This window comes from Cyprinus carpio, chromosome B22, assembly GCF_018340385.1.
Source record: "Cyprinus carpio isolate SPL01 chromosome B22, ASM1834038v1, whole genome shotgun sequence".
NCBI lineage: Eukaryota > Metazoa > Chordata > Actinopteri > Cypriniformes > Cyprinidae > Cyprinus > Cyprinus carpio.
Genome location: NC_056618.1, coordinates 26046452 through 26118540, shown reverse-complemented (window position 1 = coordinate 26118540; position 72089 = coordinate 26046452). Strand labels below are relative to the sequence as shown.

The 72089-nt window shown below is 35.4% G+C and overlaps 1 long non-coding RNA gene across 2 annotated transcripts; it reads left to right on the top strand.

Annotated features, from left to right (window-relative positions):
- Positions 1–38529: 38529 nt before the first annotated feature.
- Positions 38530–62248, top strand: LOC122141562. Of its 2 annotated transcripts, XR_006157921.1 has the most exons (5): positions 38530–38684; positions 48152–48303; positions 56271–56342; positions 60325–60412; positions 61942–62248. It is a non-coding gene; the product is annotated as an uncharacterized LOC122141562 (long non-coding RNA). The 2 variants fall into 2 exon arrangements; XR_006157920.1 differs by lacking the exon at positions 61942–62248 and having other exon boundaries at positions 60325–60539.
- Positions 62249–72089: the final 9841 nt, after the last annotated feature.

Genomic DNA, 72089 nt, shown 5'->3' with positions numbered 1-72089 from the left:
GGCTGCACTACCCCCTGTTGTGCTGCAAGCTGCTTTTCCCCTGTGCGCCTCAACACTAAAAGAGCATTTCCCTGAAAGTGCAATTTCTCTAAAAGAGCTTCACGGGTGCATCTTTGTAAAGACGACGGACCGTCTTTTTAAAGATGTCATTTCACCTATGCATTTCTGGATGTGGTTGTTACCTGGCACTGGGTGATGGTCACGATCGCTGCCTCAAGTGTCTGGGCATTAAACACACTGAGGTGACGTTCGCGGATGAGTCATGTTCCCATTGCGGAAAGATGACCATCTCGGAGCTGTGGGCCAGGCTCCGTTTCCTCCAGGGGTTGGGGTTGCTGTGTTTATGCCACGATCTAGTGCTTGTCCTGGTGGCTGCCAGGCGAGGGCTACTTCCAGCAGTAGCACGGGTGGTTTGAGGATTACAGCGGTGGCAAACCCCTCAGGGAACCAACCCTCGGGGGCCCACCACTCCTCTAGCGCCTCCGATCCAATTGAGTGGCTAAAGGAATGTGCTGGGCCCTTTTCAAAGAGCATACCAGCGGTATTCTTTGGTGCTCCTCCTGATGACCGAATGTTGATCGCTGCATCGGAGGGAGAGCTCTCTGAGGAAGATTCTGCTGCGAATTCGGAACTCCCTCTAAGGCTGCATGACAGACGGAGCAACTCACACTCTGCAGCAGCGGCTTGTTCACAAACAGCTTCAGCTAATGGCAGGGCAAAACAGCCCATTTCGGAATTATGTTTTACCCTACTAGAATTGATGCTGGAAAGTTCTCATATTCATAAGTCCAACAAGTTATTTGCATGTGTCTCCACGATGTCATTGCTCGTGGCCAGCGCACTCTTAAGCAGTTAGGAGCAGCAGGCTGTGTAATATGTGTGAAATCTTTTATTTTTGTTGAGTGGTGCTCTTCTCGTCGAGGAGACCCAGGGAGATGCCCGATCAGGGTCGTGCTTTCCTTTTTGCAGCAAGGGCTGGAGCAAAGGCTGTCTCCCTCCACCTTTAAAGTCCATGTTGCTGTGATCGCTGCTAATCATGACCCCATGGAAGGGAAGTCAGTAGGTAAGCATGACCTGGTTATCAGGTTCCTTAGAGGGGCCAGAAGGTTCAATCCTCCCCGGTCCCCCTCCATACCTTCTTGGGACCTGTCTCTAGTGTTTAAAACACTACAGCAGGTAATTCTGAGGCCCCGGCACGGATATGTGCCCAAGGATCAGGTGGTGAACCTGCAAGCGCTTCCCCTGGAGGAGGCAGACCCAGCCCAAGCTTTGTTCTATCCTGTGCGAGCCCTGAGATCCTACGTAGACCGGACACAAAGGTTTAGGACATCAGACCAGCTCTTTGTCTGTTACAGAGGCCAGCAGAAGAGGAAGGCCGCAGAGTGACCGACTGAAAGGGAATGTCTTGGTTATGTTTGTAACCCTTGTTCCCTGAAGGAGGGAACGGAGATGTCACTTCCCATCGCAACGGCTGCTGTACCACCAATAAGCGGCCGGGTCACCGGCTCGGCTCCTCAGCAAAAAGCTGGTATGCATTGCATCTGCTGCCTTTTTATACTCACGCTGTGATCAGCTGCAGCTGGATGCAATAATTGCATGCCAGTATGCATTGGCTTGTTTAGTTTACATTCAAAGTAGATTGGTCTCTCGAAGTGAGATCCCAATTCGTCGGTCACCGACGTGATGCTCCATTCCCTCCTTCAGGGAATAAGGGTTACATACGTAACTGAGACGTTACATGCGTAACCTGGAGACGTTCCCATTCAGGAACTTGAGCTACTTCAAAATGCTAATGCATTCCCATAGCGTTTCAACACAGCATCTCGTTCCCTCTGGGAACCATGGTTTGTTATAATGCATTCCCATAGTTCAAGGCTTCTAAATACATTTTTGGCCCTTTTTGTCCTATAATTCTAGTCCTATAACAAATACAATTCTGCCTTTTTTCAGGAGTGTGCTTTAAAAAGTCAGAATTGTGAACTCAGAGTTACGATTCTTGCAATTCCAAGTTTCGAAATTTCGAAAATCTCGAAATTCTGACTTTTTGTTCCCAAAATTCTGAGTTCATATTTCTTTCAAGTCTGACTTTTTTCTCAGAATTCTGAGTTTACATCTTGCAACTCTGTTGTTGTTTTTTTGTTATAGGTAATTGCAACTTGCAATTCTTGCAATTGCGAGTTTGTCTTCTGAGAACTGTGAGTTTATATTTCACAAATCAGACATATCTTCTCAGAATTCTGACTTTTTGCTCTTTCTCTCGGAACTGCTCAGAAAAAAAGTCTGAATTGTGAGCTAAAATCTCAGAATTGCAAGAAAAGAAGTCTAAATTGTGAGATAAAAATTCACAATTACCTTTTTCTGTAATTATTATTATTATTATTATTATTATTATTATTATCATTATCCCATGGCAGAAAAAGCTTCCATAGGCTATCATCTGACCAATGTCCTGCAATTATTTATGAATGAAAATGCGTGCAGTTTCAGTCAAAGTATGTGTTAAGCTGTAGTGGTTAGGACTGTGCATTTAAAAAGATTAATTAAATAGTCTTTGAAAAGCAAATGAATTACAATTCAAAGAAAAACAGGTTGAGGGTTTGATTAATGGACTCAGGTGACACACAAAATACTGGGCGCAGATGATTAGCGACTGGTCAATAGTGTTGGCAAGTCTCTGCAGTGCTACCTAATACTCCCAGCACTGGTCAATGTCAACACAGCTGTTTAACACCCTCCGCGCACAAACCCATAATAAATCTCAGCTTTGTGTGAGGTCATGGGGCTACCTTTTCCCCGTTTCCTCTCATTCACCTGGAATTATGGGTGAATTCCTTTATAAAACAGTAAATTAGTGGTCCAGGGATGAATGCAGTGACAAGTAATTATAGCTATATAACATTAAAATTAGGCAATTATGCATGATTACAAACATGATGATGCGATCGTTACACAGCATTCAGATTAACGTCAAAGTCACTGTCAGGCTTGTCAGAGCCTTCAGCTCCGTTTACCACATCTGGCAGTCAAAGCCACATTTAAGTTCATCTTTTGGACAAATAATTATTCACAGGCATTGACAAATCCAAAGCAACGTTTAAACAAGTGTCTGTGGTGATAGCCATGAAGTGCCTCCTGGCTCATTCTGATGGAGTGTATTAATATGTATGAGATTCAAGTAGCTTTCAAAAACTTAACCAGCTATATCAACTATTTCTGTGTTAAATTTTTTGATGGAGCTTCTAACAATGGAGAGCTGTGAGTTGCCTTTAATATGTTCTGGCTGTGCTTGATCAGTAAACGAGAAAATGCCAACATAATAGTGATGTCTTTTTCATATTAAGCAGAAAATTTTCCTAGTCATACTCATTTAAAAATTTTAGATGATCTCAGTGAATAGTTTAGATCATTTTTTTTTTTTTTTTTTGGCTCACTCTCAATGTTGTTCTAAACTTAAATTATTTCATTTTGTGTAAACACAAAAAAGAGTTATTGTGTGGAATGTCCTGGCTGCTCTTTTCCATACAATAAAATTAGTGCTGTCAAATGATTAATCACGATTAATCACATCCAAAATAAAAGTATTTGTTTACATGATATATGCGTGTATGCTGTGTATATTTATTATGTATATATAATTACAAACACATGCATGTATACATTTAAGAACAATATGTTATGTTTATATATTAAATATATTTATATATAATCTAAAATATAAGAATATAAATATATAAATGTATATACATGTGAATATTTTCAAAATATTTACTGTATGTGTATGTATTTATATATACATAATAAATATACAAAGTACACATACATATAGTATGTAAACAAAAACTTTTATTTTGGATGCGATTAATCGCGATTAATCATTTGACAGCACTAAATAAAATCAATCGGGGCTGGCCAAAATTGACGGCAAACGTTACTGCAACGTTACTGGAAGTTTTCAGCTTTTCAGACAAACCATCATATGAATCTAGAGGATTTGCGATAGCATGAATATCATGTTTTTTTTCATACTTCTGTGGTCTTTCCATTCACCATTCACTTTCTTTGTGTAGTTGTGTAGGTAAAAGGAAGTTTTTTTAAATAACTCCTTTTGTATTCTTTTGTGTTTCACTGAAGAAATTTGGGTTTGGAAAGACATGAGGGTGAGCAAATGAAGAATTTTAATTTTGGGGTGTACTGTCCCTTTAAGACCACAGTGACTAACCATTCATAATTCTGCAGGGATGAGTATTAGCAAGTTTATACTCATTTATTTTCAGCCTTCTCTCAGGAGTAAACACAAGACGCAGCAGGCCCTAATGCTGAAAAAGAATATCAAACTAATTCAAATAAACAGCATGTCGTCCAGCAGAGGTCAAGCAGGTTTAGGTCAACTCTACTGCTAATGCTCTAGATGCAACGTGTGTGTCTGAGGTTCAGTAATTCAATTCATGTGTTCTGATGTGTACATACTTGCATTTCTAATCAGATTTTGTGGAAATTATGCCCAGAGATGGCAGCCAAAAGAAAACCGCTTATACTATTACAGTATCACACCAAGAAAACAAATATTTTTTATTTTAGTTGGTTGTTTTTTGGTTATTTGCAATGTTGACACAGCGGGCATTAATGTTAGGTTGTGATTCTGTATCAAAAGGTGGGTGGATTTTTAGAAACAGTTTAAAATGGTAAAATTGTAGCTTCTATTAAATAGCTAAAAATACTGGTGGGTTGGTTTTTAGAAACTGTTTATAATGTTGAAATTGTAGATTCTATTATATAGTGATATTTCTTTATTATATAACAATATATGTACTTCAAAGAACCATATATATACACTGCCATTCAAAAGTTTGGGATCAGTAAGATTTTTCATGTTTTGCTTAATGGTTTGTATTTTTTTTTTTAATGAGTTTCTTGTGCTCATCAAGGCTGTATTTATTTGATCAAACATACAGAATATTTTTTAATACTGTGAGATATTTAAATTTCTAATATTGTTTTTTTTTTAATATACAGTACTTTAAAATAAAATTTATTTCTGTGATCAAAGGTGTATTTTCAGCATCATTACTCCAGTCTTCAGTGTCACATGATCCTTCAGAAATCATTCTAATATGCTGATTTATTATCAGTGCTGGAAATAGTTGTGCTGCTTTCATGTTTGTTTGTTTTTTTTTTGTTGTTTTTTGTTTTTTGGAATAAATAAAAAGTTAAAAAGAACAGCATTTATTTAAAATTAAAATATTTTCTAACAATATAAGTCTTCACCATCACTTTTTATCCATTTAACAGATCCTTTCTGAATACAAGTATTTATTATTTTCAAAAAAAGAAAGTTTTACTGACCCCAAACTTTTGTACAGTATAGTGCATATTATAACACAAGATTTCAATTTTGAATAAATGCTGTTTTATTTATATATATATATATATATATATATATATATATATATATATATATATATATATATATATATATATATATATTATATATATATATATATATTTATATATTCATAAAAGGATCCTGAAAAAAGTATCGCAGGTTCCAAAAAACAAGCAGCACAATTGTTTCCAACAATGATAATAAATCAGCATATTAGAATGATTTTGAAGGATCATGTGACACTGAAGACTGGAGTAATGATGCTAAAAATTGAGCTTTCCATCACAGGAATTAATTATATTTTAAAGTATATTAAAATAGAAACTTTTATTCTAAATTGAGGAAAAATGTATTTTAATTTAGTTTTTTTGTGTTTTTTTGTTTAATTATATTTAGCATTGTTGAGTTTTTTTATTTACATTTTTTTCTGTTTTTTTTATTTTATATTTTATTATTTTATGTTATTTTATATTATATTATATTATATTATATTATAAATATATTTTTTTTATTATATATTATTTTATTATTTTGTATTATATTATTAAATACAAAATTGCTCTGTTTGCTGTGGAGTCAAGACATTTGCAAATAAGTTTAAAAGATGAATATGAGACAAAATATAACATTTTATTATTAGCTGCCTGTTTCAACACATATTTTTTTTAATTATTAAAAAGGACAGCACTTTTAGAGTTCATCCCACTATCTGATATGAGCATAAGTATTGGAACAGTTGAATTTAAGGTAGATTTAAAAGATTAAAAGCTATTATTTTGTTGCAGATCCCTTGGATGTAATCAGAGCAGTGAGTCCACAACTCATAGACATCACCAAACTCTTGGTCTTATGCTTTGAAATGCTTTTCCCCAGCCTTTAATGCAGCCAATTCCAACTGTTGCTTGTTTTGGGGAGTTTCTGTCTTTAGTCTCCTCTTCAGCTGGTGAAATTAATGTTCAGTGGGATTTAAATCTGGAGATTGATTTGGGCAATCTAAGACTTTACATTTCTTTGCCCGGATAAAGCCCTTGACTGAACTGACAGGGTGTTTTGGGTCATTGTCCTGATGCAATATGAAGCGCTTCACAATGAATCTGGTGGCATTTTCTTGAATATTGGTAACTAAGATGGTTTTGTACCCTTCCAAATTCATTCTGCTACTGCCATCATACACTAAGTCATCATTAAAATGAAGAGGTCCTGTTCTAGAGACAGCCCTGCATGCCCATGCCATGACACCACCTCCACCAAGCTTTACAGATGAGGTTGTATGCTTGGGATCATCTGCAGTTCCCTTTTTTCTCCACACTTTTGCTTTCTTCTTTGCTTTCTTTGTCTCATCTGTCCATAAAACTCTGTTCCAAAACTCTACTGGCTTTTTCAAACTCTAATCTTGCCTTTCTAGTTTTGGTGCTGGTCAAAGGTTTGTATCTTGTGTACCTTCTGTAATTCTGTGTCAAATTCTCCTGCGGACTGTAGATTGTCAGAGCATCACCCCAGCTTTCTGGAAGTTGTTGGTGATTTTACAGACATATTAGGGCCTTTTTCACAGCTTTTATGGTTTGTCTGTCATCAACTACTGCTATTTTTCTCAGCCGATCAGGTCGTTTGTTACTTGCTGATGTCTCCGGTGGTCTCCAAACTCTTGATTTCTCCATGCCCTTTGTTTTTAATTGACTTCCTTTTTCCTTTGAGCAACCAAATTGCTTGCTTTTCTCTCAAAGTCAGCACCCTTGTCTTCATCCTGGTCTGTCGTCATCGATTGCAAGACTCAGAATGCAGAAGCAATGGATATAACTGATAAAACACATTCCCTGCTTTTAATATCCGAACAATTAATTCAACAGGGCACAGCTGATCACTTAAAAACACCTGTGAGGCAACTGTCCCAATACTTATGCTCACATCCGATAGGGGATGAAACTCTAAAAGTGCTGATTTTCTTAGTTGGTAAAACATGTATTTGTTGAAACACCCATATATATATAAAAATTTCATTCATATACATACATAAACGTATTATATATAAAGTTGTTATTAAAATATAAGTGTCATTAAAAAAACATCTTTAAAAACTAAATTAACTCTTTGAAAATATAAAAAAGTTCATTATACCATTTTTATATAAATTCAATGATTGTATATAAAATGAATATTAGTACAGTATTATATTATTATAATATTATAATTTTTACAAAAAAAAAAAATTGCACCTAATGTTTCCTTTTTGTAAAACTGTATTTTCTTAGTGATATAAAATTCCTTGCTGTCAAAGTAAAATAGCCCAGTAGGTCTTTCAGAGTAGTTTTATCTCATTTTAATGCTAAATTCTTCAAGTAATGCTCTCTGGAAGCTATGGTACATTTCTTTAGAATGTCAGAGTAAGTAAACATTTCACTGCCAAGTTCCCACACTTCTAACAGCAGTGTTTATCTCCCTCTCTTTCCTTTAGCAAACTTATAACACTTGTCAGTAATGAGAAGATTCTTTAGTGTCTCCTGGACCATAAGGAACCCCAGAGGAACGTTGATCAACCTCCAACCTCAACTTGCAGTGATCAACCACTCAGTAATTGTATTATTGTGGATTGTGCCTTGTCAGGTACAGCTTTGATTTTAAATATGCGTTTAATAGCTAACGTCTAAATAAGTTTTGCTGACCCTCTGAGTGCGATTGAGCTTCCTAACATCAGTCATATTTTGGTAATATTAACGGCTTCCCAGTCTATTAAAACAAAGAAAGGATTACAAATTGACACTAGATATAAAACTATGTGACCCCTTGTACAGCATACGTGTCTCTGATGTGCCATAGCTACAGGGCTCTCCGGAGACTTGTTCCAAGTTATTTATGATTCAGGAATTAATCTCACTTAGCGAAAGCTCCCGAAGAAGCGATCGTCTTGAAAAGCGGAGGAGAGGGGGAGGGCTGCGGCAGGGGTAGGGTAGAGGCTGAAACGCGATTCAAGACTTATTTAAATCCCTCTCGTAGATTAGAAACCAGTTTGACAACCCTTTCACCACTTGTGATATCTGAGGGTTTTTTTTGCCACGGCAAAAGGAGGTAATCCACTCGGAATTTACAAATGATTTGAAGCAGAGCAGGAGACAAACTGCACCGGCTGTTTCCGGAGAAATATTTCCATATTAGCGATAATTTGTCAACGGAAATGCAAATAAGGGCTACATTTGAGCCATTGTACAGCGTTGATTGCATTTTTTTCCATTTTTTGGGTTTGATCGTCGAAGGATTTTTTTCTTGGGGGTGATTAATTTTTATTATATGGATTATTATTTATGGCTGGGGATATATCATTGGCACATCGCAGAAGTAAATAAGGAAATATGGTGTTGTCTTGAAATAATATTAGGAAATGTATGGCTGGTCTAAATGTGCTGTAATGATTGTATTCTACTGGTGGAGGCTCAGCTGGGCAGGATTTCTGCTTAAAATTATGTCTGCACGGATCTTATGTAAAAAAGATATTTATTTTATAAATAATAATAATAATAATAATAAATGTCCCTTGTTATTATCTTCATCTGTGTGAGAAATGGAAAGAGATTCTCAACGGCCCCAATTAAATACAAGGTATCAAATCTCATTAATTTCAGCGTTTCTGATCCCGACCTGATTTTGCATCTTTGATTGCTCATTATATGAACTATGAGCTTATTAGTTTATTAATTATATTTTTTTCTTTTGTACATTTGAGTCATAAGAACAATCCAGTTATATCATTATTTTTGTTTTTGGCTGGATGGTTGCATTGGAGTACTGCTAATGCACAGCTGGCAAATATATGACGTTTACATATTTCAATGTATGAATTTGTTTTCAATAAGCTTCATTCAACCTTGAACTTCAGAATGAATGATTTTTGACGTCTAATAAGAAAATATTGAAGAAATGTGTTGATGTGTTATGATTAATTATTGTAGTGTTGTTTTTTTTGTTGAGTTTGGTTGTCTTTAAGTTTATTTGTTGAGTAGGTATGTTTGATATTTTGTGTAGTCTATATAGATCTATAAATCAGGAATAGATGTGCGTGCTTACAAGAATCCCGTTTTTGTTCCTGCTGTTGGTTAGATATTCCTGTGAGGTTGTGACATATCAAAAAGGTTTTATGTAACATTTTAGTTTATATCAGCTTTAAACTGCTACTCGCTAATGTAGCATGAAATTTTACTATTATTAAAGTGCGGTCACATTTATTTTTTTAGGCTTTTAACTGCTACTCGCTAATGTCAGCATGAAATTTTAGTATTATAGTGAAACACAATCATGCATTTGTTGTGCTAAAAACAAAAAAAAAAAATGTTTACTCTTTGGTGATCTTTGCAAGCGGATTTAATAGATGCATTTGTGTCAGTTCATGACGTTGAAAAAAGCTAAAAAGCTATTTGGTTTGAAAATGACTACTGTGTGAGAATTGCTTCAAAGTACAATGAATATGCCATATCGTTTTTTTACACAAACTATATATTTATGGGGCAAATTTAGTTTTTTTTATCGTTTTATTTTTTTATTTTTGAATTTATGTGTATATTTATTGGTTGTTTAGGTATTGTTTTACTATGGTTTGTTGCTTGATACACAATTTTGTTTTTTGAATTACAAAACCAGTTCCATATATACAACCTTTTTATGTAGTAAACTTGCTCTGTAGCGCACCCGGTACATGAGTCCAATGAAACACAAGTCACAATAAAAGAGCTCAAAGACTTGCAAAAAGCAAGCTAAAATGGTGTGGTTGCTTCAGCAAATATGTTTTAATGTCACATTTGCTTTTGATAACACCATCGTTTAGGTTTAGGTTAGGATTTATTGTAGGTGCTACATTAATTTTAAGTCTTTTAATGTCACTCTCCAGACATTTCATTTCAGAACAGTTGTGATAAAAAAAGCAACGTAATTAATGTCCATTTGATTTCAGTTGTTATAGAATTAATTAGTGTAATTAATGTATTTTAAGTGCTGTTGTGATAAAATTAATCAACGTAATTAATGTCCATTTGTTTCGTGGACGCACAGCATAAAAAATTGATGATAAAACATGGACTGTTTTTTTTTAAGGTAACTACTTTTCAGTTTAGAATGCAAAATGTTTTTTTTTTTTAAAGGTAACTACTATGTAGGTTTAGAAGCGTCAGTTATTTGAAGCATAAACATACAGCGTTCATCTGTGTGTGTGTGTGTTTTGTCTATCACCCGCATTTCCTCTTTTCTTCCTCTCTTTCCCCATGGGTGTATGTTGACGTTCTCTTCTTGGTTAGAGGCTAGCTTCCTCAAACACACATTACATTCCAGCGAGCTTAAGGGACGGCTGTGCCATGCCACAGTGGCCTTAAAAGTGTGCCTTACGTAATTGCCAACTGTCTCAAATCATTAGGGGCAGCCTTTAAAAAATACATGTTTCTGCCGACAGCTGCGTACTCTCGACTTTGCCTGCCTTTCAGATCCGATTTGCTTTAGAGGTTCCACTCAGTTATATTTAACCCTGGGCACAATGAGAGCTCTATCTGGGTTTTATGTTGTATTTTCTTTTGTGATTCCATGAACGAATATTTTACTTTGTGCGTATTGAGAGGTATTTATTAAGTGATTTTGGTTATTAATTGTTTATTACTTTTTTGGGGTATGTTTGTGTGGAGTTGTTGTTATGGGTCTGTTTGACAAAATTAGCATTAGCATTGCTGTTGTTTTTCACTCAAATGAAAGCTGAGTTGTTTATGCTTAAGTAAATTTGAAGAGATTTCAAAGAGGCCTTTCAGCTGTCATATTTTTATTGTCCTCATGGTCTTTTTTATAGGTAGTATTCATTGTTTTATGTAATAATTAAAGCTGGCTGCGTGTGTGTTTTAAGTGTGTCTTCTGTGTAGCATATGAGTGATGAGCACACACTCCGACAGCCATGTCACATCCTGTAAGAATGGGGGCAGTTCAGACGCAGCTGCCCTCCAGACACACTCCCAAAAACAACACGCACACATCTGTGAGCCAAGCTGCAGCGAAAAATATCTGTTCTACTTTAGTCCTTTTTTGTTCTTGACAAAATAATATGAACAATATTTGGCGGCCTTTACAAAAATGAAGAATTATACCATTTTGTGGCATAAAATATTTTAATTATTTAATTTTTTTTTAATTAATTATTTAGGTAATTATTAATTATAAATTTAAATATTTTTTTTATTTATTTTTTTTTTATTTGTTTATTTTGAAGCATGTATTAAGGCATTTATAAAGCATAAATTAAATTGTAAATATACAAATTGTATAAAAATGATAAAAAATATATAATAGAAATATAATATATAAATATATTATATATTTTATATAAAATTAGTTTTGTGTGTGTGTATAAATTATAAAGCATGAATTCATATAAATTGTGAAAACAAAGTAAAATTATAAATATATATTATTCAATGAAAAATGATCAATTAAATAGGTGATTATTCATTTTTAATAAGCATTATTTTATATATAAAACATTAACACATTTGTAGAATTTATATAGCAAAAATAGTATAAATTGTAAATATATAATATTTATATAAAACTAAAATGATATATTATTCAGTGAAAAAAATGATAAATTATTAGGTATTTATTCATTTTTAATAAGCATATTTTTTATATAAAACATTAACACATTTGTAGAATTTATATGACATAAATTAGTATAAATCGTAAATGTATAATATTTATATAAAAACACATGCATTCTGAAAGTGCCCCCCCCCCCCCCAATCTCATCTGAACATATTACAGATTGTTTTTGTTTTCAGTGACTCAAACATGTGTCTTACCTGTTTGAAGACTTCATACACTGATGCACACTTTGCTCCAGTTATTGTCGCTTGAAGGCACCGACCGCAGAAAGAGGTGCTCAGTCAAATCTGAAGGTCACACAAAGGGGGCCCCACGTTCCCAGGGTCAGAAGATGTCACCAGTCTGAGAAAAAGGGAGGTGTTGGGCAGGTGGCGGCCTCGGAGGTCTCTGTGTCATTTTCATTCACCACAGGGGCGAATGGTGGCCGTGAGAAAGCAAAGGAAGATCAATACCGTTCAGCCCAAGGGGGCCACAACCAGCAAGCCAACACCCAACCACCCCCACCCCCCCAAAAAAAATATTTACACATGTGAGAAGCGCAAGTCTGCCCATACGAGGAAAAGTCTTGACAAATAACACAGAAAAATGGCTCAGTGTCTCTCACGTCTTTTACAATTTGCCCAATTGCCTAAATCCCAAATAAATTAATTAATACATAAATACATACATGCATACACAAACATACATACAAGAATAAATATCATTTTATATTTTGTTTATTTACATTGGTTATTAATTCCAATGTATTTATTTATTATTTTTTGTTTTTAACAATGGCAACTAGATATGAAACGTTTGCTGCTTGTGGAGGAGTGTTTGATGATTGTGGAGGATTTTGGTAAATTTTAAGTATTTTATTTTTGCTGGTTAAAATTAAAAGTGAGCAGTGGAAAGATTTTTTTTTTTTTTTTTAAGAAACACCTGTTTCTAAATGAAGATCTCAACACCTACACACACACACACAAAACTGTAAACAAGAAAACAAACTTACTTAGAAAGTCAAAAAGAAAAAGGGAAAAAAAAAGTGCTCCTTTTGAATGTGAGGAGTAAACAAATTTAATAAAAAAAAATTTTTCAGGACATTTTTTTTATTGTTTATATTTATTTTGTGTATATTTTTTTTATTGTTTATATTTATTTTGTATATATAAATAAACACACATGCATGTATATATTTCAGAAAAATTTTATGTTTATATATTAAATATATTTTTATAATATAAATTATATGAATATAAATATAGACGTAAAACCGTATACTGTATGTGTGTATTTATATATACATAATAAATATACACAGAACACACATATTATGCCAACAAAAACTTTTATTTTCTATGCGATTAATCATTTGACAGCACTAATGTGTGTGTGTGTGTGTGTGTGTGTGTGTGTGTGTGTGTGTGTGTGTGTGTGTGTGTGTGTGTGTATTTAGTATTATTTTTTTATTTAAGAGCCAAAATATCTATGGTCAGTTTTCTAAAACGAAATATGAAAGTTAATACCGCTGCTGACTACATAGGAAGTTCTGACGTATTTATCTTGCGCTCAACAGTTAAAAAAAAAGAACCAAAATTAACCATCATTCTGTTTGCGATTCATCTGTTTGCGATTCATCAATGGCTGACCAATTGTCATGCTAAAGAGGTCTCTATATTTGAAAATAGCATCTAATTATGGGTGAGGGGCCTCGGGCTCATCATAATGACAGAACAACTCCCTGTAGCAAAGGGCTTGTTGCTCTGGAGTTTCATAGCGACCGGGTCGTAGCAATATTAGCCCTTTTAGGCAACAATGAAGCAGCTAACAATAGAAGGTCCATTATTGCACTTGTGTGTTTGAGTTGGCTGTCAAACCCTCTCACTCGCTCTCTCTCTCTCCGCGTAAGTAAGAGGAGGCGAGGCGTACTGCTCACAAAGGCACAGGGTCTGGTGGGAATAAGGGGGTTGGCTGGTTAATCACTAGCCTTAAACTACAGGAAGTTGTCTATTCAAAGAGCCCCTCGGGCGGCCGCGCAAACCTTTAATCAATGCAGGGATGCGCCCAGCCTGGTGCCGAAGGCTAGGACTGGAAGCTGGCGTGGTGCTTGGTTACTCACGGAAAGAGCAATTGAAACCCCCTTTTTAAAGATCTATATTTGTATGACATGAAGATTTAGCGATTTAGCGTGTCAAGTGATGCTCATTCTGTACTTAGGGTTAGAGATTCGACCCCTAAAGGCCAGTTCACACCAATGTAGATATATTTATAGTGAAAAAGATATAGTGCTAAAATCCTTTTAAATTTAATAGAATAGCAGAGTTTACACAACTAAAACTATAATGCCAGCAACACAGTGGAGCGATATCACATGTAGTTATGCAAAATTTGTGGGAATGGAAATATAAAATGTTAACTTTATTTTTTCTTACAATATATAATGATATTTTAATGTTTATTTTTAAAGTTCTAAGAATTTCAAAATGCTCAGTTTTCTTGTCATAATTAGAATAGCATTTAAAGGGATACTCCACCCCAAAATTAAAATTTTGTCATTAATCACTTACCCCCATGTCGTTCCAAACCAGTAAAAGGTAAAAAAAGCTGAAAATTCGGCCAAAATCTTGCCCTCATGTCGTTCCAAAGCTATATGACTTACTTTCTTTTGGAGCGCAAAAGAAGATGTTTTGAAGAATTTTTCAACTGTTCTTGTAATGAAAGTTGTTGTTTTGAACCCCATTGACTTTAGCTGTATAGACAAACAACATGCAGATGAGTAAAGGATGACAAAATAACTATTCATTTAAGTTTCCACATGGCTCTTTGTCAAAGGCTTTGAATAATTATTGCTGTCAGTGACCCTGTCTTCAGACCATATAAAGTAACCGAAGAAGTCTTAAAAGCAAAACAACAAAATGAATGTTGACTTGTTCTGTGGGATGAGACAAAAGGTGTTTCTGACATTACTTTTTCCCCAAATGCCCATTTGGAGGCCCTTTTAGTGTTGGTAAAGATCATTTGAGCAAGCATTTTTTGAAAGTCCTGCTGGGTGAAAAGGTTTTATTCTCGCATTAAAAAATTACGAGCATGTGGGGGGACTGGGTTCAAATCCAAAAGCTTTTCCATAAAGGCTATAAATACATTCCATACATTTTCTGTGGTAAACATGTAAAATGCACATGTATAATTTGACCTGGTATATATAGAAGATCATAGAGTACATGAGTCTGGAAAGACCACCAGCTGAAGTCTAATAGGGGACCCTTGTGTACTGCAGACCTAACCCTAGAGTACATTTATTAATAAATATAAATATTATCTAGTGGCTCACTGTGGATTATAAAATCAACAATAAATTAAAAGAAGAAAAAAAAAGAGTATTCAATTAGTTTAAAATAGTGCAGGATCTTTAGGTTTATGACTTTTCATCATAAAAGTTCTTTAAATATATTTTTAGAAACTAAAAATTTGAGTATGATTTTAATGCTCAGATTTCTGTGTTGTCTCTGACTTTTATACCTCCCTTCCAGCTAACAAAAATCTGTTTTGCTAACATTCTCATTAAGTTATTAAACAGCTATTTCTGAATGGTCTCTGAAAGTAAAAAAAAAAAAAAAATTACCAAAAATAAATAAATAAATAAAAATCTTGGTTAGGCAAATATTACAGAAAACATTAAGGGAATGTTCTATTTCATTATTTTATGCAAACATTAAGGACGCATTACTATTGAATGTTCTCTGAATGTTCAGAAATGAGTAGAGAACCTTAAAGAACATTAGAAGAACATCCAACTCAACTATTTCAGAAAATCCATGAATAACTAACACAAGAGCACATTTATTAATACATATTAAAACATATTGTGCATTGACTCACAGTGGATATTATAATCAGCATAACATTAGTGCAGAATACCTGATAGTTGTTTTAATTTTACATAAAGCTTCTTTAAATTATATAAAAATAATAAAAAAAATCCCATTTAGTTTTTTTGTTTGTTTGTTTGTTTTTTGCCTTTATTACGATAGGACAGGAAGAGAAGTTGGAGAGAGAGGGAGGGTGGGATCGGGAAAGGTTTTACGACCAGGGATTTGAGCTCGGGACGCGGATAGTGCAGTGGCACTGTGGCACCATCCACACGGAGATGAGTTTAACTGTACATGCAAAAATTTTGTATCGTATCGCCATTTCGTCCAGACGGATCAAGCGTTTTAGGAGAGTGAAACCGCTATGTTTTGAAACCCAGTCCCAGAGTGGAGAAATCTGAAAACGACACCCTTGCATTTTTATGTGGACAGCCAATCTATATTTTTGTAAAACGATAATGTCATCACCCCGTCTCGCCCCTAGTCAGACAGCGCTACTTCACATAACAGCAACAACAACATGAACATACACTGAACTTCTGTATTTTTTATTAACAAACATCAACACAGATTAACAAATGTATTGTTCCATGTTCGTTTGTTTACCGCGCGCAAGGTTTATGCGCATAGTCCAAGTCTTCTTCTCTGTTTTTAGTGTATCGCTGTAGCAGAATTACAGCACCACATACTGGTCTGACATGTATACTACATCGTTTTGTATCAGTTTCATAGTTATGTGTGTACGCAGATATTTTTTGATATGGGGGGGGGGGTTGGATAGGGAAAGCTCTGGCTTTGTTTGGACGTAGCCTGTATGTCAGTGCTGCCACAAAATTTTATTTCTGAATGTTCTCTGAACGTTCTAAATGTCCAGTTTTTAAAAATCATTTTCTTTTGGTTAGTCAAACGCTACAGATTACGGGAACATTCCATTTGATCATTTTGAAAACATTATTGGAATGTTACTTTTGAATGTTCTGTGAACGTTCTGTAAAAAGTAGTTAGTGTGTAGTTAGAGGAACATCCAGCTTAAACATTTCAGAAAAAAACATTCCATAAACAATGTACAGAAACATTTTTGTGCTAACATTTTGAGGACTTTTCAAAGACTAGATAACTTTTGTGAGTTCTCTTAATGTTACTGTTCATATTTTCTTATATTATCATTTTATTTTTTTATTTTTTTAATACATTTATACATATCCTATATCATGTGGAAAAATGTTCCTGCATTAATTTTTTTTATAAAAGTAAATAAATAAATCTAAACACACATCTCCTCCTGACAAACCCCTGCCATGATGGGTGGTATGAGACGAGAGCTCCCAGAGGCCTGAGAGCCCACAGAACAGGAAGTAAGTTTCAGGACGACTGGGTCCATTGGCCCTGGAGCCTTTGAGCGAGCGCATGAAAGCAGGCAGCCATGAGAGGCAATGACCCAGAGCGAGATCTGTGCAGTACATCTGAGGGCTGCTGGGAACAGCGAGTGTTCAGCGTTTCAGGATTCACCATATAAAGCTCATAAAACCCTGAATCTGAAGGGTTTTAGTTGGCTTGTTATATATATATATATATATATATATATATATATATATATATATATATATATATATATATATACATCAACACATGTTGTTTAGGAGGGTTTCAAGAAAAATTCTCCTAGCTCATCCAAAAACAAACTCCAGCATATTCAGACTGACTGGAACTTCAAACAGGACTGGCTTCTATGGTCAGATGAAACTAAAAAATTTGCTTTTTAGCAGCAAACACACAAGATGGGTTTGGTGAACACAGGGATAAAAAGTACCCCATGTGTACAATGAAATATACTGCTGTTTTTTTTTTTTGATGTTGTGGGCCTATATTTCTGCTGGAGGTCCTGGACATCTTGTTTAGACACATGGCATCATGGATTCTATCAAATACCAACAGATAAAAAAAAAATCAATAAGTGACTGACTCTGTCTTATAATGGGCCATGTTTGGATCTTCCAACCATACAATAATCCAAACACAAACCTCAAAAACAACACAAAAATGGGTCACTGAGCACAAAACCAAGCTTCAGCTATAGCCATTCCAGTCCTCTGACCTGAACCCTACGGAAAATGAGTGTGGTGAACTGAAGAGCAGCACTACCAACATGGAGCTGGGAATCTAAAGGGTCTGGAGTGATTCTGGATGAAGGAATGGTCTCTGATCTCTTGTCAGGTGTTCTCTAACCTCATCAGGCATTATAGGAGAATATTTAGAGCTGTTAAACTGGCAAATAAAGGTTTCAAAAAGTATTGAATAAAAAGGTGCTGTTAATTGTGGCCAATGTGTATTAAAGAAAAACATTTATTTCATAATGATGTTCCCCCCCATTTTAAATTCTTATTATCCAATGAAAGGTTAGATTTTTGAGACTTTTTTTAATAAAAGATCAAAAGGATTAACAATGATACATTTTCAAATGATACAAAGGATTAATTTTCACAGCCTTCTTTGATCATATTTACCAAGGGTGTCAATATTTTTATATATATAATGTATATATATATATATAATGATTATGTGTGTATTTACTTGAGCTTATAAAGATATGCAATAAATACTGGCACATTTAGCACATGCTGAACACTCTTCACACTGTCTTGGGGCCACAATGTGCTTTGCTGGTGAAGCCAAATATTGAGCTTCAGCACAGAGAGAATTCTGTTCCCACTCTGGCAGCTGGCAGAGTATAACCATAGTTGGATCATCCGATCGCTCTGATTCTAAGTCTGCCATTGACTGTCTATAGGCCCTTTTACACTGCATTGAATTGTTGGTGAAAAGTGGGAGATGGCACTGATATCCTCCTCAGCCCACTGGACTGATTTTGTACCGAGAGAACAGAATGTGTAAAGCTACTGTGGTCTTCACTACTAAGACAATGTCTGGATTGGATGTTAAAGGAAGTACTTTTTTACTTTAGTTTGTAAAATCAAGAAAATAGTTGGTTTAATATCTAATCCAGCTGCATTAATTATTTTAATAATGTACTATTCCTTAGCAGGCATGGATTCCCAATTATTTTACTGCACTACAGATAATTTTAATTTAATGTAAGGCGGAATTAACAAATAAAATGAAATCATTTTTGCAATCCATCAGAATAATTGACAGCACTCTTATTTTGATCCATAAACTGGTTAGTTAGCTGTAATTATTTTCTAAATATCATTAAAGCTTGTCATGACCAGGGCATGTGATTTAATCAGTCAGTCTTGTTATTGTGTAAGACGTCTTGTTTATTTTGTGGTACAGACTTTCAGTTTCAGTAAGCGTCTGTGTTTTTCTTTTTTCTTCTTTTTTTCTAGTCTAGATTTAATAACGGATTCACAGAAACTAGGAGGAAAATAGTGAGAGATGTGAAACTAAATACAGTAAAATAATTAAATGAACAACACAAACAATGAATATTAATCAGTTTGAAAAACAAAACATTGATCAGAGTTAAATACTAGCATTCTGCATGTTTAAGACTATACTTCTTACTATTTAAAAAAAAATAGCATATGATATGAAACAGTACAAATGTGCTATTTTGGTCGTTGTAACATGATACAAAATAATTCAAGAGGGACCTGATGAAAAGTTAATATCAGTTCACTCTCAGAAGAAAAGTATAAAGCTGTCACTGTGCAGTAACTTATAAGGTACAAAAGCTAAATGGTATGCTACTAATATGCACTTTTAAAATACTAATATGAACCATTTGGGGGTAAATAGGGTAAAAAAAAATGTACCTTTTAGTATTTGTACCCTCTGGTACCACCCCAGTAACGTTTTTGAGTGTGTCAACCTTGAAAAGGAAGGCAATGCAACATTATGCATACTTTAACATTATTAGGCTAAGATTAGCATGCTAGTTTGAATATATTCACCCCTTGTTACTAATTGGGAGTGTTGAACTGTTAACTGTTTGTTAAAGTTTTATCAGAACACATACAGAACAATTTTGAAGAAAACTACACATGCTGGCAAAGCCAGTGGATGTATGCTAAGCTAAGCTAACTAAGCGCGTGGCCAAAGAAGGTAGTTTTTATTATACATGAGTCAGGTATGAAATGAGGCTCGGCCGCAGGCTAAGCTGTCACTCAGACCTGAGGTTAATATAGAAAGATCTCCTACCCAAGGCAAGGACAACAGCGAGTTGATTCGATGTGTTATGTCATGCCTTCCAGACGGAGAATTACGGCAATGTTATCTAAAGAGCAAATATGATTCACTCAGAGTCCTTCAACCATTGTTGTATACTGTACAAGACATTGTGTACTGGCCAATGCGCTCCCTTGCAAACATTTATAAAGGTAATTATAGGCCTATAGCTCACACTCAAAATACCACAGTGGTTATTGTTACTATCGATAGTACCACTAAGAAGAAAATTACCCCATGATTTACTCAACCTCAAGCCATCCAACAAATGCAATAAGAGCTATTTACAAAATGTCCTGGCTCTTCCAAGCTTTATAATGGCAGTGAATGGGGGTTGAGATTTTGAAGCCAAAAAAAGTGCATCCATCCATCATTAAAAGAGCTCCACATGTCTCCAGGGGGTTAATAAAGGCCTTTTGAAGCGAATCGATGTGTTTGTGCAAGAAAAATATCCATATTTAAAACTTTATAAACGGTAATCTTTAGCTTTTTCTAACTGTCATATACGCATATACGTTCACGAGAGAGTGGCGTCCCAGCGGATGATGTAGCGTAAGCTGACGAATGCGGAAGTGCAGAGGAGAAAACAAATTGAGAAAAGTCACAAATTGATTTGGAAAGAAAAATGTTGGAGGATTTCGATATAAGCCTAGAGGAGACTGGTTTTCCTTTGCTGTAAACTAAACTTAGTTCTCACGAGACTAGCATACAGTATACTCGCCGAAGCTCACGCTACGCCATTTTATGAGAAAAAAAAAGTATAAATATCTATTATTAGATCAAACTTTTTCTATTGCCAAAAGAATATTCAGTTTTACTGAGAACTGTGATTACCATTTGCTGTTAGGCTCTCGAAAGCCTAAGTGTGTATAATGTGTATATTCAGCATAATTTACTATGAGTAAAGCAAGAGTGTGACTAATTTATAAATACCGTTTTCATTTAAGAACACTCTACTTCAGAAAAATTCAGCAAGAAACTGCTCTGACCGTGTCGCATTACAAAAGGCAAGAAATCTGTAGGTTTTGCACAAAGCAAGGGAAATAATACATATACAAGAGGACAGTTGCAGAGAGGAAAGGTTGGAGCCACACTGCAGTGTGCTTGAGTGAGCATGTAGGCCATGTGCGACCGCTGATGCATCGCTCACCCCCAGGAGCAAGAGGGGGGAGTTTGTACACACAAGTCAAACAAGCCTCCCTGCATTCATGTGACATCCTCTGCCCCAGAGAAAGATAATGCTGGTTCCACAGTAAATAAAGTCATATTCAAGAAGACAGGTTCGGTTTTGTCGGATTAATGGTTCGTTATTTCTGAAATAATTTCAGTCTGGGTAATTTTGTCATGCATGAAATGAAACAAGTTATATAAGGCGCCAATTTGCGTCCAATGGTGGACGGACTTTAAGGTAACCTGTATAAAAACGTTCATTATTACACAAATGACACATTTGACCTTTAAAATCGACTGCAATGGAACGTCAAAGAACTGTGGATGCAAAAACGATATGCACGAAATAAAACATTAAGGAGGCGAATTCTTATCCATCAATCAGGCGTTGCAACGTTAAGGACTGTGTTCCTGGATTAACATACATCAGAAAGGCCAATTACCCTCAATATCTTAAGCTTAAGACGAGAGCCCTGAGGTGGTTTTGAATACGGAGGGACGTGGGTCTAATTATACGGTATGATCCCTCTCACTTGAATGGTTTCCCGCAAAATCGAAACCTGTGAGGGAGTCGTGGATCAATCCGAGCTTTGGATTAAGAGTTCTCTGATAGCCCCCTGTCGAGATCAGGTTTAGAGAAGTATCTTACGGTTCTTGTATTAATCGTCTCCTTTTCGCAGTCATCCCACTTTTATTTGTGAGCCTGTGATGGTCTTGAAATGAGCTTATCCAACGCCTCAGACAAGCTAGCACCTTCCCTTCCTTGATATGACTAACCCTGAGGCAACCAGGAAGGTGGAGGTGTGAAATTATCTTTAAATAAAAGTGCAAGAGCTTGCGCCTACTGTACTTTATGTTTTATGTTAATCTTTGATGTAATTTATGACTCAAATTATTGTTGGGTGTGCTTCATTCTTTTTGACATTTTCCACAAGTATGGTATGCTTTGGTGTCTGATTACTTCCTTAAAAGAATTAGAGGCACAATTCTCATGTTTTTGTTGTTAAAACTAATAGATATTAAACTGTTATCTAACATAAAATTAGCCTAGCTTGAAAAGTAGCAAGTTTTAAACACATCAAATGCATGTAACCCCTTCTTAATGTGGTGATATTGGTCTGACCCTCCTCAGAGGTAATCATTTTACAATAATTTTTCTTTCATTTTTAGGAATTATATTTGTACCAGTTTCTACACACTAACATTGGATCCCAAACTTGCATGCTTTATATACTTTTTAGATGCACTTTAGATGTTACTTGCAACCCTGTTATTGTTTTGACCTATTTGTTTAAATAAACATAATTTGTTTGTAATTTGATGATTATTTAATGTTTATCAATTCAAAATTAAAAAATCACTAAATCACAGTTTTAAAAATTTATTTAAAATGTTTCACATTGTGGTAATGGGGTTGCAAAAAACATAGCTAATATTTAGTTTGTACAGTGGCATAATTTTCAATTTTCAACCCTTTTAATCAAATTATTGTAATACAAATTTATAAAACAAACAATTTTCTTTTCTTGGAAGTATAATTTTATCAGTTAAATCAACACTGGATCCCAAACTCACTTAGGTTCCGCTAAATTTGAAACCCTGTTACTGTTCTGGCCTGTTCTATTTTAAAAAAAATAAATAAATAAATAAATAAATGTATGTATGTTTATTTATTGTTTATCGTTACAAAATGATAAAATAACCAAATCAGAGTTTTAAAATATATTTTTCAAATTGTGGTAACAGGGTTGCAAAAGCTCATATAAAATGAATAGCAAAAAAAAAACATTTACTTAATGATTGTTTTAAACACATCAAATGAATGTATCCTCCTCTTAAAGTTGGGATTTTGGCAAAACTTTTTTCTTTCATTTACATTAATTATAATTTTATCATTTAAAATGCCATACTGGCTTACTTTAGGCTAAATCTGCAACCCTGTTACTTTCAATCTTGTTACTGTTCTGGCATTGTGTTGTTGTTGTTGTTTTTAATAAATAGATTTAATTAATAGATTGATGTTTATGAAATGTTTAACCCTGTTACTGTTATGGCATGTTTTATATAAGATTTATTGCTACAAAATTACAAAATCACAGTTTTAAACTGTATTTAAAATATCTGTTTCCAAATGAGGTAACAGGGTTGAAACTCTCATATAACATGAATATCAGATAAACATAAAACAACACATATAATATTTAATAATATTTAATAATAAGAGCTTTAACCACATCACATATATACCCCTCTGATGATTTTGGCATGAGGTCTTGACCTTCCTGACCTTATTCAGCCATTAAAATAATATGTCATAATTTAAAAACTCTCATATAGAATGAACAGAAAATAAAAATGAATGACTTAATGAGAATAAGCATCTCCTTTTAATGAGAACTTTAAATTAATTTATGTATTTATTTATTTTTCATACCCTGTTAGTAGACAGCGTCAGTTTAATTTGCTAGAGAATCAAGCTTGTCTGTGTGTTTGTGAGTGTGATGTGTCATTACAGGCAACAATTTGTAAAGCAAGACACATACTTGAACTTTTCAAACCGAACGTCCTGTGTTTCTCACAAGCGGCCAACTAAAATAGTGGTCTGTACCTCTCTGTGTCATCTCTGTTTTGTTATGAACGAAATAGTGACTTCTGCACCCAGTTAACGACTGTTTCCCAGCAGTAGCCGCATGACACTACCTTTTCAACCACGGCCTCAACGGTTTTAACCACTTCCACATCCTCTCTGCATACTCTACCTCCCCCCAGCCTTCGTGTTTTGGATGCAGCCTGCTAGCACAATGCAGCTGCCAGGACTGATAGCATCGTGCTGGGTAAAAATCGCTGCCAGCGTTTATGCTAGGTAGGCTTACGCTTCACGTGCTAGAAAGCGTTTGGGAGTTTGTCGAGTTTCAATAATAGCAGACAGGCAACAAACCATGATGAGGACTTGAAAATTTGACTTGAGCGCCAACGTTAAAGAGAACTGTGTTTATATTTCATGAGGAAAAAGAAGCCTAGAAGCATTTACCCATGAACACCCTGCAGTTATCTCAGTGATTTACAGCCACTAGCCTATACTTTCATTGCCATGCAAAGCATGCATTTCTTCATCATGCATTTCTGAGTAAGCATGTTTGGAAAGATGACTAAGTTCCACTTTACTGTAATTAATGATTCGTCATCTTAGTCTGAGAGTGTACACAAAGCGAGAATGAAACACTGATATTTTTTGCCAGAATCTAAATTCTCTTTCTTACTGGAGACGTTTGTATAAGCATTATGTGGATTATTTAAAATACATACATATTCCATGTTAAGTACAAGTTAAGCTCAATTGGCATAATTTATGGCATATTGTTGTCTGCTATTACTTATTGCTTTCTTTAGGAAAAACGAACAAACAACAGAAGCCACTTACAATAGAGGTCAATAGGGCCAAGGATTTAAATACAGAAATGTGGAAGCTATTGTTTTAAAATTTTGGTTGATTTAATTGTTAATATGAGACGTTTGTGTTAAATTTTGTTTGATTTAAATTTGATAGTTGTTTTTTTTAGGTTTTAGGCATTATGTTGTCATGGCAGCGAACTTAATAAATATATTTTTACACAGAAAACATTTTTTTATAATAATACCATGTTAACAAACACATATTGTTTACATGCTGTGGTTGTACTATTGGAACAATAAGTATTTTAATGCTTATAGATTTGGCCCCAATTACTTCCATTGTATATGTATCACTGTAACACAGATTTTGCTTTTTAAATAATAATAATAATTATTATTATTATTATTATTATTATTATTATTATTATTAATAATAATAATAATAATAATAATAAAGGAAAGACAACATTACATCACGGATGCTGTCGATTCAATACTATTACTTTAAGTAACAAGGCTGTGTGGAAAGTGAAGGCTAATGGCTGTTACTTCTACAAAGTGGTTACCAGATAATACAAATATTATGACATTTTTTATTACAAATTTATTAAATACAGTCTTTCTGCTAGAAGTTATAGTCCCTGACATGTAAACTAAGGTTAACGGTTTTACACTCTACATGTTGTGCAGTTACCATATTGCATATATTTAATTTTAGAGTGCGTGGAGTGTTTGTAGCTTAAATGTGTGAGACTCCTGGTTTCAGTCACTTACAGTTATTTTAATATATATAGTGCAAACCGATATTTCTTATCATAGTATTTTAATTCGTTATCATAATCATAAACACACTGGTTTGTCGCACAAATAGGTTTACCGTTTACCGTTATTAAATATTTAAAAAAGTTTTATGGTTGTGCAAACATTAAGAGAACATTCCATTTTATCATTTTGCAAACATTACGGAAACATTACTTTTGAATCTTCTCTAAATATTCTGAAGAATCTAGAAACATTAAAAAAACTAAAACTTTCCATGAATGACGTTAAAATGACGTTTTGTGCTAACATTTTGAGAACATTATTAATGACTTTGAGAGAAATATGTCTTGCACTATTACAGGAAATAGCTTGCTTCCGCGTTAAAAACAAAATAAGATGACTGGAATGCTATATTTACCAAAAAGCATTTTGAACCTGCATAACATATTTTATACTTATAGTACATTCATTGTCAGATTTGCTTAAACATCACTTAAAATGTACATATAAACATTATGCATCATGCTTGACATTGAGTACTGTATTCAACTTTGTGCAGCACATGTGATTTCAATTTCTTCAGGGCGCATGAGTCTGAAATACTACATTACTCTGAATTTCTCAACTTCCCTTTATTGCCTTCTCTCTTTCTCTACTTTCTTTCTGTGGTGTTTCCTAAAGACCACAGATTCTATTTTTGCCCTCCTGTTTACTTTCATATTTTAAATGTAGGCGCCCAGAGCCCCTCCCTTTTAAAGACCCAGCCCTGGTTAGCAATCTGGAGGCTGTGACACAGTGCTTCTATTCTTCAGGGGAGCTGTGTGTGTGTATGTGTGTGTGTGTGTGTGTGTGTGCGCCGCGACCCCTCCCTAACCTAAACCCCAAAACCAGCACTGACTGTATCCAGGGTACGCTGTCATTTCCTGTAAAGGGAGCTTGTCGTTCGGTTAGGGTTGGGATTTGTGATCTTTTTTCAATATTGATGTGGAGCTGAAGCAAATGAGTTCCATCATTAAATTTCTTGTACTGTGTGATTAATTATACAGTATGAGGGAAGCTGGGCTCTTTTTGTTTTTATTTTTGATCAGCCACTTAATTTATTCACCTGTTGGTGGAGACGCAATGAAAATTCATGAAAGGGAGTCTTTGATGGTCAGGTCATTAAAAGTGCATTTACTTGTATTCTGTCCAAATCGAATTCTTTATTCATTTTTATGAATTGGTTAAACACTATCAGATCGAATTATGCTTCACCAAACCACTTTAGCTGCAGGTGTTATTTGCTAAATATTGCATGTTTTCCATTAATCGGCAACACAATTTATTCTATTAATCAGATAAATAAATGCCAATAAATTTGGTGGTGCCTATAGTGGCTTATATATATATATAAAATACATTTTCAAGGAATTTTCAGGAAAGAGTTTCAGACTCAGATTTCTGAATGACAATTCATTTATATTTAGTAAAAAAAAATATGTTATATTTATATAATAAGTAATGATAATTAATATAATAAGTAATAATAAATAATTATATAATTTATAATTATTTTATTACTATATATAATATCAAATATAATTATAATAATAATTTAATATTATATATACTTCTTTTCAGATACAGAAGGGTTGTCTGATTGACAAACTAAACCACCAATCAAACTTTATATTTAATAATTCAGATATAATATTTAATTTTTTTGTAATATGTTTAAATATTTTTATATTTTTATATCTATAAATACTCACACACACCCACACAATTTTTTGTAATATGTTTAAATATTTTTATCACACACTATATATATATATATATATATATATATATATATATATATATATATATATATATATATATATATATTACTATTATTATTATTAATGTATATATTTTTAAGTAATAGTTTATATATACCTGGTAAACTATTAATTTATATATGTGTGTGTGTGTGTGTGTGTGTGTGTGTGTGTGTGTGTGTGTGTGTGTGTGTGTGTGTGTGTGTGACTGTAGATTTCCCTTTATTTAATTTTTTTTTTTTTTTTTTTTTTTTTGGGGGGGGGGGGGGGGGGGCTACAGTGAGTGTGTGTGTATGTGTCTGAATAAAAGTACAGTGTTCATAGATATGATGACATCATGACAGGAAGTCACGACTATCATTGTTCTATCATATTTCTTAGACTGCCATCGTTTCACACCAGAATTTTTTGTTTGCACAGAGGGGGGCAGGAGATGCAAAATGGCAAAATGAAAATGAAAACATGGACTTGAGTCACATAGAGTTCCATATATGGGAAGTAATTGCAAAACAGTTGTTGAGGCGAAGACTATCTGTATGAGCACTATTTTGAACAGCTCTCAGCTTGTGGTGAAATCAATTAAAACTCACGCTGTTTATTACCAATTGACTGAAATTAAGTGTTTTTGCAGTTGGAATGCAAGTCGATTCAATTTTTGGGGAATGAATATGTGAAATGAGGCATTACTTTTATAACCATCTGATGCGAAAGAGGCATCTGGCTCCTTTAGAAAAGAGATTTTACCAGAGTAATGCTCTGCTATTTATCTACTCCTCCACTTTCACCATTAACATTATGCTAATAGGGCGACTCAGTAGCTCGTTACACACTTCTCGTGAAAATCTGTGCTGCGAAATCCATAGGATTCGTCGAGTTCCTATTCTCCGGATTGCCTGCTCACTCTCGGACGTATAGATCTGCTTTGAGGTTCTTATCTGGCTCTCCCAGCTCCCGGCGTAATTCGTTCACTTACCAACTCTACACACTCATTCGAGAGAAAAGAAGGACTGACACTACAGTCTTAACTTCACAGTCAGCTCAGAGAAGAGCACACAACTCTAAGCCGCCCCTGTTGCTGCCTGCAAGGTGGAGATATTAGAGCTCGGTGTAGGACAGATGCAAAGATCTGAGCAGCGCTAGCTAACCTGTGTCTGTCATGCTTTTTTCCGTACATCTAAAACAGAGGGAACATCCTGGGCTTGATTTGAAACCAAAGAGAGATGTATTTTGCAATGTTGGTTATTGTGACGGAAGGATTTAGTTTCATTCAGTGCCTCGACAAAATATGAATAACCTTCTGAGAGCTTAGAGTCTAAATCTAAATTAGTCATTTGTGGCTGTTAGTGCACTTCTATTAGCTTTGGAGCTGTTAATATGCTAATGTACTCCTAAAAGTTGACAAAAAGCTGGGAAATAATCTGAAAACTTCTAATGACTCACCTTGCACTCAGGGGCGTTTACAAATCTTTTCTCCAATCAAATGCTCTCTAGATTTAAAAGGTGCCTCCCCCAATAGAGCGCAAGAGTTGGGTTCTAGAAGTAATAATCCAATTATTATTTTTTCCTTATGCAATCTGATTTTTAACAAGAACCTAAACCACTAAAGACAGACCAACTGTGAGCTACAAGGTTGTTAATGAGTCATCAGTCCACATTACTTCAACCTATTTTTTATTTTATTTTTTTAAATAATCATGAAATAGTAATATTCCTGGTAAAAACTACATTACCCATAATTCTGTAGAGAAATCTTCACTAATCAGAGAATCGAAACAAGCAAATTAAGCCAAAAGAACTCTTAAGCTCCACCCACTTCCATGAAGCATTGCAAATTAAGTCAATCTCCCTATGCTCTCAAACTACTCTGTTGTTTTTAATTTGATTGTAATTTGCAATGCTTCATGGAATTGTAGTTTTTCCCTCAATAAAGCATTAAATACACAGTCTTGTCTTTTTTAGTTTTCAAATACTTTTTTGCTTCAGATCAAAGTTCATAATGTGATTCACCTCTTAGCTGGCTGATTTGGTTCATGATATATTTGACGAAGACTTGAAAAATCTGTATGGGAAAAAATATTTCCAGAACCAAGACAACTAAAAAAGTGTGCACTAATGCAATCCATATCGCCCGCTGCTTACTTACGTTAGCAAATAGCACACTACCATACTTTTTGTATATATGGTGGAAATGGTAAGTGTAGTATGCTAGTTTGAAATCAACCTATAGCATTCTCATTTCGAAGGCTGCGCCATCCGGTGGTTGCATTTTTTGGTCGTATGCATCATCGGAGTCTCGTTTAAAAAAAGTAACAATTATAAAATTGACTTATTTTTTGTGAGGCATAAATTACTGTAATTTCTCTGACATGTAATATTAGTTTTCTGAATTGATGGTGCACGCGGCTGACAAATGCGACCTCTGAAGGATGCAGCCTTCGAAATGAGACACAGCCTTTTTGCTACTTGCTAATGCTAGCAAAAAAGGATAACCTCTTTGATATATCTCGCCTCGTGCAAGTTTAAATAGGAAATACATCAACGCAGTAAACAATCTTCTCGAGTTTAAGAATAAAAGGAATCAAAGGACCCAGTAAGCATCTTCAAACATTTTTACTCGCAAAACTGAAAGAATCTAGGTAAAATAAATCAAACACTCTAAACACTATAAACAATCCAGGTGGTGCCATTATGGCTCTGGCAGGGTGAATCTATAAGGAGATCCTGACTTGATTTCATATGCACTTTCATGTGGCTTGCCATTTAATTATACATTAGTTTAGGGCCTCGGAATGAGACCCCGTCACTTTACATGTACAAACAGTTGAATTATTGAGCAGTGTACAGGCTGGAAATGCAGCAGCGTTGCTGTTTCGGTGCAAAAATGGGAATGACTGCAGGGTGATGTATCCCTTTATCCTTACACTCCCAGAGTTACTCTCAGCTCTTTGAGTCAACTGAGCTGCTTTTCTATCACATTGAGCTCTGGAGGAGTGCGATTAAACTTGGTCAGACAGCCTCGCGTGGATTTTTGTCGTTAGCATTTTTGTCTTGTTCTATGTTGCCTGTATATCCACGAATGTTCAAAGCACTGAAGCAGAGACTTCGAAAATGTAAGACAAAGCATTTTGACAGATCAATTATGAGAGTAGAGCTTGAAGTGTATAAATGTGCATAGTGACACTAGCGGAATGAGGTTTAATTCAGATGCACAGGACTGTGTGAGTGCATAGCTAAACCTAAATACTCTGTGTATATATCCTATTAGATACAAACATGTATGCAAAAAGCATTGACATGGAATTTAGGGATCTGAAATGTGGAATGTAAATGTAAAATTTAAAGCTGAAGTGTGTTATTTTTTTTTTGATGTGTAATTCTCTATCTGAGCTTAATATGTAGAGACAACTAAGTGAGCCATTTGTAGGTGGATTCTGCTGAAAAATGTCAACACAAAGGGGTTTTCAAAACAGCATAGCAACAGTGGCTCAACCAATGGCATGAGTTTGGGGCATGGCTTTTTGTTTGCAGACAAATAACAGGAGGTTTGAGAAACCTGTTTGAAAACAGTCATTACTTTTACAGTAGTAGAGCAGAAGTTACATACCTTTACATTTAGAATATTAAAATTGGAATTTTAACATTTTTTAACCATTTTAACTCTTTAAATTTGAAAATTACATTTTCCGTTTTGGAATTGTATCAAATTTAAATATATATTCCAGTAACATTACATCCATCAGAGACATCATCCATTGGTGCGCTCACACTATTTGAATTAAAATTTGAGAAAATAAAATAGAATTGTATCAAATTTAAATGTAAAATTCTAAGTTGAAAGGTTTGCATGCATTGTATCCAGCAGAGACATTGTTTCATGGGAGAATACACTCTCAAAACATTCACTCAGTTCACTGAAGACATTTTTTGAATGCAGCCACCCAGGATGCATCACTCTCTTTAATTTACACCTCCAGGGCTTCAGATGTGAGATATACAGCTGATTGGGTGATGCGACTCAAAAAGATAGCAGGAAGGAGGGGGGAGAGCGAGAGATAGAGGGGTGTAACAGAAGCTGACAGACTGAGTGTTTTTCGAAGCAGGATACGCATGAGTGGGCTGGTTAAGTTGATATCTACTGGGGCTGGTGGGTGAGGGGTGTGCGTGTGCCAGGCAGGAGGGCCTCATGCCTATGACAGGTGAAGCCTATTACTACAGCTGAGACCTCGCAGCTGACCTGGATCTGCTCTGGATCCTCTCTGCAGAGCATATGCCATGTTCCCAGGTTTACTATGGCCCCTTTGAGACAACAGTATGCAGCTCATTCTTAAAGTGTAATAGCAAATTTAAGAATGCACGGTCAACCCAGAGCTTAGTTTTAAGATGATGCAATCATTAATAAAACTCCAACTTATTAAGTCAAAAAGTCAACCTGAAGCTTTGCATCAAGTAGGTCAGCTTTGAGGTGCTTAAAGACTGAGGACTGGAACGTGACACCTTCTTGCACTCATTTCTCTCAAGCACACCTCAGTGTGACATAAATGAGCCTGTGAACACCTTTCTATCGTTGATGTAAGTGCTTTTGAGGGTTTATGCCATTCAACTGTACCTGTCCTCTGACTCTATGACTACAGATTTAACCTTCTTGGAAATCTCCAAGGCTTCGCCGAAAGGCAGAGACAGAAAGACACCACCAAAAGTTCTACAAAGCAACCCAACATTCTCTTGATTAAACTCTTAAATCAGACTGAATGAGCGTGTTCAAGGCCGTTGCAGTCTCCATTATGTTCAGAACAGTAACCAGACATCAATTACATTTTTTTTAGTAACATGGCAAGTTGCAACATCACTTTGTATTGGGCCTAACCTTCTTGGAAATCTTCAGGGTTTCTTGGTGAGGCATCTAGAGAGGCAACCAAAAATTCAGCAAAAGAAACCCCAATCTAACGACTGGTTTTGCAAAGTTTAAAGTATCTCAAAAATATTATTATATGTTCGAAGCCATTGTAAACAGGGTACCACTAAATGTTCTGCAAAACAACCCAAACTTGCAACTGGTTTTGCATGGTTTTAAAGGGTCACTTGAATAACGTCTCAAAAATATGATTGCATGCCCAAAGTCATTGCAAATTGCCAATATAGATGGTACATGCAAATGTGACCTTAAACCAAATTAAATTATGTAGTAGCCTACTGGTCAAGTTGCAACATCATTTTGCATTGTGCCAAACTTTCATGCAGATCTTCTTGGCTTCTCTGCAAGGTATCAAGAGATCAAAGAAGACCACCAAAAGTTCTGTAAAGAAACCCAAACTTACAACTGGTTTTGCAGGTTTTAAAGGGTCTCTAGAACCCAAAGCTGTTGTAAATTGCTTATATATAGGGTATGTACAAATGTGACCTTAAATCAATTAAAATATGTAGCAAGAGACCGAAGAACACCACCAAATGTTCTGCAGAGGAACTCAATCTCTGACTGGTTTTGCTAGATTTTAAAGGGCCTCTTGAATAACGACTCAAATGATTGTATGTTCGAAGCTGCTGTAAACTGCCAATTTAACCTTGTATTTCAACACGTGTAAATGTAACCCTTATTAAAACTAAATTATGTAGCAATTAGCCCACTTATGGCATCGGTTTGCACTACCCTGTTGAAAAAACAGCATATGCTGGTTAGGAGTGTTTTGAAGCATGGCAGCTGGTTTAAGATGGTCCTTAGTTGGTCATGAGCTGGTTAAGCTGGTTCTGAGCCAGTTATAAGTTGGTTATGAGCTTATTTAAGCTGGTCAGGTGGTGGTCCTAAGCAACTAGCTCCAGCTCATTACCTTCTTGGAGATCTTCTGAACTTCCTTACAAAACAGGGTTGAATGCAATAAAATGGCCACAAAATGTACTGCATACTGTAAGTCTGTAATTCGAAGAAGGGCCTAAATTGTCTAGATCTTCAACTCCATCCTGGTTTCCCATCAACACACCCACCTGATATTGCATTGTTGCGTGTTTGGACTACTGAAACTTCTACAAAGCAGAAACAGTCTGCGAACTTCTGCGAAACAGTTCCTGTGGGCACTCATGCTAAATGCTGATTGGACCTGTTGGAAGCTTCTGTTAAAGTTTTTGTATGAATTGTTAGATGACTAAAAATCTGGTGAACTGCCTGAGACATTGCAGAGTTGCATGTGCTCTGTCTTGCCTTTTTTTTTTTTTTTCAGCCCTGAAATTGGGAACACCTTGCGCCTCGACACTCTGAGAATGATGATTTTCGGTTCCCATGTGTGAATCATCATTTGCTGTCTTTATGAAACCTGACTGACCAAAATGACAAGTGAAACCTTTAGCTCCACTTTCGTCATCCATCAGTCCCACCGAAATAATTACAGTGGCTGCCTGAGACGCAAATCGAGGGGTCAAATCTAATAACCTCCATTAACTCCTCAGACATCTCATACGGCGAGTGCAGCGTAATGAGGTTAGGTCTCCTTCAGCAACAGATAATGCTCGGTCTCAAGGCATATTGTGCTCACACACCAGGCTGCTTTGGCTGTTTTTCTGGAGAAATGGCATTCTTTGAAGGTGTCCACAGGCGAACCCGGGTGGATATTATCAGCATCTCTCAGCTGAACCGTGATGCCTGCCAGGGTCCTCAGTGCGCTCGACTGGCAGGCTGTCGCTCTGAGCAGTAGGGTTTTTCTTTGCCCTTGTTTTGGCACGGAGGCCGGGGCAGATGCCACACTCTTCCCTCGGGGCTTTGTGTGCATATGTGTGGATGTATGTTTGGGATGAAACCTGTGGCTGCAGTGTCGTAAGGCAGAGGAGGCAAGCATTAAATAGCCAATCTATGGCATTGTGGAGGCAATAGCAAGGTCTTTGCAACAGATGGATGGAAAAGCTGACAGTGTAGCAAACGTATGTTGGGTGGATTTGGGGGGTATTGAAAACTGATGGATGGATTAAAGCAGATAAGTGTGCATGGAAACAGTGCCATTTTTCTTTCCTAATCTCCGATTTTTTATGATGATGCTGAAGTAGTAGAATTTTTTTGGGGGTTTTTTTTTGGGAGACATATTCTAGTATTTTGGTTTTTTATGGGATGTTCTGATTTTGACTCATAATTTTGACTCTTAAACGTGATCGCTTCCGTATTCGTAGGTGTTGGGGTCAGAAAGTGTGGTTCTACCACATTTTTTTTTGCCATTCGGATAGATCGTTCGGATAGACTGATACATCAATATCAACATGGAGAGACGGTTTCATGGAGAGAGTTATGTTTTATGTATAAACAACTCTATGTGCGATAATGTGCTGATAATCAAATTCAGCCATATGAACCGCGCTTTGATTATCCCCACCTGGATTTTATTTTTTAATAAATTAGCAGATAAAAAGGTCTATCTCTGCCAGAGTTTCTGGATCAGTTGCTTCTGTATTTAGAGGATTCATAAAGATTTTTGTCTCGGAAGTTTGTTTTATATGCTGACAGTATGTTAGTGTTTCATACAAATGTATGAAAATGTACATGTGCATAAAGTACTTATGAATACAACTGAGATTTTAAGTGCACAATTTTTTTTTCTTTTACTGTTACAGTTTCCATGAACAGAAATGACGTTTATTTATATACAAAAAAAGGTTGCTGTTTATAGCTATTACACTAAGTGTTAGTGTATTTATAGACTTCTAGATACATATGGCTTGACGTCTATGCTTCAGCATGATAAATAAAGCAATAGATAGAATGAAGCAATTCATACATGTATTGCCACTGCAGATACTTTACATACACTCGCCTTTGAACTGATTAAACATTAATATTCATAAATATGTGTTTTTGTGGATAATCACACAATGCGTAAAGTAGACAATTATTATTGTGCTTTCAAAAAAAAAAGTCTAAAAATGAAGCAAGAAATGTTTTTTTAAAAGCTTACGCGGGCAAGGCTGCTTTACATCCTTGCATCAGAGCTAAGGCTAAAATTAGATCTAAATCATCATGCATTAACGGTTCTCTGAATCCTCTTTGCTGTCTACAATTTATGCTAAGCATCGCAAAATGTCAGTCTAAATTTAGGAGTGGAACAAAGATAAGATTTTGCTCATTTGTGATGAGCTGAACGCTTTGCTGCTGATCTTCTATATTCTGAATATTGCTTGTTGATTTGTTTCCCCTTCCAAATGCATACACACACATACATACTCTTATATATTCTGTCACATACATATCTGCTTCAGGATATTTTGACACATAACTGACCAGCCCTTGTAGGGTGTTTAAAAATGAAAGAAAGGCCCTTATAGAGTGAATAAAAATGCTTCGGACCAGAGATTAATGGTTAAATATTTCCTTAATAAATTTGAACAAGCCTGTGCTTTGACATGATCCATGATTATCAACTGGAAATATTGTGAACTCTCCTCGGGCGGCAATGTTAAATGTGGCATTTCTACAGAAATGCCACAGTCAACAGCTCTTTTCACATCTTATATAACTGACTCACAATAATATTTTTTGATTTACTCATTTAACAAAATCATCAACACTCTCGTTTACAGATTACAAATTGCCTTTTAGTATCCAAGGGGTTTCAAACTAACCTTGATGAATCATGCTACAACAGAGATCCAAATTCATGTAGCTTTAGATATTGAATTATACTTGTTTTTATATATATATATATATATATATATATATATATAAAATATATAGCCTTTCGTTTTGCATAAGACACAAAAATGAAAATATTAAAAGCAAAATCACATTTTCATGACTGGTGCATGTATATGATATATGATTCTTTAATATGCTATAAAAAAATTCATTATAGGCACATAAATAAAATGTAAAAAATGTGTGTGTGTTTGTGATAAATAAATATATATTTATAATTTATTAATGTTATTATTTACTCATATATATATATATATATATATATATATATAGTATACTATACATACATACATACATACATAAACACACACACACACACACACACACACACACACACACATATATATACATATATATATATATATATAATATATATATATAATATATATATCCTATATATATATACATCTTTATACATAATTTTTATTTTTTACTAAACAAAATATTTTGTCTGTTCATTAGCAGCCTTGACAAAGAATTAATTTTGGACAACCTTAATGAGTCTGCATTCCTCTGCTTGTAAAAAGGTTGTATTTTGGTTTGTCAAATGGCATTGAATCTTGAGTGTGTGTTCTGTTTAATTGTTTGTTTAATTTTGCATTTTTATAGAGTGTATGCTTTTGCCACCACATGTTACAGCGGCTACCTAAAGCTTACTAACCAACATGAGAAACACGTAATTCTGAGAGTGAAAGAAAAAAAGACACTGGTGATCATTCTGCCAGTAGCAGGTGCGGCTCGGTTCAAATGCCTGTCAAAGCTAATGTACGCTAATCAGCTGTTGGATTTGCCTTTTTTGCCAATCACACATAATGAAAGATAAGAATATGTCATCAGACCCATTTTTTTTTTTATCCCTCTTGCAGAATTATCAAAGCATGAAGGTGTTGGTGGGCCATTCAGATGAGGAAGAGAGAGAGAAGGGGCGTCACAAAAAATCAGAAAACAACTGCACAGCCCACACGGTGGATCATGACAGCAGTCAAGTGAATAACTCAACAAGGGGAAGCTTTGCAGAATATTGATTTAATGCTGCATTCATGCAGGGAGGATGTTCACCCGCATTACGCACGCTCTAATATTCCCCAACATACCTTGGGCCTTTGGTTTTCTGAGCCACTCGGAGATAAAAGAGACTGGAATATTCCTCTCGCATGAGCATTTAAGCACAATTCAGTGTCTCCGAATCGAAGCATGAACTAAATCGATCAAAATCCAAAGAAACGTGTCTCCTATGGTGGAACGCCAGTGATTAGCGCTCATTTTGTGGAAAATAGGGTGTAACTGAGTAAACAAGATGGCTTTATGAAGCATCCCGATGAATTTTAGGGCAGGACTGTGTTTAATGGCATGTGGGACATTTATTCAATTAAAATAACTCAGGGAGTGAAGGATATATGTGAATGGAAGTGGCTCACAGGTGCTGAAATGCACAAACAACCAGGTATCTCTAAGAAGAATGTGTCAGTCTTGAGAATAAAGGAACAGTGAATATTATTTCAATTGCATTTAAAGCAAGATATTACAGCCATCTGATGCATTTTTGATCCATAAATAAATAATGAAATAAAATGAAAATTAATCATTCAGGATGTGTTACAACGAAATGACCATAAAGTGATTTACTTTCTTTCTTTCTTTCTTTCTTTCTTTCTTTCTTTCTTTTCTTTCTTTCTTTCTTTTCCTTTTTTATTAAGGTTTTTATTGCATTAATTTAAACATTTCCTTACAGGTGCATGAAATCACATATAATAAGTATTAACAACTGAGTACATTAAAAGATGATTTACTTTTGACTCTTTCTCATCATTTTATATAGCCTATAACTGTCCTTATGTCATTTTGATTACATAAATTTAACATTTTTGATGAAAGTGGCACCCCAAGCAATATCAGAAATGATCTTCTATTGCAAACATAACATAATTTATTGGATATTCTTTCTCTCTCTCTCTCTCTCTCTCTCTCTCTCTCTCTTATATATATAAAAATCATTATTTGTTTAACAGTATTTCATTAAGTTGTTTTACTATATGAAATAGCATTATATTTTGAAAAATATATGTAAAGAGTTGTTATATTTTTTAAGCTTTATTTTTCAAGTACAACTAGTAGCAACACCTAGTTTCGTTTATTATATTTAAAATTAAACATTTAAAAAAGTTGTTTTGAAATAAAAAGAAACCTCCTTCATTAGATGATTAGAAGTATTTACCAATAAAACTATGTCCATGCAAACATCAGTTACTATAGAATATTTCGATTTGGCCATTTCTATTTATTTAGTCTAAAATCTATCACAGATATAATACGTTAAAATGTAATTGCTTAACATATTTGAATACCAACTACTTGCATTCAAATATTAAGTCTGTGTAGTGCTATATTTAAAATGCATTAAACCAGCAGGATTGCTATCATTAATGTAAACGATTATCAATAAGTAATCAATAAATTAAACTACATATGCTGATTCTTACTGGTGCAATGTTTTTTCCAGTAGCTTTGAAGACGTTTTGACATCAGACATCAGAAGACATTCCCCATTTTTCTTCTCACACATTATTGCGCACAGAAATCAGCGAGGAGGAGCGTCTGTCCCTCCGCTTGCGTCCAATGGAACAAAGAGCAGCGTTATCAATGTGCACGCGTTCAGCCAATAGGAGCGCTCCTCTTCTGGTGACGCGCAGCGCCGGCTCTGGTCTCTTCGCACTGCGCAGGAAGCGACACGCGCAAAAGAATCAGAAGTTAAACGCAAAGGTACCGCGGCTCACGCAACAGCAAGCAGCAGCTTTTACTGTAACCGCTCGGAGTTTCCCCGCGAATGCAAGAGGAACCCGACGTCTCGAGCAGAATGATTGGTTGGTATCGATATTACTGTATTATTATTATTATTATTATTCTGCGAAAAACACTTTGCAATTTGTGTTAGATGTTTATCGTAGTTTGTAAATAACGTATCACTCATGTTTTGATCTTTACAGAGGTATTCTGCAATAACAAACGTTTAAAGCTATTTATATATATAAAATATATTTATATATTATATATATAAAAAACTTTTTCATATATTATAGGACTATTTTATAGTCGATTTTGTGTATTCTTACGTTATTTTTAAATTTGAGTTTATTGCACTGCTTGTCTTTTTTGTGAAATAGCCACATCTTTTATGTTAAAAACATTTTCGACTTGATCTAGTCCAGCGTAAACCTACTGACCCGTTCAAGAATTGTATCATTTCAGAAAATGTTATATTTTCAGAATAATCTAGATTTTATTTTTAATATTCTAAGGAGATGTGTTATCATCCCAGGTGAAAATCTGATGCCATTTGTCTGATTTTGTGTAGAATTTGACGCGTGCTGTAAAGTTGTGACAGCCGGTGACCTGTGTCAAACAGTTGAGTGTTTGTTTTTCTGCATTAATCTTATGCAGACTTCCATTATGCATGTTTAAATGGGGCTCATAAATATAAATAATGCTTGTATTAATATTAATATAACATCTTGAGAGCTGGGAAACCTGAGTTTAGAAAAAAAAAAAGGCTTATTTAGATCGCAGTGTATTGATTTGAGATCTTGAGAGATTGTTTTAAGAGGCTAAGTATTAGGATTTTTTTGGTTAGGTCCTGTAAAAAAAAAAAAAAAAAAAAAAAATCAGTCTGTCCTGTTCTCTGGGGCGATGCTTTGAAAAAAAAAAAAAAAAAAAAGGCAGGAGAACACAGAAAGTCACTTCAGTAGAGGATCGCCTAATCAAATTTTTATAGCATTTTCTCATTTTTTTCCCCTCTCTCGCTACCCTCCCTCCCTCGCTTTCTTGATCCCGGTGAACGAACGAGTTTCTCTTTGTCTGCTTCTTTGGTAACCACACCTCCCCCCAAAACGCAGCCGGCTCAGACACCTGAAGGCTAGACATAATGATCAACGCAGTCCCCATGAGTCTGGATGCCTGCCAGTTGTTTTCGCTCTTTTTTTTCACTACTTTGTCTCTTATTCTGTTTTTTCCCACTTGCATCTCTTGCCCTGCACAATCAAGGGGCCAGCACTCAATGTTGGGGGCCAGTATGCAGTATATGAGGGGCCAACTCGTCTGCAATGTATGGACCACGGAGAAAGAAGTCTGGCACACATGCAAGGAGAAGCATGAACAACAATGTCTCCTTGTGTGTGTGTGTGTAAGCGGGAGTCTTCATTCAACGTGCTGTGCAAAATTGCATATCAGTTTTTGTTTTTTTCCATACAAGGCCGGTCAGTTTACAGTGCATGTTTTGCTTTAGTAAAGAGCTTTTTAGGATCCAAGTAGCATGTTTTGTTACTCTTGGTTTTCTTTAATCTGTGGATTAGACATAGCATTGGATTCCAAGCTTGTTTAAGTGCTTTGTCTGTGTTAGATTAGGTTTACCGCATGTGAAATTACATACAGTGTGGCGTAATAATGCAAGAATGATTGTGCGATGAGGAAAGCTGAAAGGATGCAGTTGTGGTTTGGTTATGATAATGCTTTTTTTACTGTATTGTATAGTGTCCTTTATGATTTTATATTTTTTGTGTGTTTGTGTGTTGAAGACTGACCAAAAAACTTTTTAAATGACCTTTTAAAATTTATAAAAAGGGGACAAAAAGCACAATTAATATTAATGTTTGTTTGATTTCAGTGTAGAATTCAATATGGCAATTTAAAGTGTAAGTGCAAAAAATAAAAAAATAACAATCTTTGTTAATTTTAGCATTATTTTTTTAAATGTTTTATATATGTTTAATATGTATTACATATGAATTATTACATATTAGTTTTTTTATTGTTTTTATTTTTTTTATTTCATTTTTTAAATGATTTTGTTTAATCAGTATCGCCATTTTGTCTCTAGCTAGTGCACTTTGATTTGCTCGACGTGCGATATTTTGGATGTAGCCTGCTTGTGTTTTCTCACACAGCTCAGAGCCGACATGTTGGGAGTACAATGGCACTAAGTAGACGGCAGATCCTTTCTTTCTCGCTCTCCTCCTCTGCCATAAGCCTTTGAAGGGGCATAATAAAAGGTTCAATAGAAGCAACAAGCTGTTTTTTCTCTCCTCTCACACGTTCTTTGGGCATTCTACCTGTGCATGAATAGGAGGCCACTCAGACTCTCTGACAGAGGAAAAGTGTTTATTGAGGGCTAAAGGGCTCAATACAATCAGACAGCCTCACGTAGAGAACTGCGCGGCTTGGGCGAGAGGCCATGGGCGTGTGTTCTCCCTAGTGTCACACCCATTGACTCGTTTTGAGTGAACGTTTTTGGGCTGCCAAGAGGAGAATTGTATAGAAACGCACACTGTGAATTTATGTATTTTTGATCATCACAAGACTTAAACATAAAGGTTTTTTACTGGTGGTTATTGTGTATTTTTGATCATCACAAGACTTAAACATAAAGGTTTTTTACTGGTGTTTATTGTTTTAATGAAGAATCTTTAACATCCTTGGAATTTTTTTTAATTCTACAAAAGGTTCTACAAAGAAGGTACTTTAGATTGTTAAAATGTACTATACACTAAGAAAAAATTTTTTTTTTTAGAGATCGTATATAGTAGATTATTTGTAATTTTTTTGGGACCAAAATAGAAGATATTGTTTGGCGTTTTTTTGTTTTGTTTATTTTTTTTTGGTGTATTATTGTAGTTATTTGCTATGCTAATGAGCAGTTTTGATTTTCAGTTGCAGTTTTCGTTTGTGATCCTTCACACAGTTGCTTGCTTAAAAAATAAAGAAGAGAAAATAAAGAGGAACTGATTGATTTTTAATGTTTTTTTGTTTTTTTTGGTAGTCTAAGAAAAGAAACTGAATATTGGTGTGGACATGTCCCTGTCAGTGACTTAGGTGTATAAAGGAATAATTTGCTCCAAAATTATTTCTTCCAATTTTTTAGAAATTTTATCTATTCCCACTGAAGGTTCATTTTTGGGTGATCTATCTACATTTTAAGATTGCACCTTCCTGGCATGTCAAACAGCATCAGTAAAATGGGTTTAATTAAGAAATTTGGATTACATCTACACACATCCCTCCTAAAAATGTCATATTTTTACATACACCTTATGTAGCAGTTTTCAGTTCAGGATTTATAGAAATACTATCCATTATGTCAGCTAAGCTTAAACTACGCAGCCCATCATTAAAGGAAAATAATATTTATGCTTGCTGAATTATGGGTGGAATTTGAATGGAGGGTTTCTTGACTTATTCCTCTTGCGCTCAGTGTGAAAACGCGTCGCCGGGTAGAGGTTAATTGTTTTTAGATCTTTGTGTGTCAAGAGAAAATGAAGAAACTGGTGCATAATTGAGCTCCTGGTCGTTTGAGTGATTATGGATTAATGCGTCTCTCCAAAGGAGAAAGACAGCGAGGGAAGGAGTGAAAAGAAAGGACGAAAAGACCCATGTTGTGAGCTGCAACCACAGGGGTTGTCTGGTCTTTTGAGAGCAAGAGAGAGTGGAGGCTTGTTTAGTCAGTGGCCCTTGGGGGCTTGACCTTTGACCTGTGCTGTGCCCCTCTGTGCTCCAGGTGCAGGTCGGTTCTCCACGGTTTTCATCGCACACACACTCCCGAGGGCTGAGGGTAATGTTGCATGATGCCTTTTTATTTTTTGTTTGTAAGAGGTGTGGCTAAGACCAAAAGGTTTGTGAGGGTGGGCGGAAGAACCTACTTTTTTTTTGTAGTGTTTGTTAAAACAGCCTTGAAGTTCATGGAAGGCAGAAGTAAAGATAATGCAGTGTTGTAATATTCATGAATGCATTAATCAGGAGGTTGTCATGTATAATTATTACAGTATTTGATAATGCCAGAGCAAATCACCTCAGGCAGTGGTGATTGCTGCTTGATACTATTAATGTTCTTTAATAAAATGCCCGTGTGGGCCGAACCATCAGCGCAGCCCGGTAGTTAAGTGCTGTAAGGTTAATGAGGCAATTTACATACGTTCTGCTGCCATCTGGACGCAGTAAGAGACAGCTGCTTGCTCTTATTTCATACTGTGTTTTGGGAGCTAACCCGCAGAAATGTCATTCCAGTACATGCAGAGAGCTTGTTGAACACTTTTGACTTTTGTCCCGTCAACACAGATGAATTCTGGGAGAGATGCTATGCTAATGAGAAGTTTTGCTTCTCTGTTGCAGTTTTCATTTTGTAATCCCCCCACACAGTAGCTGACTTTAAAGAAAAAAAAAGAAAAGAGAGTTACTGATTTGTTTTTAATTAGTTTTTGAGTAGTGTGCGTGCTAATAGTTCTTGAATTTTTTGCTTTAGCATGTGGTTGTACATAAGGTTGCTTGTTATAATTAGTTGTGAGCAAAAAATGCAAAATACAAGAGATTTTTATTAATTTTTTAAAGTCTGCGCTCACATGGTGTGTATGTGTTCAGATAAGTCTTTAATGGTTTTATAAGTCACCGATCACTGATTAAATGACTGAAATTAAACCAAAGAAGCAGCCTGACTACAACTGGAGATATGACTTACCATAAACTAGAGATCTAGGTCACCAGTTTTAACCCCCCCTTTTTTTAGGGGGATATGTCATAATATGAATTAGTTTCCTTTATTAGTTCTTTCTTTTTTTTTTAGGTGGTAGCTACCTTAAAACAGTTATGTATAATTTTAAATAGTGCCCAAATTATCCTTAATTTATAATTTTATACTGACATTCTCTAATTTTTACTGATCAATAATGTTGCTAGATGGTAATACTGTTCTTATTTCTTTAACTGGATGACTTCTTTTAGCTAATGAACTAAAATGCTAAGCTAAAAAGTTTGCTAGCTTAAGCTAAGAAGTTACGTACATATAACTTTCAGGATTGAAACAAACAAAAAATATCACAAATTTCTGTAAGCACATTCAGTTCACATTATCAGTCACTTCATTTAGGGTTTGTACTTTTCGGCAATTATAATGATCTATTTTTTTAAAAGTCCTTCACCAATTTGAGAACTAGACATAAACCTTTGAAAGTATGCTGTATCTTGTAGGCCAGCCAGCATTTTAAATAAAAAGGCTTTATTCCAATTGCAGTCGCTATCTTTCTTTAACAGTGACAAGAAAAAAGGGTCTCTCGTTCCATGGGCCTCCTTATATATGGATAATTTCAACACCACTTCCTCCGAGGACTGGACAAAGAACAGCCACTCTGCAATCGATAACCAAGCGAAAGAATGACCGAGGGCTGTTAAAGATTTGCAGTTTGGATCCGAAGTAGGTAGACACAACCAGAATCCCCTCCGATGGCTGAAAGCAAATAACTGTTACTGGGCTGTCCGTAAAATTGCAGAGATGGACCGTGAAAGGCAAAACTGTGGAGTCGGTGGATTCCTGCTGGCTCCGTTTCAGGTTAGGTAGACTTAAGCGACAAGCATAGAGGGCTCGCCGGTGAAACCTGACAGCATTTTCTGATAGGCCAAATTAATTCGCTGTCGCCTCTGTGTGCTGCTTGATTCTTCAAGCCTCTCTCAATCCAAGCGATTAAAAAATGATCCAGCTCGGAAACTGCATTATGTTAGATTCAGCAGACGTGTTTGTTCCAGTTAGGAGATCGTGCAAAAAGGAAGATGGGAATTAACTCTCATTGTCAGAAGCTCAATCCAAGATGAAAGCCGTCGAATACGCAGTTTTTACAAATTCAGCATTTGTCCGGTTTTGTGGCTCTATCAAAGCAGAACAGCACCAGGGAGCCTTTATTTGCCATCAGTTGTGCTGCAATGCAAAAGATATAGTATCATTTTATTGTTCGGCTGTTCCTCATTTCAACTCGAGACTCTGTTGTGTGATCCATTCAGTCCAATTTTAGGGACCGGTCCAACTTTCAAGTTGCGGTTGATTCATTTAATGTCTTTGAACCCTATTCATATGTTTGCAAAGTGAGCTAAAGACCTGCGAGCGGTAAACTTCAAAGCACTTCCATATTGTACTTATTACAAGAAGTGCATCCAAGCATTAGTGGCTCTCATATCCAAAGCATTTATCCACAGCTAGCAGAAAGGAAGCTTAAATTGGCAAGCCATTGGCGTCAACACTTTGTGCAACCCTTCCACAATGAATAAACCACCAGAAGGTTACTTTGTGTTATCTATATGGTGGCACAGCCAAATACTCAGAGGATGTCTTGCTGAGATCCTTCACCTTCAGTTTTAGGACTCTCACAATGGATAAATGTGGAAGAAGTTTTTTATTGTTGTGTTATTTTTTTTGTTTTTTTTGTTGGTGGTTTTTGTTGTTGTGTCTTGGGTCACTTTCTACCCTGACTGAGGCAAAAGATGTGCCATTCACAAGAACATTGACTCAGTTTGTTGGTTGTTCCTTGGGTACTAGATGCCAGTTTGATGGATGTTTAATTGAGACATGGTGGACAATGAACTTGAAGCCCCCAAGGGACCACTCAATTAGTTTAGCAGCACTGCTGAAGCCTCCCTGTTTTGTCAATGTGAGTACTGGGACTAGTAATCTCAAGAGGTTTTCATGGTCTGTTAGGAATGCATCCAAACTCCCTGTGGTCCTGCCCTGGTCACCTCCTAATTTGAGTTAAACAGTCCTTTTAAAAAAACATTTGTGCTGGAGTAAATTTGGCGTGTGACTATTGTCAAGCTCCCCCCATTGACTTGTGGCATTGCCTTTGTTGGCATTTGCATTAGCATGGCTTCTGCTTGCACCTGAGGTCAAACCCACTTAGGGTGTAGTCATCAAAATTGACTTGTCATTGAAACATTTCAACATTTTCAACATATTTCAACATGTCTTCCTAGTATAGAGCATTCACTTCTTTTCTCAGCTGCAATTTATAATATGCTTTATTGAATTTTCAATTCATGCCCTAAGCATTTATGATCAAAAATTAAGAAAAAAATAGTTAAATATGTATATTACACTACATGTATTGTTGTGATAAAATGGATAACACAAAAGATAAATGTTTTTAAAATCAGTATTATATGTCACTGTTTTAAAAGACTAAGAATGTGAAGTACAATCTTGAATTATTCCACTCAAGGTTTATCCAGGGATTGCCTGAGGATTGTGGAATCAGCACAACCACTAGAGGAGTGCTCATCTTCAGTCCAAACATTTCTCTCTTAGCTCTACTCAGGGCTACAAGTGGATCTGAACGATTTCTCTTGAGTTGTGGAAAAATGCTTGTGATTTAAATACTTACAAATACACTCCGTACATGCTCAAAATAATGTAAAAGCTAATACTCTGTGCAAGTATGTGAACGCAAATGCTTCGAGCTATGCAGGCTTTGTACTCTTAGCATTGCCACAAGGGGAGCTGTAGCGAACTTTATCATGAACTGTCTTCTTCTACACACTCCTCGTGTTTATAGTTATCTGAGACATGTCTTGAGACAAACCATAAAATGCATTCCCCCAGCATTGCAACAAGTAGCGCCATAATGGGCGTTAGCATGAAATACGACATACTCTTGAAGTGTCAACTTGTTTACAGCAGGCTAGTTAGTACCTGAATAAAGTCATGGTTTAAAGTCATCATCGATTTTTTTTTTTTTTTTTTTTTTTTTTTTTTTTTTCAGTGTTTTAATATAAATTAATATATCTGTGTACATCACAATTTCATAATATACCTTCGTAATATCTAACGAAAAACAATCCAATCAGTTCCCATTTGACAAAATCAAGCCCCATCCTACATTTTGTTGATGTTCAAGAAGCTGTTTCACTCAGAAAAGACAATCGAAAATTACGTACATTTCATTCAGTCTTTAATGGAACTTACTCTGTTAGGTTACTATCGCCCCCTATAGTACTGAAGATTGTTACCTCTAAAAGTAATGCATGAACATACATGTACAAGTTGCATGCATACTTGCATAGAGTATGTTTCTGGCCTGCTGGTGCCTTTTGTACAGACCAATTTGATGTTTCCAAAATATAGGCTACATAATTTCTGTTTATGCTAATGAGAATTTTTGTTACATAAAAACAGAATGCTCTATGTGTTTATTTTCGATTGGTTTTTAATTAGTTTAAATATGTTCCAAATCTGTTTGCATCTTTCCCAAGATAAATGGCTACCATAAACATGGTCATTAAAATAAAGCAGACCATAAAATTACTATTTAAATTAAAACCAGGGAAATTATTGTTTCTTACGATCTAATGGCGAAGGGAACTGTGCCACGGGGGAAATAAAGGCACATATATACAGGCTGAACGTCTTGCTTGAATGTCTGCCTTGTAAATGGGATGTTATGCACATATGTAGAGGATATACACAGCTTAAAACACCTTGGATGTTTTTGTGAAGGTGGATACTAGAAAGTGATGCATAGCTGAATTCTTGATTCTTAGTGTAAATCTACAGTATCTTAGTAATTTTTCGGAGGGCTTGTACACTGACGGACGCTTCATCTCCTACCCCCTTTTGAAGCCCCCTCTGGTATTGCTGAGTTGACAGAACTGCAGGAATGGTGGGAGCTTGAAAAGGAGAGACCCTTCCCGCTTTTCTCTATCTCACTTTTCACGCTGTCTTTCCCTCTCTCGGTTTTTGCAGAGCTTGTACAGGCATGCCTGTCAACCGAACGGATGGTGGATGGGGGGCGCCTAGGGAGAGGAGTGGTCTGGGGTGAACAAAGAAGCACTGTCACTGCTTTGTGGGATGTGTGGTGTGAACGGTGATTTTAGGGGTTTCTGTGTTGTTGAACGGAGAGCCATGATTAAATATGAACGGGTGACCATTGAAACCAAACGTAGAGGAGGACAAGCATTGAGTGTTCAAACATATACTCAGCCTCAAAAGAGCTGTGGAAGCTCTATGTTTGTCGTTCATTGTGTAATATTTGCCTAACCCTTTATCTGTGCAGCTGTGGCCTAAAAAAAGAGAAGGAGAGCGTGTTGAATAGCCGCACAGCTGCTGGTGATTTGATGAGCGTCTATTAGCACTACAGAGTCATCCTCTTGTGCTGAAGTCACCTCTCCACACAGTGTAATATAGAGCAGGGCAGGGCCAGATCAGGGCAAATGTTTGATTTGTCAAGCCTTGCTCATCCTTTCAGGGCAAAAACACAGCTGGTAGTCGCACAGTCACGACTCCGATGACTGGGAGGTGTTGTACTGTCGTGACTTTTCTCTGTAATACCCTTTGTTCGTCTTGCGGGTGCTGCGGGAAAGATAACGAAAAGGATTTTAATGTAATGATTGGAATCCGCGACCTCGTCTCATCTTGTCAAATTGAGTTTTTTAAATGAAATGCACTGCCTTCTGCTTTTGCCTGACTTTAGACAGTTCCATCTGGTGAAATGATTTCCTTATCGTTCTTCCTTCCCCCCTCTGTATTTTATAGGTTATCAAGGCACCAGAAACAGCGCTAGAGCGAAGGAAGCTGTTAAAAGATGCGGTGTTGGGAGTCTTTTAACCTAGCCTGGTTCTTCTGGCGACTTGGCAGAGCTCAACCACGGAAGTCAGACCACTATGGGCCGAAGCTGACCGATAAAGGTAACAAATTTACCTCTGAGGACTTGTAGTGAACTTGAAATGCACATTCTGTGTCCTCAAATGGCTCCTCAGCAGAGTCTGCAAACGTGCATGCGTGTGTGTGTTGGGCATTTTGCCATGTGATCCAGGTGCAGAACATGTCGTTGCGTCTCCGGCTCATCCTGCACGCTCAGGCGTCAGCTCCTTGACTGATTATCTGTGCCTTCATCTAACCTCGTCATGTTAAACCGACATCTGAGACTCCCTGTATTTTACTCACTGCAATTACCTCACCACAAGGTACTATGACTGCTATTATGAGTTAGTCTGGAACAATATGTCATCTTTAGGGTTAAGAGATGCAGCGCAAGAATTTAATTTTGAAATATAGCTGTTCGAAAACTTTGCTGATGATGAAGATGTCTGGAATTATGTAAACGTTAATTTTCAGGTAGTCTAAAAGAGTGACAATTAAACATGAGCATGCAGTGATTTGTAGCTGTAGCAAGGAACAGTTTAATGGTGATTATAAATGATTAGTCTGCTGTTATTTGTAGTTGTAACTAACAGTTTAACCAGTAAGATCTTGTTCATATTCATACACAAATTAAGATATTATTTTGTTTTCTTTGCGCACAAGAAGTATTCTCGTAGCTTCATAACATAACGGTTGAACCACTGATGTCACATGTACTATTTTAATGATGTCCTTACTATCCTTCTAGGCCTTGAACGTGGTAGTTGTGTTTCAGTTTATGCAGGGTCAGAAAGCTCATCAAAAATATATTAATTTGTGTTCCGAAGATGAACAAAGGTCTCATGGGTTTGTAACAATGAGAGTGAGTAATTAATGACAGAATTTTTATTTTTGGTTGAACTATCCCTAACCAAATCACTTATTGCTCAAAACAGTGGGCTTTTTTATGCTGAATGCAAAATAAATATTTATGAATAATAGTGGTGTTTTTTTTTTTGTTTATTGTAAAATTAATATTTATTAATAATTATTGTGGTGATGTTTTTTTGAATTCAAAAAGGGAAAAAAAATTCTTTACGATGTTTTGAGGGTATTGACGCCAAACAGGATATAGTGTACAAAATTACTTTTACAGTGCTTTTATGGTGTTTTTGTCCTTTTTTGAAGCATTACAGACAGTCGTTATGTAAAAAGCTTTTGAAGATGGTTGGATGTTTGTTCTGGAACGACATGAAGGTAAGTAAATACTGACAGAATTTTGTTTTTCTGTGCACTACTCATTTAAATGCTGCTTGTGTGCATGGTTTTTTTACAGTGCTGCCCTTAAATCCAAAAAGATCATAGTTACCGATCAGCCGTTTCGTTTAAAGTGTTTGCTTTTCTCCAGGGCCAAAAATGTTGCATTGTGCTGCCAGTTAGTGTTCCCAAGACAAGCCCTTAGCCACTTAGTCTGAGAGCATTTTTTATCCATACTAAAAGCTTGAGTAAATTATCTCTAGTCTGTCAAGTGGTCAGACAGACTGTCCCTGTAGGATTATAGGTAACACAGATATAAATGCTTGATGGCCGGAAGGCTATAATTTCTTCTTCCTTTTCTATCCCCCATTGGACCCACCCTCGCTCTCGCTCTTGTCCCTTGTAAAAGTCTCAGTAGACCTTGTCGGGAGACTAGTTAAAGACACTGGCTGTCTCTTTTTCCAGCAGACACTTGCTAAATTTCCTTATTTTCTTGCTCCACCCTTTTGTAGACCCCCACACGCCTCAACAACTGTTTAAAAGCTACTTTTATTCCCTCTGGGGACAACCTCTCCAGCTGTTGTCTTCCTGTATGTGATTCACTCGTCCATTTGATTCCTTTTCTCTTGTACCTCAGCCTCATCCTCTCCTGCTGGGTTAACAACGCACCTCCGGCCTTTGACTACTGTTGCGTGGCAGGTGAATCCAACTCAATAGCTCCTTCTAAATAAGTGGGACTGGACGCGGGGGTTAAGGCCTCTCACTGAAAGCACTAATTGAGAATCTAAAACTCTGCAATTTTAGATATTTCTCTGCTAGCATAATCTACCCCTTATTTGTAAGAGTTCTGCCTCAAGTCTCCGCTCCCATGCTGGGCAGCCCCAAGGTCCACTCACCCTATTCTATGCACCCAGCAGGAGGGTAGCGGCTAGCATGCTAGCTGGTTTTTGCGAAGCTAATGGTGCATTACAAGGCGTATTAACAGACACGGCCCTTAGAGCGTTCATAAAATCACACGGCAGAGGGACAGCTAACGTTGTCCAGTGGTAATTGGCACAAGCTTGGTGGGATTTAGAACTGTCAAGGAGGATTTTAGGGACTGTTGAACAATGTGGCAGAGTGCTGACAGATGAAAATGTATGAATTTACATATGCCTGATTACGTACAGTTACGTATTAGGTTCTTCGTATTTGCCTATAGTATTCCGCTCTGTAAGTATGTTTATGTGCGCTTTTTGCATAGTCCAGCTAGAGTCTTAGTCTTTCTGTTCAAGTTTATGTGACACAATGTGTAATCGTATATTTCAAGCACACAGTGTTGAGGCCAGTTGTAGTCCGATTAACATTTAAAATTTACACATACTGGGCAAAGCCAAGCTAAATCTGCTAGTCTGTCTACACAAAGTGTGACTGGTGCAAATTCAGTCAAACTAAATTGATTATATTAACATTTTTAAAGATGATTTATTGCTTTAGTTTGACTAAAATTAAACACAGACCATAATTGTAAACATTGTAGCACATGTGCTAACCCTTAGCCTGTGTTGCATATTCATAATTTAGTACTGGAAAATGGAACTGAATATTGTCTGGAAATTGTGTATATTTTTGTAAGTGGGAGGATAGTTAACTTGCTACTTTACAGCATGCTAAATGAGCGTGTTTCCCGGGCCTGTGCTAATTAGGTAGCTGGGCTGCAGGACCTGAGCGATAGTTACCGGCATGAAATCTGGACAGCTTTACTACCTCCGAGAGCAGTGCCAGAGAGAAACCTTCTGGAGTTTTGTTAGTGCCTTTGTGACTTTGTAAGAAAGGCCAACCATTTCACTTATCGCCGGAGGTTATAAAACCACTGGCGAACCACATTGTGTCTTTATCTTGGTGGTTCGTACTGTAGCGTTTGAAATGATCGTAGGCAAATGATTGTATGGTTTCTGGGAAAGGTTTTATTGATTGTTTTAATGGTATTCTTGATATTTTCGGATCTGTGTTGGATTGTTTTGGTCAGTGTGGTGTTGTTTTGGTTCCCGACTTGTTTCTTTCATAACGTGCTGAACCTTCGGATGGACTGAAAGCTCTTTAGAGCCCAGGGTTTGCGAGGGGACAAAAGACTCTTCACATGACTGTGTTTGTAGAAAGACCTGGAAAATCTCCTCAATCTGCGTCCTTTCTGTATCAACTTTGTGTACATTCATACCCTTGCTTGCCTTGTACACAAGGAAACTGCCATGTATTTTTGAACTGGATATTGATATTATCCATATAAATAAAGCACTAGGTCAAGTTGTCTAGTCCAAACAAGCAATGTTGTAATCCAAAATTGATAAAACTAACAATGCTACAACAGGCCCTGCTTGCCAGTAATGCATTTAGAGAGATAAATGGTCTCAAAGAGATTAAGTCGGTACAACCACGAGCCAAAGCGGTATAAAATGTGCTCATCACACTCAATTTGCCTAGCAAATTTGTAGCCGTTAATGCTGCTGTGGGAAAATATATTGAGTTACTTACCACCTTGTGTCTTTGCTGCCCAGGAGCTGCTCACGCGAGTTCAGGGTCATTACCCTCGCTGTCAATGACAAATGGAGCTTGATAGCATCTGCGCTTAGCTACAATGGAAACAGATTAATACCTCGGGGTGAAATTTTGCATATTACGAGGGGGAAGGAGGGGGCGATTGCACCCTTTTCTGTTTTCTTTCGGCGTCCCGTGTTTTGCAGCCTGAATAGTTGTTGCTCTTAAATGAGCTCGTTTTAATGGATCATTTGAAGATTTAGAGGGGAAACAGTTTGTTTGGATATGCTAAGAAGATGAATGCTTCTAAGACAAAAGATGAATCATTAAAGTAGGAGAGGAAAAGCCTATGTTCTCCTGCTACCCTGCACTTTGCCTCCTGCTTCGTGAGTGTCCCTGATATTGTCATTGTAAATTACAGACTATCAGGGGCCATGGAGCGTCTTGTTTTAAGAGACAGTCTTTTATTACAGCGTCTCAGAATTTATGATGTCCTTTCATCTTAAAAACTTACCTCTGAATGCTCCTGCTTACAAGCCATAACATTTTCTACCTCAAAGGTGTTTACATGTGCATGTAGACCTGAGAATTTCATAGATGCTTTTATCTAAAGCGACTTATATTCATTGTATGTTGTTTTTTAGTATGTTTACTTCCAGTGTGGGAATTGAACCCACGACCTTGGCACACAAAAGACAGGTTTACAAATAATAATTGCTACCTCACAGATGTGTTTTTTAGCCCTGAAAATGTTTACACATTAATCATATAACCCTATTTTGTAGTTTTGAGCCAGCCTCTCAGATTTCCGTAGATCTGTTTTAGCTAAAACTGAAGATGGTAGTAATTTTATCTTGGAAAATGTCATTGTAAATGCTGGAATTGTCTATTTACGATATAAGGTTTGGGTGTGTAATGGCTGGTTTTAACTGTGGCGAATTTGTACTCGGTATAAAACTTGAAGCGCAAATGAGGGAGGTAACTGCAGTTATGTCGACGTACTTTCAAGTCGATGGCACACCCAGAGGATGGAGACAATTAAAGCATCTAAAGCCTTGTTTAGATGGCTAATCTGGGTGGTCCAGAGCTTGGGCGACAAGTTACGACTGGTTAGCGCCACAATAAAGTCTAGAAGTCTAAAAAATGAATGAGTATGTATGGAGGCTGGTCTGCAGAAGTCATGCCACTGTGGAGATATTTGAGGTTTTAAATATTTAATTAAAACATAAAAATCGGCTCAGTTTCGTGCATTGACATTGATATTATTAAATTAAATGTATTTCTAGTCCCTTGTGCACTGTAAGATGTCAGAGCAGCTTGTGGGTGGTCCTCGTTTAGGTTTCTGGCTTGTGTATATATTAGCTTGTGGAAGACAAAAATTGCGAGCCACGTGAAGTTTCCAAAATAAAAATGTTCATCAAGTTGTCAAGTAGAAGAAAGCTTGGAAAATGAAACCGGATGACTTAACATTGTGCAATTCAGTGCATCGCATGGGTGTTGGAGTTGTAGGCATCTGTGATTTGAACAAATTAAACAAATCTTTATTCAAATTGATTTTGGGGATTTCAGTGTGTCTGTAGCGCCAGCAGTTTATAGGACAGAATTAGATTCTCAAATGTTTCTTCCCATACTGTGATGAGATTAAAGTACCAGCAATGGAGACTTACACTGTCTTTCATGTTGGTGTTGATTTAGTGTAAGGTGATGAGATTAAAGTACCAGCAATGGAGACTTACACTGTCTTTCATGTTGATGCTGAATTTAAAACAAAGCTAGTTTGCGGTCAAAATTCAAGAGATCCAGAGAAGTTATAACATTTTTAATGATTTTATTGATTTATTATTATAAATAGTTTGCGGTCAAAATTCAAGAGATCCAGAGAAGTCAGAATTTCTCACTAAAAGAAAGATCTGATTGTTTTTATTTTCTTTAAATAGTTTTATCTGAGTGGTCAAATTTTTTATTCAGAGGAAATTTTTGATTGTTTTTATTTTCTTTTGAGATAATTTTTAATGTTTTTTTTTTGGTTAAGTTTTTAGGTATAATTGGTATATTTTATTGCTTTAGATTTGACATAATAAAGAATAGTGATGATAGGCCTATTTTTTGACATATTTTATGCCAATTTGATTAAACTAGAAAAAATGCAATATCTCCATTCTGACTTCTCCTTTCTACAACTTCGCCTTTAATCTGTTTCCAACTAAATTGCTATTTTTGCCTTCAGTATTTGATGTAGTTTCAGCTCTTGTCTCCCAGGTGCTCTTTGTGTCCGACTGCACCGTAGAGACTTGTGCATTTCACATGTTGTCAGTTTCCTTGGTTCCTTTCATTTCATCTTCTGTCACTGCTCCATGTGAGATTGGGCATCACTGTGTTCTCACATGTATACCTGGCCTTTGAGATATCAAAGGTTGACTGCCATCTGTCCTAGCAGGCTAACACAGACGTGTGAGACAGAGAGTTTCTCACTCAGGTGAAGCCGCTTGGCTCAGAGCAGCTTTATCTGTTGCACACAGAGGTAGATCGTGTTAAAGAAACACACAAGGAAATAGTTCAGCACAATAAATTGCCTTGATCTTATAGATAAATAGGCATTTGACCACCGGAGACACTGAGAAAGACACATAAATTTAGATTATTGGTTAGTCAACATGAGGTTTTCAAAGTCTTTTGAAATTTTATCTTTAACCCTCCTATATTTTGAATGTTTTGTTTTAACACATGTTTCAAGGTGCAGCTGCAGTTTCTTCAAAAGCTGCCTGTAATTTTGAATAGGGAGAATCCATTTGACTGAATTGCAATTGTTTATGCAAATTTTGGTTGAATCGGTTGAACTTGCAAATGATACTGAAACCGCATTGATAAAAACAGATATAACTTACCACTGCTAACTAGTGCCATTCAAATCAGAACCATGTGATTCGTTTGTTGTGATTTAATGTTATTTTTTATTTTTTTTATTTAATTTTGTGATTTTTTGGGATACTAGTCATTGTTTGATTACCACTAGGCTAATGATTTATTAAATTTTAATCATTGTTTAATTTATTTAATTGTTGAAATATATTTTTCATTTTCATCTTTTTCATTGTTTAAATTTTATTTTTTTTTATTTTTTTTTTTTATTTTTTTTTTTTTTTGGTTTTTTTTTTTGTTCTTTTTATATTTTTTTTAATTATTTTTTTATTTTTTTTATTTTTACTTATTCATTTTAATTTTTATTTATTTGTTTAATTTCAATTCATTCGTATTTGCATTCATTCATTCATTCATTCATTCATTCATTTTCATCTCATTTCTTGTTTTATATTTATTTGTTTCATTTTATGTGTATCTCATTTGTTCATTTTATTTTATTTTTTTCGTATTTTTCATTTTATATCATTCATTCATTTTATCTGATTTGTTTTATGTTTCATTTAATTATTTTATTTTATATGTATATATTTATTTATTTTATTTGTATCTTTTTTTTTTTTTTTTTTTTATGTTTTTTGTTTTTTTTTTTTTTTTTTTTGTTTCATTCATACATGCATCCATTCATTTATTTTCATTTTTTTGTTTTGTTGTTATTTTCTTTTTTTTTTTATTTGTATTTTTTTTTTTTATATTTATTCATTCATTCATTCAGTCATTTTAATTTAATGTGTAGGCATTCATTTATTTTCATCTCACTTTATATTTTATATTTATTCATTCATTCATTTTTATTTATTTAAACTTTTTCATATTTTCACATTTAAAAAACTTTCTTTATCTGAACAATACATCTGCATGAGACCCAAAATTGTGCGAGATGTCACGCCTTGTTTTCAGAGAACATATCTTTTTGTGTGAAGTTTACTTTTCTTGCCTCATTGGCAAATTGCTTAAGCATAACTCTAACAAAATGTAACAGAATTTAGTGAAGCAGAATTCCTGCCAAGCGACGGGAATCACGGGCTCCCCTCACGCTGACCTCTCCAAGTGTAGAGTTTGTACACACCGTGAGTGTTTGCAAAAGGAAGTCCAGAAATCTTTCAACTTCTTTCCAAAGTGCTTGGAGAAATCCTTCACTTCCTCCACGCCCTTAAATGATTTGTTAGAAAAAGCAAGATGACCCAAAATGCACCGGCTCCACACTTTTTCCACAGATATGGAGCTTAAATTTCCTCTGTCTATTAAAATGTCATTCTTCTTCCATACATTTTGAAAGATAAAAAGAGCACAACTTGGCCGTTTTGTTTCATTTTTTGCTCTCTCTCCCCGTCTCTCTCAGGTCCAGACATGAAGGAGACAGCGTCTCGTCTGTGGCATCTCACAATGAGAAGAGCTTTCAGCGTGTCGCGAGGTAATTACTCTCCTTGAGGGAGGGCGAAATCTGTTTATTGTAATTATGTCAGAGAAATGAAGAAGCATGCTTGTGAGATGCTCAAACATTGTCTCAACATATTTGGGGGGAAATTTTCCTGAGTTTCATGTGTCTACATAATACCCCGACATCACATTCCCAGCCAGCTATCGCAATCACTTGTGTTTAGACCGTCAGGATAATGATGTGCTAACGCTTGTGAAACTGTATCGAGTGTCAGTGTGTTTGTGTGTTTGTGCGTTCTAGAGTGTGTGTGGTTGCGTGATTGAGTGTGTGGGTGTGGTTCCATCCACACAATAGAAAAATATCCTGCTTCTCTCCATAACAACAGCCCTGCTGAAGTGGCAGGATTAGAGCATGCCAGCCCCGGCCAGGGGTTGCCATGGGAAAGAACCTCCCTTATTCTGGATCTGTTTTCCATTTACCCCGCCGGTCGGGGATCGAGGTTTTATGTGCTTACACTATCAATGTTTGGCCCATTAATTCACATCTGCAATTATAATGTCCAATTAGAGGCCAGGTGGGCTCGCCTTTGTGTTATGAAGTCAGAGGGGGTTGGAAAACAGTGTAGTTTTAGACTGAAAGGAGCATCGGTTTGTACTGCGATTATTTTATGCCCTCAGGCTAATGGGTTAATAGCGAGTAGGTGATAGTAGGGTAGTAGAGGTTGCTAAAAGAAATTAAGGAGGGAGTCACAACAGGAACACCAGTATTGAGGGTCTGGAACACCGCATGAATGTAACGTTTGGTAGAGAATTCAGAGCTCTAACAAAAATAACCATGGTTTTACTACAGTGGTCTAACTACGATTTTTGTTGTAAAATCACAAATATGGTCATGGTTTCACTACAGTTATCATGGTCTAACTATGATTTTTCTAGAAAAACAGTATTAGCTACAAAACTGATCATGGTTTTATTTCAGAATTTGTAGTAAAATCAAAGTAACTACAACAATAACCATGGTTTTACTACAGTTATCATGGTCTAACTATGATTTTTTTTTCTAGAAAAACAGAATTAGCTGCAAAAATGATCATGGTTTTACTTCAGAATTTGTAGTAAATCATAGTAACTACAAAAAAACTAGAGTATTACTAGAGTATGGTCTAACTATGGCTTTTGTAAAAGCACTATAGTAACTACAAAACTAAATATAGTTTACTACCTTGGTTTTACTATATTAACCATGGTCTAACTAAAAATTTGTAGAAAAAACATAGTAACAACAAAAATATCATGATTTCATTACAGTAATCGTGCTCTATTGTTTTTTGTAGAAAAGCTGTATTAACTACAAAAATAACCATGGTCTTACAACAGCATTTACTGTAAAACCACAATAACTACAAAAATGAACCATGGTTTAATTACAGTATCTAAAGCTTAACTGTGGTTTGTAGTAAAACCATAGTAAATACAAAATGGACAAAAAGCTTAACTGTGGTTTGTAGTAAAACCATAGTAAATACAAAATGGACAATGGTTTTACTATCTTAAATAAAAATGGTTTCCAAAGTCTGAAATAATTGGCTTCTATGATTTTTCACTGTTCAAATTAAACCTAGTTTTATTGAAGCTATTTTATATTAAAATAAAAATGTTTCCTGTATTAATTAATTTGGTTCTAAAGTGAAAGCAAGTGTGTATATAATCTCTCATCTGAGATGTTACGATCGCAGCGGTAGAGGCTGTCAATCTGCACGGCGCAGGCCTCTGAGGAAACCCTTGGCAAACGCATGTTCTCTTTCAGCACAGAGAGATAGATATTAATGATAAAGTGATTGTTTGTGTATTGGGTGGGGTGGGTGGGTGACTAGCGAGCTGTTTGTTATTCTTTCTTTAGTTTCGTTTCCTGCTCTCTAAGACCCTCCCACATCTCACTTGAGGGAAATTTAGATACGAGTAGCACAGAACATGCACCTAGTGCGCCAGCTGCTCTGCTAGCTTAGCCGCTAATGTTGTGTTTGAAATCTTAGCTCTGTAGAGAAACACTCTGGGTTGCTATAGCACAGGTAGAGGACGTATTAAAGGCAGTGGTGGGCTAAATGGTCAAACAAATAGCCTGACCCAGTATGATTCATGATTTTCTTTCTTCTTTGTATCCCTTACGGGATATTTGGTTTAGTAGATGGCGTGTTTATTGCAGTGGTGGGCTAAATGGTGTTAGCATAGAAATAGCATAGCTGCTAATCTTCAACGTATTCAACACTTTTTTGGATTTTTTTTATTTTATTTTTTTATTTTTTCATTATATTTTTGTATTTTTTATGATTTGCAACAAGCTTTAAGAGGATAGGTTTTTTTAATTTATTGGAATATTTCTACAGTACAGCTGCCATGTTAGTTAGCATTGAGTAGCATGTCTGATAATCTTCAAGAGAACATGTCGGTTCCATATGATTTTTCTTATGGGGGTTTTCCGCATGACTACTTATTTTTACGATTTACAGAAGCTTTTAGATTTAAGATAACTAGTGACAATAATTCTGTACCAATTAACACATGAGATCACGTATCCAAAAAAGGCTAATTTGTTTTCATTGACTTTCATTCATACAGTTCACATGACTGTTTAAGATGTTCGATATAAATTTATATCTGCTAATCTTCAAGAGAAACATTTAGGATGTACAATTATTCTTTGAAATGCTTTTATTAAATGGTGCTAATCTTGTTTTTAGCATTTAGGATTTTTTATTTTTATTATTTTTTTTTTTTTAAAGTTTTTTTTTTTTTGTTTTTCGTTTTGGTTTTTTTTTATGGATTTTGTCTGTCCCAGTTAACATCGCTTTTGTTAGCTTTTATTGCATAAAGAAGGCTGTGCCGCATTGGTGTTAGCATAGAAGAGTCATGGTTGTTTGCTTGTCATTCTTCAAAAGTTTTCTACAAAACAGACTCTTTAAGATATGACATTTCAGACTTAAAGTATTTAACAGAAAACTGAAATAATTAAATAACATTGAATCCCAATTAACATAACATTTTAGCTGACAGCTTTTATCGCAAGTCACTTCATCACACATTTTTTTAAAAATTACTATTTTCTTAACATTTTAGCTGACAGCTTTTCAAAGTAATTTCTTTTCTTGTTCTTTAAGGTGCTTAAAGTTGATTTAAGTAATTATACAAGATTAGACAATAAAATATAATAAACTATTATAAAAAAATCGGTGATGAATTATTCTTTATTTATATGTAAGATTCTTTATTATTTATTTATTTTATTTTTTTTGCACATGGCATTGCAAAATGGTGTTTATGCAAGCAACCACAGTTAAAATCTATCTCACAATGTTTCACAATTCCAAAAATTTGTGCAAAATGCAAAACAGACAAAAAAAAAAAAGGTCATGACTTCTTATGTCCATGATTGAACGATTTTCATTGTTATTGAGAAGCTATCCTAGCATGCTTATATATATCCACAATGCTATTTTGTATGAAAACTTTGCGCATTCTTTTGACAGGCCTGTGGGCTTCCTGTCGGTCAGTAAGCTTCAGTTGGCCATTCATCCAAACACACACACACACACATTTTTTTTGGGCTTTGAATGGCTGCATGGCTGGTGTACATCAGTGCAGATATTTTTGTTTGCCTGAGATGTGAGGAAGCCATGTTTTTCAGTATCACCAAAGTATGCAATTAGAAGCAGTGGCATATGTGTGTGTGTGCGATGTCCTCCCTCCTTCGTCCTGATAGAGGCCTCTTGTGTGAAGATCTTACAGACCCAATTACTGTAATCATGATGATCAAAGTGAGGGTGTTGAAGAGAAGAGAGTGGCAGTTAAGTCAAAGTGTGGCAAAGTATGTTTGTGTGTATCATTTGCGTGGGGGTAGGGGTGTGGTTAGCTGTTTGATTCACACCCATCATCTGTTTAATGTAAAGATTCGTTTTCACCACTCTCAATCTCTTTCTTCATGTGTGTTTGTGTGTGTGTATGTGTGTGTGTCTTTGCAGTTTCCAAAGTTGGTTCAGGAGATACACTGGATTAGGTGGGAAGCCAAATCACTCCTGGCGACTGACCCTGTCCTGCACCACTGTAAAGGTAAGCGTTGATGTTCAGATGGCAAAGGGCACATCATTTGTATCCTGGCTTAAAGAGATTCACCCAAAAAATGAAAATTCAGATTACTCACCATCAAGTTGTTCCAACCATGTATGTTTTTATTTCTTCAGTTTTATTTCTTTAATAGAATATTTTTAGTTTTTTTTATAAAATATATATTATGATATTTCAGATAATGTTATTAATCAAATGTTGTCAGTTACTTGCTGTTTTATAGTTTTGTTTGGTTTCCATAGTATTTTTTGAAATGCATACAGGTTTGGAACAACATGGGGTGAGTAAATGGTGACAGAATTTGATCTATTTTAACTATCCCTTTAAAGGTGCACTCATTATTTTTTTCCCCCTTGTTAAAAGTTTTACACAAACAGAAATAGTACTAAACAAATATTACTAAACAAAAGTAAATGTGATTTTAAAAGACATACCAGTAGCCCAATAAAAGCTGTTTTATTTTAGACAGAGTGAGTCGTCTCATGGAGGCCACCATTTTAAGACATTTTTTAGCTGAAAACTACTAATTTTAACCATCATATCATTGTAAACTTTTGCTTGCTGAATATATTAGTCACAGTGTGAAAATTAGCCTGTCTACAATGTTGTTGGTAGATAAATGGTTTTGTTTTTTAAGTTATTATTAATTAAAAGCTTTTGGTTTTGGTTTGTGATGTTTCTTGTAACCCTAGATGTCAGTATGTCATGTTAGAAATACTGAGCGCATCTTTAAAGTCTTTGCTTTTTTCTCATCTTTTGAATAGACTTTTAAGATAATAGTTCTTATAATGGATCCTTTTCATTATTTATTGAATTATAAATTTTACGTTTAATTTTTGATTTTTTCTATTTTTTTTTTTATACTTTTAAGCTATTTATTGAATAACATCAGTTCTCTTTTGTTGTTTCCTTTTCTTGCTTTCTCTGTCTGTCTGTCTGTTTTGATTTCATTTTGGTTAATGAATTGTGTGATTTTTTGTTGTTTTTTGTTTGTTTGGTTTGTGTTTGTTTAATATTAATTAATCAGTGAATTAACGTTTTATTTATGTTTTTTGTATGTTTATTGTTTTTTATTTTTTTTTATTTTCATTTAGCAACAACTTCTGTATTGTGTTTTCAAGTGAAAAAGAATACTGAACTTGAAAAAATGTTGGGCGGGGCTTGATTTAATAGTGAAGAAGTGATCAAATATTATTGGTTCATATTTTTGCCCCGCCCACATGGCCTTGGAGCTTCAGCGCTATTATATCTCAACTGCAAAATGCTTTATGGAAATGTTACATTTCATTTTCTGTATATTATGGAAATTTATATACATATTATGATTTTTTTTTTCTTTTTTTGAGCTAATAAATAATGCAAAATAACACGAAGGGCGTTCACTGAGAAAGTAAATACAGTCAATTTTGATTTTGTGTTGTGTTTAAAGGCCTGTAAAGATTTTCAAACCATCAAAAGGTCATATAAGTTTTAGAGCACAAGTAGGTGACCTACAGTATGCTACGCCCTTCCAGCATAGAGAGGTGGGATGCACCCGCCCGCTACTTGCCTTGTCTCCATGCCGACCTCTGCGCAGACTGTCAAGTCAACTCACCATCAGGCCACCATTTGCCTCAGTGAACATTCAACGCTGTCGGTGAGTTTGAGCTAAATAGAAAAAAACCATCGACCGTTGACTGTACCCTGCGGCCGAGCCCTACCGAGCCTTGCCTCTCTCACCACCAGCAAAGACGAATTTCAGCATGGACTCCTGGAGACACGACGGATTTGTCTTCCAACGCTACCGGCAGCCGCAGTCAACGGCTGAAAAGTTTGACTTTGAAAACTTGTGGATTACAACAAAGGTCACAATCAACATTCATTGCTGTCGGTGGGTTGGACTGTTAAAGAAAGCTCACTGAACAATGAATGCAACTGTGTCCCAGATTTCCTTCTCGCAGAGTGGCATCGGATATAAATATTAACTGACAGAGCTGGATATACTCATTTGCTCATCTGAGTTTGTTTGTGGCTCTTCGACTGAGAACACCATGTCAAAGGCCCCTTTAAGGCCAATGAATGTTTCCTTTGTATAATAAATAAAGACAAGACCTATCCAAACCCTGTCTAATTCTGTGAGTCTAAAACTTATTAATCCGAGATGTGGTCTAGATGTTGGCAAGCGTTTTGTGCTGTGGTACTTGCACAGACTATGCAGGTTGGATTTTTTTTTTTTTTTTGATGCCATTGTTTACCTGCAATAATTTTATATGGGTAACAGCCATATATTTTTAAAAATTCAGGGTTTTTTACAGAAAAAAAAAGAATAATTCTTAAAACTGTAACATGAATCAAAGTTCAGAACAAGTAGCTTTTTCAAATGCTGACATAAATATATATAGAAGGTGCACAGTGTTACACACAAATCAAAACATGACACAAACAGAATAAGTTGTAACATAAAACCCTAATATGCATAACTTTAACAAAAACTGTTAAGAAACAATTATTTAAATGAAATACCATGAAGTGTCACACTAAGAAATCTTGGAATGTCAGTTTATGGTTTTTCACTGTAAATGATAAGATAACTTGTTCTGTTTTTGCTTTCAAGATTGGTACATTTAACAGTATTTTCCTGTAAAATTACATGAAATGTCAGATCTATTACAGGTTTCCATACGCCTATAGGAAACGTATCGTTACCCGATTAACAGCCCACATGAAAAAATACTATAGTAAATACTATAGTGTTTTTGAACCATACTATAGTAAAGTGTTTTATTGTATATACTGTATATTATAGTATTGACAACACTTTGTTAATGAATGCTACAGCATACTAGTATTAACTATAGTGAACTGATAAGCTGTAATAAATACTGTAGTATACTTTAGTTTTTATTACAGTAAACTGTAGTGTATTGTATAGCTAATTTGTAGAAAACTTAGTTCAGTATTAGGTAAAGTAATTTGTTTATATTACTATAGTTGTTATATTAAAACAACAACTATAGCATTACCACAACAAATGAATTCAAGTTTTACTATAGTATGGTTCAAAAACACCAATTACTATAGTATTTTTAGGTCTTTCAAAACTTAAAATACTGATTTTTATTACTGTGCGTGTAGCCTATATATAATTACACTTTTATGTGTAAAATTCACTTTCGTTTACCATTTTTTACTTTTTTTTTTTTACATTTTTACACATAAGTGAAGAATATGTGGTTAAGCGCTCTATAAATAAACAAATTGGCTTAAAATACACATCTTATTTAAGAGTTCTTGCACTTGACCAATAAGTTGTGAGATCACATACCCTTCTCATTTGAGCTGAACTAAACCGATCAGGAGGAGGATAGCGCGCTGCGTTTACAGGCCGTATCTTAATTAGAGGCTAACGGTTTTACTGTCCGTTTCTAGGCCAATCCAAGATTATGTCACATTGCTGGTAGTTTATGAAAAATTAATCCAAATTAAATTTGTCAAGAAGTTGAAGTGGCTTATCGTATCACTGTGGGTGAGGGCCCCATGGCACCTCGGTGACATTGCTGACAGAGACTGACTCCTCCGCTCGCCGTTGAGTATTTTTTTAAACGACAGTCAATCCACCGGATTAATTAACATCAGATTACGGCTCCATCAGAGACCTGCTGTGTGTGATTTCTTAACGCTGGGTTACTTTACTGACGGTGGCAGTGAGGACGCTGGTCTTTGGCGATTATACTCCTAAGAGTTAGGCTATTTGATGAAAACTGTCACATGAAAGATATTTGGAGGCTGCATTAACAAATTCGAAGCATCCTTGTAAAGTAATTCTGATGGCCTTCGTGTTGACAAGAGAATGTCATGTCAAAAATGTAATATAGGCTTTGTTGGGTAATAAACTTTATATACAAACATCATTTTTACTTCCATTTTAAATAGCCTGTACTGACATGAAGATAATTTGCTACTTGCTGGTTGGTCGCACGGTGTTAAGGGGTGGGGCCTTCACACTTCCAAGTCAGAATTTGATTGGACTAAAATCTGTGGCCTGCAGGGTAATTTACCAATGTCTGTTGTCCAGAAATTATCAACTTTATTTTTCTAATGAATGAATAATAATAAAAACAATAAAAATAGTTTATAAAAATGCATTTAAATTCCCACAATTTTGTGTTTACTATTAATAAATTATATATTTATATTAATGACATTTAGCTATTTAGCTTATATATCGTATAGAAGAATTATAGTGTAAAATTATAGTGTAAAATGCATTGTGAAATAGGTCAGTGACAAATAAATTGAAGAAAGGAATGCAGTAAGCAAATGTGCAGAGTAAATCAATGTAAGGGTTTTAAATTTCTCAAAAAGTATAGTCAGAAATATCAATAAAAAGAACTTCAAGCTGAATTAATTGCAGGAAATTGTTGAGAAAAACAAAAAGAAATCAATCCTTTTTAAAAGTGTCTGGAGTATCTTGTTAAACTCCTTTGTAACACAATGAGGTATAGGCTTACTTCTCAAAAGCCTATATGGTAACACAACATGAAATTGTCTGGAGAAAAAAGAAAAAAAAAAGATATCATTTGCATGATTGTTGTAAGTTTGGTTTAGTTTTGTTTTTGTGGATGCCAGGTCCTTGTGTTTTTTAAAAGTAGGCCCATATAATTGAATTGGACTGGTTTTATAGGCACTTTCAATATAAAATGAAAATTGGCCAATTTGTAATATAACTGGCCAAACAATAAAATCAAACATTAAGTGAAAAGAATAAAAAGAGATTGTAATGTTGTCCAATTCCTCCATTTTGCCCAGCAGGCCTGAGAGCACCACCCCAACAATTTATTTTCTTAATAACAGTATTTGATACCCATTTGGTTACTGGTTTGGAACCAAATATAAATGCTCAAGGTTGAAACTTGTTAGGGTTTAGTCTATGTTTGGTAAAAAAAAAAAAAAAAAAAAAAAAAAAAAAAAAAGTTTTAGGCTACGTTTCGTTAAAAAAAATAACCCATGAAAGCAGAATCAAAGCACACGAGACCCATTTCCGAGCCTACTGTACAATTGCTGCATCTCGTTCTCCTCGAGCCCTTGTTCCCGTCATGAGCATGTTGGCTTTTGTACAATAAACACAGAAATGAGAATTCTGTATTACCGTCGCCTCCCTTGAAGCCCCTCATTTGCTCATTGTGTGGGTATCTATAATTAAAGCCTTGAGGCTTCTCAGCTCTTGTTTTCAAAGCGCCAATTCAAAGTTACAGACCTCAGCAGTATTTTGGGACAGGCGTTCTGTTTTTTGTTTTTTTTCCGAATTCTGAATGTCACTGTGGTTTCCAAACTGGCAACAGGAAATGTGAAGACTGCAGGTGTTTGAGAAGAAGAGGCTCCTGGAGAGCCGAGCATCAGACAAGAGGATTAACTCAAGTGAATATTCGCGGTTAGACATTTAGAACTGTGCACATACTCGAGGGTTTCCTCAAATATGACACTATTTTGAGAAATACCGCAGTGCTTTTATATTTTCCTCCTGCTCAATGGCTTCCCTTTATGGAGCTGGAGGAACTGAAAATAATCGTGACACATATCAGCGCGTAAATTATATTCAAGCTGACTGAAATATCAACCGGCTTTACGAAAATGGCCGTGTTTGGAAAAAATCGTTATGCTTGCGATTAGTGAAAGCTCCGCGGACATCAGAAAGTCCCTGTTCACTTTCGGCCAACATTAACATTTGTCAGGTGTTATTAGCATGTGTCAACATTTGAGTTGGAAAATGTGGAGGATCAGCGGGGTCCTGTGAACAATGTACCAGCAGCAACACGAGTAAATAAAGAATTAGGTTTAAATAGCACTGTGTGTTCTGAAGGCGAAAAGCTGTCTGGAGTTTCAGGGAGAAAAATAAACCCAACATACTGCGGGAAGTCTTACATTTATTTTAATTAGGCTATTTAGTAGGCTATTACACTTTAGTTTTAAATATTAGTTATTCCATTTCAAGATTTTTTTATTTCAGCAATTATGTAGCCTATATAAACATTTAATGCAGTGAGCAGTAATGTAATAAACAGCAGAAAAATAAAAAAACTTTAATAGGGCTATAACCTTTAATTTAATTTTACTACAATCCTTATTTTTTATTTATATTTCCCACTATTGGACACCCCATTTAATTTCGATTAACTTGAATATTACTATGATTTGTTTAATTTTTTAGAGTAGGACTTATATTTAAATAATTAGGCTATTTTTAAATTATAGCCTATATCTGTTTAAACATTAATTTAATTAAAACCACTTAATTAAACATATCTTTGTTTTTTAATTTATGATTTTAGATTTTTAATTAATTTTATTTTTGATAAGTATAAAATAATTTATGAACGCGCACAATCCATTAAAACTAAGCAGACGCTGCCATCTAGTGGTTATACTGTGACGTCAACGACTGGTGAATGATGAAACATTTATAGTTACTAATCATATCAGAGAGCATGTTGCACAGTTCACGATTTGCCTGCCTAAAATGCTCTTCTTATTATTTAGCATGAAAAAAGCCTGCCTATATATATATATATATATATATATATATATAGAGAGATATATATATAGAGAGAGATATCATATATATGTATAATTGATATAATTTTTTTTGCATTTTTTGGACTTTATGTTATTTATTATTAATTTTTATAGGAATTTTAGTTTGATAGTATAAATTTGAATAATGTTAAGTAAAAGTAGTTTTACATTGATGATTTTATTGAGGAATTATAAAGGGTCATTTACATTATGTTGTCATTTATAGCAGTTGAGATTGGTGTGGGATGTGATTGTTGGAGAGGTGATGACCTGATGATGACCCCCATACCGTGGCAGCCCTGAGGAATGTGTGTGAGTGTGTGTGTGTGTGTATGTGTGTGGGGCGGGGGGTGTCTTATTAGCACTTAATGATGCAGAGGGGACAATCTCCCTGTTCCAAACACTGAGTCTACCTGCAGTAGAGCTGATTTACAGGGCCTTGCAGCACCACTCAGGGCTGAAGGATGGAGGCTTTTCACTCATATTATGATCCCTGTCCTCCTTGGTCTGTCTTTCATGTTTTGGATGGCGGGAGGCTCATATTATAGGGATTAGAGTTAAGATTGGTTGCTAATGCTCATAACTTTTGTGATGAAATTGTTTTTTCATCAAAAAACAACCTTTAGAATGACCCGAGAATGTGCTAATTGCTTTTGTTATGAATTTGTTTTTTGTTCATTTTTTATTTTTTTGTTTGTTTCTTTCTTTTTCTTTCTTTCCAGTTAGAAAATTTAGTAAGAAAACAAAGTATTTACCTAAAGAAAATAATATATTAATAATTCTGGTCAGAAGATCTCTGATAAAGAAGTAGGGAAAGAATAAAAATTAAATAAAATAGAAACATCAGAAAATATCCGGAAGATGCAGGGACAAAAACAAAATCGTAAATAAATAAATATATAAATACATTTCCCTTTAGAAAATCTCTGAAAAAAAAATAAAAATAAAATAAAATATTATTGGTGGCAATATATACCACCACAAGGTGGCAATATATATCCAAAATTTACCACCACAAGGTGGCAATATATATCCAAAAAAGGCTCCAACGTCCATATCTTTTATTATAACACACTGTGTATCCAGTGTTATCTATCAAAATTAGTTAAAACCTTAATTATAATAATATAAGTACATAATAATTACTTCACATTTAAAGTGGTATTGAATATTAAAAGTTACTGACTTATTCATATTTTTACTAGAAATGTAATGCACAAAAGTTGTAAACTGTCACTAACAACTTTCTGAATGCCAAATAAATATTTAAGGGGAAAAATTAGTATTTTTAATTATTATTATTATTATTATGTGGTATTATTATTATAGTAAACAGCTAAATTGCTTGCATGTAAGTTTTATTTTACCAAAGCATATACAGCCTTTATAAAGCTGACACAGCTAAATTTGTTTTTATATATTCATTTTTTTTTTTATTTATTTAGAACTTATGCAGTGATGAAGGTTATAAGAGAAAGCGAGAAAGAAAGATGTTCTTATGTGGTAACATCCAGCAAAGTCTCTGAAAACTGAGACTCACTATATTGGAAGGTCACTGGATACTTTTATGCATCTCACTGTCTGTTTTAACCCTCACTGTGATGTGTTTAGTGAGAAAGATGGACCTCCAGTGGTGGCAACATGCCGGTCCGGTATTTTGGAGGTTCACTTTGTACTTTTGTGTTATTTAGAAGGTATAAATGAAGAAGGGATTAACAAAAGAGCAATACTCATCCACCTGGCACTGTCGGAGTCTTCAGTTCGAGATCTGTTACGGCAAATGGTCAGAGTGCTAATTAAAGCTGATTGACTCATTAGATGAAAATGGATCAGTGCTCAATGCTCTGATGCAGTTTTTATTTGTCTTTATTAAGGCTTTAATTGCGAAACTAAATTAATAATGTAAAATTTGAGAGTAAATAAATAATATAACCATAACATCTCCTAATGGGTCAACCAGGATTGTTTGGTTTATTATATACACCATTGTGCTACAATGATTTTACAATGAGTTAAAATTTTTGACTCATTGATTTACATACAAACACACAGTGGTTCAACGCGGCCTGAGCAGAATTTTGTGTTGCTAAACTACTCGTCTTATAGGTTCTCTCTCTGTCTGACAGGTATATTCTTAATTAAATAATCATGTTCTGCTTGTTTACTAGTAGACTTTTGATGGGCCGAGACATATACGGAGGAAGCATCTAAAATACATGCGTGAAGTTAAAAATGAAACGCAGCAGCTCCAAATTAAGTCCCCTGTCTCAAAAAAAATGCAAAATTCAGATGAGAAATATCTGACAGTATTGGAAACAGCCGACAGTGCAGGTGAAGAGGTGGTTAATATTTGACTTTCGTCCTGGGAAAGCAAATTCAGCAAACATTTGTTATGTTTTGCAAGCAGTAGTCATTATCGTTTTCAAAGACATGTACTGTTGCTTGTCAGTTTTGAAACCCTTTTTCAAACCCTATAAAAAATAATGCAGTTATATACGTTTGAGTGTTAACTTTCTGCAAGTTATGAAAGAAATGGGCTCGCAGGCTCCCTAAATTTTACTTGTGGATCCAGGCCTTTTATAAAACACATTTAACACAAGGTTGTGAGTTGTAATCCTTTCACATTAAGGTTTACAGGAAGCCAGTTTCAGTCACAATCAATAACACAAACGTGTCACAAAATAAAAAAATAGGAAACCACTCATATTCTAGTAAGTCTCCAGAGAGAGAGAGAGGAAAAAAAAAACTTTTTTTTCTTAGTTTTTTGCTTTAAAGTAACTCTATGAAATATTTCATATTCAAAAAGTTCTCTATATTTGTGATATAACGTGATAATCACAGATAAACTATGGATATCTACAGCTGTGATTATATTCAAAATAAATGTTCACACTCTGACTTGTAATCTTAACCTTTGCTGTCAATTACTGTTATTTGAAATGCTGATGAAACATAAACTGTACCTATTAGGCCTATACCAGACAGCAAGCAGTTTCGGCCCAGATCCGGCCCACATCTGGCCCGCATGGATTTCACGCAGGCCAGATGTGGGCCAGATCTGCTTGCTGTCTATAAATAAATAAATAAATAAATAAATAAATAGACCCTTTTCTTTGCCCTCCTTTAAAGGAGCTCAACTCTTACCTACAAAATAATGTATAAAAAGCAGTAGCCTACATCAATTATGTCAACACAATATCCATGAAACTGTAGGAAAGCAATAACTTGAAGATATAGGCTAGTTGAGCTGTTGGGGCCGTGAAGTAGAGGTTTGGATTTGATTTATGTATAGAAAGCAAAGGTATAGTTTTGAGCACAATTTTGAGGATATAATGTTGTTTCGGTGTTTCGTTGTGTTTAGATAGTGGTGAATGTTCTTGTACTAACGTTAGACATTACTTATAAACAGCGGGAGGCAATGCTTTTGTTCGAAGCATTTTTCTTTCTTCTGTTTTCCTTTTTAATCGATGAAGGTCTGCTTTTTTAATGAGACATACGATATGCACGAAGCATGTTGGACTTGACAGGATCAGTCACCGGTGGCAAGTGTGCTGATACATCAAGGATACCACCTCTTACCCTGACGATTCTGCAGACTCGGGAGGCCAATTAACACCTGCACAATGAGGGCCGGGAGAAGCGCGCCGGAATCCTCCCTCGTGAGCAGAAGAGCGCAGCGCGTGGCTGAGAATGGAAAAGCGCGGGAAACTCGCAGGTGAAGTTCTCCTCAGGGTAATTGTGGCGGGATTCGGCTGAGGCGGTGCGTTTTCTCGCTTTTTCTCCCTTTGTTTTTGATTTTTTTTTTTCACGGTTGTTTTCCCCATTGTGGTTCGAATTAAGTCACTGAATAAAATATTAAACGTACATCAGAAAACATTCGTTTAAAGGTAAGATTTCTGTCAAGGGAACCGTCTCGACTCATTTGACATTCTTCGGACTGATGGTTAATACATATTCATTCATCAAAACAATCATTAAATGAAATGAGGCGTATGTACTTAGATTTCCTTCTGTTAGACACTTTGATTTTGGTTTTAAACTAAATGATTAGTGAAATGAGGAGTTGGTGGTTAGTTTTATTTATTTTAGATATTTTGGTTTTGTTTTTATACTTATTGACTATCAAAACGGTATTATCCCTACAGCTACTTATTAATAAATTCATGGTCATTAAACATTTATTTGAGTTTAAATTAATTCCTTATTTGTACAAGACAAAACATGATTAAAATATGATATTTACCAGATGAATGGACAGCTAAACAGTGCATCCCATGACAATGGTTATTATTCATATGTATTTGTCCATTGAATTTAACCAAGCTTCATAAGAAAAGAAAGCGTATTCTAATCATTAAGATTTAAAACGATGCTAAAGGGAAAATATATAACTGACCATAGCTGATATCCTAATATCAGTTTTACATAATGAAATACAATCGCAGATCGATAGTTATTGATATAATAGTTTCTATGTTTGTATGTTATTATTAATTTAATGTTGTGGTTTATAATGTTTGATGACAGAAATCTAAGGGAAACGAGGAGACAAGCCAGGACAGGTGAGACTTTGTTCAGTTTTGTTGTCTTCTCTATTCTGAAATCTGGCGTGGTGTGAGTTGACATGGAGGAGCCATTGCATCCCATAAAAAGACATCTCAAGACCCTTTGCTCTCTGGATAGAATGTAAATAAGATCCTGGGGAATGTACTGGGAGAACGGCATCGGAGGGTGAACACCGGCAGCCGGGGTCGCCATCCATCACTCCGACTCAGGCCTGGTGCGGTGGACAAGCTCGGCACAGGCCAAGAAACCTGAGCCACTACAAGACAAACACATGCTCCCTCCAAAATAACAATGGGCTCCAGTGACACACGCTGCCTGCTGTCAGAGCTTCACCGCAGGCTCACGACATCTGACATTGTTATATTGAGCGTGTAGTGTTACCAGACCTGGGAATGGTTGTAGTAATGAGGGAATGATGAAGATGTTAATCGCAAGTGACAACTTTAGGAGACAATCCTGTGTTCTTTTTAGGCAATAGGAAATGTGATACGGAAACTCAGAAGAGTAACAAATAGGGACATTGAGAGCAATGCCAGACTGAGTG